General features: G+C 47.9%; 3 protein-coding genes across 7 annotated transcripts; 1 reads left to right on the plus strand and 2 right to left on the minus strand.

Moving 5' to 3' along the window:
- TEX33 (testis expressed 33) lies at positions 22050 to 38338 on the minus strand. Its single transcript, XM_013964100.2, has 5 exons — positions 38251 to 38338; positions 34748 to 35199; positions 32574 to 32718; positions 22394 to 22504; positions 22050 to 22199 (listed from the first exon to the last, which is right to left on the minus strand). Exons 1-5 carry the CDS (start codon positions 38270 to 38272, stop codon positions 22111 to 22113), a joined length of 819 nt encoding a protein of 272 aa, XP_013819554.1. The 5' UTR covers positions 38273 to 38338; the 3' UTR covers positions 22050 to 22110.
- Positions 42328 to 49837, minus strand: TST (thiosulfate sulfurtransferase). Of its 2 annotated transcripts, XM_018048291.1 has the most exons (3): positions 49730 to 49837; positions 48446 to 49061; positions 42328 to 42795 (listed from the first exon to the last, which is right to left on the minus strand). In XM_018048291.1, exons 2-3 carry the CDS (start codon positions 49038 to 49040, stop codon positions 42497 to 42499), a joined length of 894 nt encoding a protein of 297 aa, XP_017903780.1. In that variant the 5' UTR covers positions 49041 to 49061; positions 49730 to 49837; the 3' UTR covers positions 42328 to 42496. The 2 variants fall into 2 exon arrangements, with proteins under 2 accessions (XP_017903780.1, XP_005680730.2); XM_005680673.3 differs by lacking the exon at positions 49730 to 49837 and having other exon boundaries at positions 48446 to 49495.
- MPST (mercaptopyruvate sulfurtransferase) lies at positions 49816 to 60321 on the plus strand. Of its 4 annotated transcripts, none has more exons than XM_018048296.1 (3): positions 49816 to 50202; positions 55089 to 55710; positions 58670 to 60321. In XM_018048296.1, the coding sequence occupies exons 1-3, from the start codon at positions 50167 to 50169 to the stop codon at positions 58966 to 58968; spliced, it is 957 nt and encodes a 318-aa protein (XP_017903785.1). In that variant the 5' UTR covers positions 49816 to 50166; the 3' UTR covers positions 58969 to 60321. The 4 variants fall into 4 exon arrangements, with proteins under 4 accessions (XP_017903785.1, XP_017903783.1, XP_017903781.1 ...); XM_018048294.1 differs by having other exon boundaries at positions 50000 to 50106; XM_018048292.1 differs by lacking the exon at positions 49816 to 50202 and adding an exon at positions 50473 to 50598.

Below are 70371 nucleotides of genomic sequence, written 5' to 3' on the forward strand. Positions count from 1 at the left end.
CACCTGCCTCTCTGCCTCCGGTGGGGGATCGGCCGGTCCACAGTTGGCTAGCTCTCCTCTGGCATTTGCTCAGTCCTTTGTTCTGTGAGTGGGCTGGCAGTGTCTTAGGTTAGAGCTTTTCTTGTGGAAGTTCTCTCTCTTTCTCTCTCTTTTTTTTTCTCTCTCTCTCTGGCTATCCCACAGTTTGGGTTGCTATCTCACTTTAGCTCCCTCGGATTGTCCTCAGTGCATTCAGGCCCAGTCCTTACCCTAAGCAATGCAACCCTCGCCTCCCTGTTCAGCCCCCTCTTGCTGGTAGCAGATGTGAGCATCTGGACTACTTCTCCACTGGGAGTTGCCATTAGGCATGTAATCTGTGGGCTTTATTTATTTATTTATTATTTATTTTTCCTCCCGGTTATGTTGCCCTCTGAGATTCCAAAACTCCCCACAGGCCCGCCGGTGAGAGGATTTCCTGGTGTTTGGAAACTTCTCCTCTTTCACAACTCCCTCCCTGTGACAGGTCTCCATCCCTAACTCTTTTGTCTCTTTTTTTATCTTTTATATTTTGTCCTACCTCCTTTTGAAGGCTTCCCTGGTGGCTCAGAGGTTAAAGCGTCTGCCTCCAATGCAGGAGACCTGGGTTTGATCCCTGGGTTGGGAAGATCCTCTGGAGAAGGAAATGGCAACCCACTCCAGTATTCTTGCCTGGAGAATCCCCTGGATGGAGGAGCCTGGTAGGCTACAGTCCAAGGGGTCGCAAAGAGTCAGACGCGACTGAGCGACTTCACCTTCACCTTCACCTCCTTTTGAAGACAATGGGCTGCCTTTCTGCGTGCCTGGTGTCCTCTGCTAGCATTCAGAAGTTGTTTTGTGGAATTTTCTCAGCATTCAAATGATCTTTTGATGAATATGTCGGGGAGAAAGTGGGCTCTGCATCCTATTCCTCCACCATCTTAGGACCGCCCCCCTCAATAGTCTTCAATAAAGTCTTCCTTGTCTGTTTCATTTGGCAACAGAAGCCACAGTGGTGGGACTGTCCCTCAGAACCTGAAACCTGCCAGGGATTATGGGTTATGCAGAGATTTTTAATGTCACAGAAGCTACTGGTAGGGCCTTTCCTTTAATTTATTGTACTGATTGATTTCTTAAGTTGGCACTATCACTGCACTGTGGGAATGAATTATTCTACTCAGTCAGATAGTCCTTTGAAACACTGTTGGATCTGATTTGCCAATACTTTATCAATGATTTCATGTCTGCATTTAAAAGTCTGATAAACCTATAGATCTCTTTTTGTGCTAGCTTTATCAAATTTGGGGAACATGGAGAAAAAAAAGATAAGTAAAAAAAGCATTGCTTTCACATTTAGATTGCAGGGTAAAAAAAGCTGTCAAATATCAAGTATTTTTAAATTGTTACAGTAAAAAAAGGAGAGGACTCTCTCAATGATGCAATCATCTGCTGAAGCTTCATGCTTTCTAAATATTGTGCTGCTTCAAGAAATTTGCTAAGCTTGCTGTTGAATCATTTATGTATACTGACATAATTTTTGAACTATCATCAATTTTCATGAATTATATAATTTAGCCTGAGCAATGTTTCAGAAGCCCTTTGAAACAACTGAATTATTCAAAGAGTCTTAATATGAGCAATAAAAAGTAAATGAATATGCTCATGAGCACCAGAGGAATTCAGTTTTTTCTGGGAGGTGAGTTTGAGTTCAGATAAAGCAGGTAAAGCAATTAAGCATTGGTTTTCAGGCTTTTTATTCCGTTGGTAATTTTAGCTGCAAGCCTGTTCTTGATTAGCAGCTGGTCAAATGGCCACTCTAAAAAGGACCTTCATCTTCTCGATCTTAGGTTTTCTCTCTCAAGAGGGGCTTATGTGTTTTCTTCCCACAGTTTAGGAATGTGACAGCTGCACTGAACCTAACTGGGAAGTTTTCCTTCCATCTTTGCCTTTCCTCTGGGATCATGTAAATAACACAGGGATAATCTGTTGCTTAAAAGTAACTTGTCTTAAAAGAACTTAAACACTAAATGAATTTAAGCATTTGAAAGAACTTGTTAAACAATACACTTATAAGTGGTTAATTATTATATATGCTTTTCCTTTTGTTTCTACTATTATTCTGTTTTTCAGTATTTTACAATACTTTTAAGGAGACTTGTTGGTTTCTAAAAAATACTCTTTATACCTGACAGCTGACATTCATCTCCCAAGGATCTATGTCAAAAGAAAAGCTTCCCCTGCCCAGTCCCGACCCTGCCAAGAGATGTGTCTGTCTCCTGGGGCATAATATTAATTTGATATGCTTCTTGACATATTATTTCTTAAAACTTTATTGAAGTATGGTTGATTTACAATGCCAGGTTTAATTTCTGCTGTACATTGAAGTGACTCAGTTATATACCTATATATGTGTAGTGTGTGTATATATATATATATATTCTTTTCCATTATGTTTTATCACAGAATAAGCATAGTTCCCTGTGCTATACAGTAGGATCTGCTTGTTTGTCCATCCTATAGATAATAGTTTTCATCTGCTAATCCCCAATTCTCAGTTCTTCCTTTCCCCCACCTCTTCCCCTTTGGCAATGTGACATATTATTAAACTGAACATCAAATTAAAACCTACATCAGAAATACACTCATGTTTTTTCTCCCTCATTAGCATTTCTACTTCTTTTTGAATTGGTTTTGGTGTGTGATATTTTACCAGATAATCAGGCATTTCAACTAGACCTTCCAAATTATGGGCACAAAGTTGCACATAATGTTTCCTTGTACTTGTCAATTTTCTCTTTCTATGATAATATCTACTGTTCTCATTTGTATATTACACACTTTTTGTCCTCTCTTTTAAAATTAGGCCTAGGCCTGGGCAGCATTAAGTCTTCTGAAACACTCAGAATAAAATTATTGATATCATCTACATAAAAGATATAAGATCATAAATGTCTTTAGTGCCAAAAGTTTTCTAACCCAGAAGCAGAAAAAGACCTCATATAACTTTTTCAGTATTAATGTTTCATCTCTGGTGGGTCATTATCAGGTTCCTTCAGGAAAATTCTTCACATGGAGCCTAAGGTGTACCAAAGCATCAGGACTTTCTTCTTTTGGTGGGAAGAAAGAGGGGAATTACTCTTACTTCTTCATTCCCCCTCCTTCTCTCCATTTTTTCTATCTTTCCTTCTCACTTTTCTTCCTTCCCCTTTTTCTTTCCTTTCTCCTTGTTAAATGTTGCCTCCTTTTCTTCAGGAGGCTGTGCCAAGGGCTTCGTGTCCCTCCAAGTAAAGCTTGCTTATCTCTAACAAGAAGGAATTACCCCACATCCACAAGTTCTTCACTCTAAGTAGCCAACTCAAAATTAGGTTTAAAAATAATTCAGATTTGTGGTTGGAATTTTACCTGCTTGCTGGCTATATATGCATATGCTTCTCTTAAAAACTAGAGAAAAGTGAGTGAGTGTATCATTATTCCACATGAGATAAAAGGAACATGTGATTGAACATCATACAGGTCCTGGTGGTAACTCCTTCATCTGGCTGTTGCAGAGAATCTCTTGGCCATGGGCAAACCCCACTGGTGTCACTGTTGTCAAAAAGAGAACTGATATAAAGTCAAACTCTAAGACAGCCTCAGAGGTTGAAGAACCCTACCTTCGAGCAAAGGACTGGGAACAGTGCCAAGGTGCCTGGCTTACAGCACTGTGTATTCTCTCACAGTCTCTGGCTCAGACCAGATGTGCCTCAGCTGGATTGCCCAGCTCAGGGTCTCTGGCAAGGACACAGGCAAAGTGTCAGCTGAAGCCACAGTCATCTTAAGGTTCAACTGAACCAAGATTCGCTGCCAAGTTCACTCAGTGATAACTGAGGAGATTGTGCCTTGTGTACTCTAGGACCAGGAGCCTCACTTCCTTTCTGACTACAGACCAGAGCCTGACACGCTCATTCTTATAGCATATGGGCTGTTCCATCAGGCAGTTTGCAACATGGCAGGTGAAGGGCTTAGTTGCTCTGCGGCCTATGGGATCTTCCCAGACCAGGGATCAAACGCATGTCTCCTGCATTGGAGGAGACACCAGGGAAACCCTTGAGAGAGTACTTTTACTGGCAGCTTCCCATTCAATGATGTATTTCAAACCAAAGATGTCTTGGGGGAACTTAAAAGAAATTTCTATCAATCAAGTACTGGAACATAGATAAAACTGACTTAAGTTTGTGGGACATTGATGCTTCAGGATATGCTTAGTAATTCAACAAATAATAAAATGAAGTGTACAGTTATAAAAGAGAGAGAGAGAGAAACTGAATAACACCTGCACAATACTCATTTTTGCAACTGGCCATGTGGACGGAACTGTTGTTAATAACTTTTCCTTCCATCACTCATTCTCTTTTCCTTGTGCCCAACCAGCACTTCCATACCCCTGGCTCTTTACCTGTCAGAGCAGCTCACATTATCCTTGAAGGTCGTTCTACCTCATTTAGTTTGCTGTAGTTCTGTTCTTACTTTTACCATTGGGCATACAATGTTATGGAGAAGGAACTAGCAACCCACTCCCAGTATTTTTGCCTGGGAAATCCCATGGACAGAGGAGCCTGGTGGGCTACAGTCTATGGAGTCGCAAAGAGTAGGTCACAACCTAGCAACTGAGCATGCAATGTTAAGAGGCATCACACAAAGGCCTGGATCCTTTCCGTGGTGTAATAGCAATCTTCTCCCTTGAGCATGACAACCAATGACCCCAACAGGACCATGGCTCACTTCTTGCTTGTTGGTTTAGTGATGCGATAAGCCTCAAGTGGGCAGGTGCAGCCTCAGAACCTTTGTCTGACATCCCCTGTTAGAATCATTTCTCCCTCAGTAGCCTAGATTTCTAAACCAGCAAAGCCCAATATTGCAGAGACAGGAACACAGTTTTTGCAAATGGGCCATTAGGAAAATCTAGTCCCAGTTCTGGCCCTTGTTCCTGGACCAGAATCTTCAAAAAGTCTGAAGACTTCCCTGGCAGTCCAGTGGTTAAGCTTCCATGCTCCCACTGCAGAAAGAACTAAGATCCCACAAGCCCTGTGGAGTAGCCAGGAAAAAAAAAAAAATCTAGGTCCTCCCCTTTCCCTGATGCTCAGTCCCTTTGGAGAAGGCTAGAAGAAACATTTGCCATATACATGTTGGGCAGTGCAGCAGGGTCCTTCCTTGAAGGGACCCACCCTTCCCTTCAATCAAGGGGCTCTGTTCTATGAACCGGCCCAATTCTAGGAATCGAATAAGGGGGAAAATCTCCTTAGTGTGGTGACTCAAATCACATCCCTGTCCGTTAGGAGTTTTTTCACTCATACAGATTAAAACTTTCTTAGGCTGCCCAACTACATTACTCCTAAGTACACCATGACCAATTAACTTCTGCTAAAGCCCTCTCGGGTTATACTATTTTTCACTATTTCAGCTCTGCTTCCCAAGGTGCTAACCACACCCACCTTACAAGTACTTCCTCTTAGCCTCCACAACCCCTGGACTCCATCAAGGCCCTGAATTCAGGGAACCCATTGCAAAGGCGGCATCTCCCACATCGTTCCTGGTCTGCAAAAAACAACCAGAGACTTTCAAGGAGGTTGCACTCCTCTCACCACTGAAGCAGGGATTAACGCACTTCCAAAGGTCTCTATGAACACGTGGTTTGCTTGATAGAAAGTGATGCAAACAGTGGGACTTCCCTGGTGGTCCAGTGCCTAAGACTCTGCGCTTCCAATGCAGGGGGCCCAAGTTGGATCCCTGGTTAGGGAACTAGATCCCACATGCCAAAACTAAGAGTTTGCATGCCACAACTAAAGATTCCTCATGCTGCAATGAAGGTGGAAGATTCTCTGTGTACCACAACTAAGACCTGGGACAGCCAAATAAATAAGTAAATTTTTTAAGGAAAGAGAGAAAGATAGAAAGTGATGCAAAAAGACTAAAGAGAAGGACTTATGGTGATGTTAACAATTTTTCCTGTTAGCTCAGCTGGTAAAGAACCTGCCTGCAATGCAGGAGGATCCCAGTTCAATTCCTGGGTCAGGAAGATGCCCTGGAGAAGGGATAGGCTACCTACTCCAGTATTTTTGGGCTTCTCCGGTGGCTCAGCTGGTAAAGAATTCGCTTGCAATGCGGGAGACCTGAGTTTGATCTCTGGGTTGCGAAGATCGCGTGGAGGAGGGAACGGCTACCCACTCCAGCATTCTGGCCTGGAGAATTCCATGGACTATACAGTCCATGGGGTCCCAAAGGATCAGACACAGCTAAGCAACTTTCACTTTCACTCTTTCATACAACAGTCCTTCAGTGAAGCATCTGGTTTCTCCTTTCTTCCAACAATAAATCATACCTTCCCTTAGCGTCTCCTGCAGGGATTGTGGGGAGATCGCACCTGAAAGATCCAGCTAGCTTGATCAGTTGCCCAGTGCTTGCACATCATCACAAGTTATGCCCTGCTATGAGCTTTCCTAACAACGATGTATTCTGAGCAGACACTCTGCATGTTCATTAGATATTTTTGTCTCGTGCTGCTGAACATCTGCACTGCGGTGCAGCTCCGTGTCCCTGGATGACTGATGGGGAAGAGGCTTCCCCATCTCCAGTAGGCTTTGCCACATCTCATCAGCCCAAAGTATTTCCCCCAGTTTTATTGAGGCATGGTTGATGAATAAAAATTGTATGTATTTACATGGTACTGTGTGATTTCTTCACACAACATGATGATTTAATATACTTTTGCAGTGTGAAATGAACATCACAATCAAGTTAGTTAATACCTCCATCAGCTCACGTGGTAACCATGTTTGAGACCTACTCTCTCAGCAAATTTCAAGCAAACAACGAATATGAGAGAGTACAGCCACTATGTTGTAATTTACATCCCCAGAACCTATTCGTCTCATAACTGAAATTTTGTACCTTTTGACCAGCATCTCCCCATTTGTCCCACCCCTAGTTCCTGGCAAACACTATTCTACTCTCTGTTTCTCTGAGTCCTGTTTTTTAGATTCCACATATAAGTGAGATGATACAACATCTGTCTTTCTGTGTCTGGCTCACTTTACTTAGCATAATGTCCTCCAGGTTCAACCATGTTATCACAAATGGCAAGATTTCTTTCTTTTTTTATAGCTGGATAATACTCCACTATGTATATATACATTTTCTTTATCCATTCATCCATGAGAAGATCCTCTGGAAGAGGGAATGGCTACCCCCTCCAGTATTCTGGCCTGGAGAATGCCGTGGACTGTGTAATCCATGGGGTCCCATGAACACTTGGGTTGTTTTGGTATCTTGGCCATTGTGAATAGTCCTACTGTGAACAAGAAAGGGCAATTCTCTCTTCAAGATGCTGCTTTCATTTCCTTTGAATACATACCCAGAAGTAGACTTGCTAGATCATATAGTAGCTCTACTTTTAATTTTTGTGAGGAACCACCATACTATTTTCCATAGTGATTGCACCAATTTACATTATCACCAACAGTGTGGGCTTCACTGGTGGCCCAGATGGTAAAGAATCTGCTTGCAATTCAGGAGACTGGGTTCAATCCCTGGGTCAGGAAGAGCCCCTGGAGGAGGGTGTGGCAACCCACTCCAGTATTCTTGCTGGGAGAATCCCATGGACAGAGGACGCTAGTGGGCTACAGTCCAGAGGGTCGCAAAGAGTCATGACTGAAGTGAGCTAGCATGCACACATTCACAGGAGAAAATGTGCTGAAGTAAAGAAAATGTCATGGAGGGGGGGACACACTGCCACTTTCTGTTACAGGATTTTAAAAAGTGCCAAGCTATGGATGAGTGGCTCAGATGGTAAAGAATGTGCCTGCAATGTGGGAGACCCAGGTTCGATCCCTGGGTTGGGAAGATCCCCTGGAGAAGGGAAAGGCTACCCACCCTAGTATTCTTGCCTGGAGAATTCCATGGACAGAGGAGCCTGGTGGGCTACAGCCCACAGGATCTCAAAGAGTCAGATATGACTGAGCAACTAACACTATCCCTATCCTGTGTGATTATGACAAAATGTGTTGCATTTGTAATCTGAAAATTGAAAGAAACAAAAAAAGAAAAATATTAAAAGTAAATGAGAAAAAATGCTGCTGTTGCTAAGTCACTTGAGTCGTGTCCGACTCTGTGAGACCCCATAGACGGCAGCCCATCAGGCTTCCCTGTCCCTGGGATTCTCCAGGCAAGAACACTGGAGTGGGTTGCCATTTCCTTCTCCAATGCTGGAAAGTGAAAAGTGAAAGGAAAGTCACTCAGTCGCGTCCGACTCTGTGAGACCCCATGGACTGCAGCCTACCAGGCTCCTCCGTCCATGGGATTTTCCAGGCAAGAGTACTGGAGTGGGTTGCCATTGCCTTCTCCGGAGAAAAAATGAATTGGATAAAAATATAGGCACAGAAGAATGGAATGGGTAAACCTGTTGCTTTGGGAAAACTCCAAGCTTTCCGGAAAAGGGTAGATGCAACCTACATTCTCTGCGGGCCGGGCCCTTCTTCTTCAGCCGGAGATGAGGCTTGACTCAGCTTGGTGCTGCCACCTAGAGGTCATCATCAGACATGACTCCAAATACAATCGGTAGTGACAGCCCGTTCTGCGGCAGTATGCAGTTTTCATTCTAACAAGGCTGACGGAGCTTTGTGGGAACTTCCAGTGTGAAGACAAGAAGGCAGGAAAGAGTGCGACAGAAAGAGACAGACAACACATGTGTGTGCATCTGTTCAAAAGTATTAAGCATTTCAAAAGCATGGCAATAGATCATTAAACCAAGTGGGGGCCCCTCTGACTGTAATGCCCTGTGTGACCACATAGGTTGCACAACGAAGTTGTCCTGTTTGCACACTTGAGTCTGGCTGTGTGCATGTTTTCGATGCTTTTCTATATCTCTCATATGTGTATGTGTGTACAAACACACGTAACTGTGTGCAGGCATCAGGCTGATGTTCAGCTGTCTGTGAATACACATTTGTTCAGGTAACTGTGTATGCCCATGATGGTGTATTTGTGTGTATGAGAGAGAAGGCAGGTTTCTGTATTTCAGGACATGGGAGCCTCAGGTCTGTGACTTGGGCTGTTGGGAAATGGTAAATGGGCTGGCTGGCTTCCTGGGTAACACTTGCAACAGATCCATCTGGACCTGCCCACCAAAAACTGCAGAACTCTCACAGGATAACTCCATACAAACCCCCACATTAAAAGACTTGATCAGACTCTAGTCCAGCTTCTAGCAACCTAAGGCTGTGCCCCTTGGATGACACCAAGCCTTCCACTGAAAGGCCTGCCTGAGAAAACATAGCTGCTGGGAGAATTTACCATCTGTTGCAGCCAACACCCAACCGTAGGTCTCTGCCCTCCCTTTCTTAGAGTGTTTGCCAGAAAGAGCTTACTTGACAAGTCCCTCCTCTATGCTTTTGAGATGTTTGTGTTTCTCCTCCAACCCAGGAGTAGCTTCCTCAAGGACCTGGATGAAAGACATCCTTTTGAAACACAAAGACCAGGGAGGCCAATCCCATCTCCCAGACTCTGGGAGGGCAGAATCTCAGCCTCCACGACTGCCAGCCTCCAGCCCCCGCCTCATCATATTGACTTGACCCAAACCTCAGGCTCTCTTTACCTTTGACACCACACCCCCGCCATCTGCATTGTCCAGGGCACCCAGCCACAGGACAGAGGATGCTCTCTGGCTCTGGGAACAGAGCTTGCCAAAGGCTCCAGGGACCAGGGACTTGGGGCCCCTGGAGAGCCTACCCTGCCCCGACCCTTCAGTGGGGTAACTGAGGCCCAGGGTCCAGACGCTTTTCAGACTTCTTGGGGGATTCAAGTTCTTTCCAGTTGTCCACGTGGTAATTTACTTCATAATGTACATTTTATTTCTCTCTCATTTCCTGAGTAAACCGTTCACAGGATCCCTGCCCCAGGGTCTGCTTCTGAGGACCCCAAACTCAGGCTGCCCTCCAAGGCTCGTACCCCCAGGGACTGCTTTAGAAGAGTTTTTTGTTTTCTGAGCTTCTCTCTGCTCAGTCAGCTGACCAGCACCCAGGCAGCCTGGCAATGGGCCATGTGTGTATCTGTCTCCTGCAGGCCGAGCTGCGCTCAGACACCGAGGAGGGGGGCCCCTGGCTCTTCTTTCTCACCCTCCATCTCCCCTCTCAGCTTTTCTGCTTCCCAACTGAGTTTTTACCTTTTTTCCTCTTTCTTTGCTTGTTTGCTTTTTAATGATTTCTGGGGAGCAAAGAAAGATCTTCCATATGGAAGATAAAATGACTGCATAGCATTTATCAAGCACCTACCCTGGGCCAGGCACTGCTACTGATCACTACATTTAGGGAGCCGTTGACCACCCTCTGTCCATCAAGCTGCCTGAGGAGATTCGTTCTCCGACTTTCCTGTTATTACATATGAGGACGCCAGGATTCAGAACAGCCTTAAGGAACCCGTCCAGGGGCTCACAGATGTTTGTTGGCTGAGTCAGGCATCCCAAGGGAGAATGCTGAGACTCAGGTCCCAGGTCTGCCTGCCAATGTGAGCTGGGTTAGCAAAGATAAGGAGGTCACCAAGAGATCATCACTTCACTTGATTCCTTGTGCCTCATTTTCCCCATCTGTTAATTAAGGAAATGCAAGGGTTTTCTAAAGTCCCTCCAGCCTTTGCTTTCATCCTCCTCTTTAGGGATGGAGTACGTGGTCTGCTGACCTCAGGCCACAGTCCAAGACTCCCTGCATGCCTGGTTGCCTGTAAACAATTTACCCAGGTTAATTTTCCTTGTTGACATTATCTGGCTCTCACTCAGATCAAATACTCGAGAGCTTGCCTCCTCCTTCACTCAGCTTTTAAAAGATCACTGGCATTCCACTATCAGAAAGAATTTAAGGATCAGCCAACATGAAAATCCCTGTGTGAACTTCCTCCTCTGGATTCAGATACAAACATTTTAGAAGCCTCGCCCTGTGCCCACAATAATTCCTGAGGAAACCACTGTTTACATTTCTTCAGAGCAATGTAACCGGTGGTTAAGGGCAAGGACTTCAGAGACCCTCAGAATTCAAATCCCAGCTCCACCACTTACCGACTGCGCGGACCTCTCTGTGCCACCATTTCCAGATCTGTAAAATGGGACCATTAAAGAAAACGATTTTGAAGGAACGTTGTGACTGAGTTGATATATGTAAAGCTCTCAGTGCTATTTTCTAAATAGAGTCTGCCTGGGTTTCTAGTCCCTTAAATCCAAGGACACAGAGGCTCTCCACAGTGACTCACCTTTCCTGTGGGAGACCCTTGCGAGGTTGCTGAGGAGGGGGTCTTACCTTGGGCAACAGGGTAAATAGGTAAATAGAATGAAAGGGAAAGCAAGAACCTAGGGAATATCTCTTAAGGATCATAGGTTAAGATCTGTGACTGAAGAATGTTGCTTGCCTATCAGCAAACAGAGAATGTTGCATCTGTCAACCACTATAGCCACTCAAACGGTGAGCCCCGAGGGGACTCAGGATGAGAAAGCACAGGATACTGGCCCTAGATATCAAAGGTACATATCAAAGGAATGATTTCAGGGAGCCCAGACTCTGGTATCTTCCCATACAGAGAAAAGCTAAATTCCTTAACTTGAGATACCTGGTTTTCTTTAATTAATGGTAATTTTTGATGTTCTAGTTACCTAGTCTTTGTTAGAAAACCCCTCTATAGCCAGGACCACCTCCCCCCGCCCCTTACTTCTAGGGAGCAGTTCCTCTGTCTCCCGGGGTTGAAGTTCTCAGAAAATCCACCTAATCTAGCACAACCCTCAACGTTTAGGTTGTTTTTTTTACCTCCCACCCCATCCCCCCTCCGGCTTCTCTTCCGGAGAAGGCAACGGCAACCCACTCCAGTACTCTTGCCTGGAGAATCCCAGGGACGGGGGAGCCTGGTGGGCTGCCATTTCTGGGGTCGCACAGAGTCGGACACAACTACAGCGACTTAGCAGCAGCAGCAGTGGCTACTCTTCATTGTGGCTTCTCATGGCAAAGGCGTCTCTTTTTGTGGAGCACGGGATTAGTTGCTCCAGAGCATGTGAGATCTTTCCAGATCAGGGATCGAACCAGACTGGGATCTTCCTAGACCTTGCACTGCATGGCGGCTTTTTCACCACTGGGCCACCAGGGAAGCCCTTGTGAGTCTTATTATAATTGCAAGGCCCCCTTCAGCAATAGCCATCAGGAAACACTGAGAAAATAAAGGCTTATTACTTGCAAGACCTGGAATTTACACAGTACGGTGGGGCCAGAGAGTGAGGTCCTGGAGAGGGAGAGAGAGAACAACCTGGGTTTCTACTTTTACTGGGGTCAAAGGTGGGGGGCTAAAGTTCTGAAAGTTCATTCTTGTCAACTACAGATTGGCACTTGCCATCCGCCTCTACTAGGATTATTAAATCAGTTGCTGCTGCAGCCGCTGACTTTCAACGCCCTCTGAAAGGAGTTCAGGGCAGAGCACAGAAATGAGGCACTCTGAGCTCTGGGAAAACTGGCAGAACAGGTCTTCAGACAGGTATCTTCAGGAGCCAATGTATGAGCCTGACTCTGGCGCCTCTCGTGGGGACGTCTTGGTGACGTGTATTCTCTTTGTGACTAGCAGTACCGTGCTGTACTGTGCTTAATCCCTCAGTCGTGTCCGACTCTCTGTGACCCCATGGGCTGTAGCCCATCAGGCTCCTCTGTCCACAGGGATTCTCCAGACAAGAATACCAGAGTGAGTGGCCATCTCCTATTCCAGGGGATCTTCCCAACCGAGAAATCGAACCGGGGTCTCCTACATTGCAGGCACATTCTTTACCAGCTGAGCTACCATGACTAGCAGCAACCTTCTGTAAAAAAATGTGTGTTTGATCGCCTGTATTCCCCCTTTACCAAAATCACATATATACTGACCTTCCCTTACCTTTTTGGAGCAGTTTCTCAGAGCTATCTGAGATGCTATCTCCTGGGCTATAGTCCTCGTTTTGCCCCAAATAAAACTTAGTTCACAACTCTCATATTGTGTTTTTGTTTTTTTTTTAACTTGGCACTGTTTATTGGTGAATTTAAAACACAAGCAGGGAAATTTAAAGTGTGAGAACAAGTGACCCAAATAGTCAGTGATTGAAATCAACCAAGATCTCTATAACTGAGGAAACTCGGTGGAGGGGTAGGGGCATGGGGTGGGAGGTGGCATGACTCTTTTCTTAGTCCTGTGGCTGTGCAAGGTGCTTCTTTGTGATCTCCATCTTTCAAGTGGATGCCTCTGTAATGAAAGCTTAAATCAGGCCCTTGCATTGCAAAGAACAAAAAAGCAAACTTCAGGGCTTACCCTCTACACTCCTTAGTATTCTGCTCATCTCTGTCTTCCATTATTTTTTAAAATATTTCTTTAATTTTATTTGGCTGTGTCAGGTCTTGTTGCAGCATACAGAATCTTTGTTGCATTATGCAGGATCTTTCATTGCAGTGCACAGACTCTCAGTTGCACAGGCATGGTTGCTCCATGGCATGTGGGGTCTTAGTTCCCTGACGAGGATCAAACTCACATCCCCAGCACTGCAAGGCAGAGTCTTAACCACTAGACATCAAGGAATTCCCTCTGTCCTCTGTTATCATCACCCTGTAGCCTGGGAGCCCTCTGAACATAAGGACAACTCATCTCTGTCTCTTCCATGGTGCCAAACACCCAGTACATACTAGGTGCTTGGTAAATGCAAGTCTACCGGAAAGAGATTAGGAATGGGGGAGATCCAGGCCTGCCTTCTGGCCACTACCTGGAGCAAGTCACCCTCTAGCTTATAATCCAGGGAAGCCAGCAGCACAAGAATGGGAGAAGAGGCTGGGTTATCCCTCACGTGGCCTAATTCACACGGGATCACCATGAAACTCACCCCCTTGTCCTAAGGACAGGCTCATGCCTTCTCTTATTACTTATAAGCTTCCCAGATGAGATGCCTGCATGCTTGGCCAGAGGGAGGAGGCTAGGCCCTTTGGCCTTGATACAGAGCATCCTGGATGACACATGAGTCCGTCCACCACCACTCTCCCCCTGCCAAAAAAAACAAGGCTCCTCTCCCCCAGATGATTCCCCAAGCTTCTGAACCTGCAATTTTAATAAAATCAGTTTTATTCTTACAGCTACTGGTGGCTTTCTCTGTCTGTGCTAGGCACAATGGGAAACAGTGAAGACTAGGCAATAATTTGCAGTGGCATAATGAATCTTTACCTATTCCAGGTCCTAAGAAATCTTGCACAAAGAGAAAATTAAATCAGCATCATCCATTTGACAATGAGACAATTCTTTACATCATACTTATTAATATGTCCCAGTGTTTCTTGAAACATAGTTGGGAAACCTTGGCCTGGAAGAAAAGAATAAGCATTTATTACATGCCTGAAAGAGGGCTATGTGCTATGCCTGATCCTGGACATGCGTTTTCTCAGACAGTCCTGAGACTGGTGTTATTTGCCCTGAGGTAAAGGAGAATGAGTCTCTGATAAGCAAGGTGATCTTCTCAGGGACTAGAGCCCAGCTAGAGAGTCACTTACAGCTGCAGAGTCTCTTGTTGCCTCCTGGACTTCCTCTGGACTTCCTGCGTGCAGGCGTGCATGCATGCCTGCATGCTCTCACTTCGGTCATGTCTGACTCTTTGTGACCCCACAGACTGTAGTCTGCCAGGCTCCTCTGTCCATGGGACTCTCCAGGCAAGAATACTGGAGTGGGTTGCCATTTCTTTCTCCAGGGGCTCTTCCTGACCCAGGGATCAAACCTAGGTCTCCTGCAGCTCCTGCATTGGAGGCAGATTCTTTACCGCTGAGCCACGGGGGAAGCTTGGATTTATTACAGTTCCTGCTAGCTCCCATTTACCACGGAGACAATGATTCCCAGAGGGAGAAGGCAGAAAGCCTCTTCCAGCCACTCTGGACTGTCACTGACACTTTGGATTTGCAAAGCTGACTATGTGTACCGTTCACTTTCAGATTAAACAGAAATTCACTCAATTGGGCCTTAGCTTCCACAGCTCGAAAATGGAGCTATGAATGAAGAGCAGGAAATACATGGTTAGAAAGGTGTAATTAAATGGTCTCTGGGTCCCCTCCTTCTCACATACATGCTGGATTTCTAAGGTCTAAGTACTTTGCTGTAATTTAGAGACACTACCACCAGGGAGCGAGCTGGACTAGGATAACAGCCAGGTCCAGCAGGTCGCCTGAGTCCCAGGATAGAGCACTGGAAGTTGTTATAGGTTTCTCCCTCAGGTGGTACTTGAATATCACAGAAAATATGAAGACAGATCTGAATCACTTTGAGTAAATGAAGTCCTGCAAGAATGGAGGATGAATAACTTTTCCATTCTATGCACTAATGCTACTTAAGACCTGGTCCCTGTACCTCCTAGAAACTTAAGAATCACCATGTCTAACATCTAATGGGCTTCTCTCGTAACTCAGTCAGTAAAGAATCTGCCTGCAATGCAGGAGACCTGGGTTCAATTCCTGGATCAGGAAGATCCCCTGGAGAAGGTAATGGCAATCCACTCCAGTATTCTTGCCTGGAGAATCCCATGGACAAAGGAGCCTGGCAGGCTACAGTCCATGAGGTTGCAAGAGTTGAACACAACTTAGCGACTAAACCATCACCACCATCTAATGACCTCAGAAATACAATGAACAAGGAATGCTGTTGGAAACAGCACCAGTGAAATTAAGGTCTCATTTAAGTTTTAAAAGCTGTGCATGTTTTATTTTGCCAAGATTGCAGCTTCTCTCTCTCCAGAATATTCAATGTTTAATTAAAAAGGGCTTCTGTTAATGTCCGGAGATAAAATCTTTAACTGAAGAAAAGACATAAAATATCTTTGTTCATTTTGTTCAAATTGAAATTGCTCGTTTAACTTAAAATCACCTTCCCCACATTCTGTTACTCGGAGGCTCTTCCTGAGCATCTGAGCTCTCTCAGAGGGCATCTTGCCAGCTCTCGCCAGCAGTTACAGGAAACAAAGCAGTTACAGAAACAAAACAAATGTAATGTGAACTTGAATTTCTGCAGTATCTTTTCAATCCACCTTCCATACTGTGAAGGTGGAAAATTGCTCAGCTCTGATGAGCAATGAAGCTGTTGAGTGCATGCTTTTTGAAGGTTACATAAATGACACATTTCATACTGTAAGGCTCATTCTGCAGACTGTCATTTCCACCCACTATGATATATCGCGAGATCTTTCCATGCTGGTGTATGTAGATGTGGTTCGGCCCTTTCCACTGTCATAAATTACCCGCCTTGTCCATTCTTTGCCTAACAGATCTGTGTGTTGTCTTGCTGTTACAAACAATGCTGCAGTGAATATCTTTGCATGAGGTTCCTTGTGTGCATGTTTCAGTCTCTAAGCTATGCAGAAATTGAAGTGCTGGGTTGTAAAATTTAATTTCAACCTTGCTAAATTCCTCCTTGCTGTTCTGGACTCATGATTCATGGAGTGTATGTGACTTCTCATTTCTCTCCTCACCTATGCTTGCATTTTAATGTTTGCCAACTCTATGAATTTATCGTTTTAATTTGTATAATGGTCTCTCTAATTAGTGGAGGTACTGAGCATCTTTTCAACTTGGCTGTGTGGTTGCTTCTGTCATTATCAGCCCTTTGTGTTCCAGCCAGACTCTAAGTTCCTGGAGGAAGGGTTGGATCTCACATCTGAAACCCTCAGAAGGCACAGTCCCATCCAAGTATAGATTTTCTTTCTGTGAACCTTTTCCCCTTGACCTTTGTGCCCCACCTTGGAGTCCTACCCTTCAAAATTAATGAATAAGCAGCTCCCCAAATAAGCATGCTAGGTTTGTGCTTACACAATACCTTCAGTCTGGAATGCTGTATCTTTTCCAGGCCATCTGAACCTACCTACTCATGTCCCAAGGTTCACCTCAAGATCTTCCTTTTCTATGAGGTCATCTATGAGCCCCCAGCCCTCTCTCCCACCCCAAGTTCACCTCTGTGCTTCCATTGGCCCCATATGACCTTCTCACTGCATGTGTAAAACTTATGAGCATCTTTGATTGATTCATCTCTCCACCAGACTCTGGACTCCTTGAGGACAGGCACCATGTTTTATTCATCTCTGAACTTCTGGTTTATTGTTCAGTACTGGACAGAGGGTAGAGGCATAGCATGTGTTTGTCAGATGGGTGGATGAGCCTTAAGGCCAGCTCCCTCCACATCAGTTCTCTGCAGACTGTGATGTCCTTAAGGACAGAACTGTATAATTCATACCACAGTGCCCTGTGGTGGCTAACAGAGCCCAGTGATTATGGCCCTCAGTATCTATGATTGCCTGGTAGATCAGAAAACAACTTTGGACAGATTTTCCTGAATTTTCCACCCCAGCTTCCTGCCGTAGAATTTCCTTGGTCTCTCCAAGCCTCAGTTTCCTCATTTTCATAAAGAGGATGATAATAGCATTGAGGATGGCATAAGGATGAAATAAGGCTGTGTGTGTAAAGCATCTGACACACAACCATAAGCATCTGGCGTATTATAATTTCTACATCAGAACAGGATGGGGTCTACTTTAGCTACAATTCTCTAGATGGCTCATTTTATTTTCAGTTGCCATATGTGATGAGCAGATAGTTCAGTTCAGTTGCTCAGTTCTGTCTGACTGTTTCCAACTCCATGGACTGCAACATGTCAGGCTTCTCTGTCCATCACCAATTCCCAGACCTTGCTCAAACTCATGGCCACCAAATTGGTGATGCCATCCAACCATCTCATCCTCTGTCGTCCCCTTCTCCTCCTGCCTTCAATCCTTCCTAGCACCAGAGTCTTTTCCAATGAGTCAGTTCTTCACATCAGGTGGCCAAAGTCATAGCTCAATCGGTAGAGAATTTGCCTACAATTCAAGAGGCATGAGTTCAATTCCTGGGTTGGGAAGATCCCTTGGATAAGGAAGTGGCAACCCACTCTAGTATACTTGCCTGGAGAATCCCAAGGACAAAGGAGCTGAGCAGGCCACAGTCCATGGGTTTGCAAGAGTCGGACATGACTTAGCAACTAAACCAGCAGCAGACTTAATTGATAAAACAGTAGCAGGCTTTGAGAAGACAAAGCAGATAGTAGATACTCAATAGCTACTATTGAATCCAGATGTTCAGGCTGGATTTAGAAAAGGCAGAGGAACCAGAGATCAAATTGCCAACATCTGTAGGATCATCAAAAAAGCAAGAGAGTTCCAGAAAAACATCTACTTTTGCTTTATTGACTGCACCAAAGCCTTTGATTATGTGGATCACAACAAACTGAGGAAAATTTTTTGAGAGATGGAAATCCCATACCACCTGACTTGCCTCTTGAGAAATCTGTATGCAGGTCAAGAAGCAACAGTTAGAACTGGACATGGAACAATAGATTGGTTCCAAATTGGGAAAGGAGTATGTCAAGGCTGTATACTGTCACCCTGCTTATTTAACTTCTATGCAGAGTACATCATGCTAAATGCCAGGCTGGATGAAGCACAGGCTGGAATCAAGATTGCCAGGAAAAATATCAATAACCTCAGATATGCAGATGACACCACCTTATGGCAGAAAACGAAGAAGAATTAAAAAGACTCATGATGAAAGTGAAGAGGAGAGTGGAGTAGTTGCCTTAAACATTAAGAAAACTAAGATCATGGCATCTGGTCCCATCACTTTATGGCAAATAGATGGGGAAACAATGGAAACAGTGAGAGAATTTATTTTGGGGGGCTCCAAAATCACTGCAGATGGTGACTGCAGCCTTGAAATTAAAAGACACTTGCTCCTTAGAAGTAAAGTTATGACCAACCTAAGCCTTTGACTGTGTGGATCACAATAAACTGTGGAAAATTCTCAAAGAGATGGGACTCCCAGACCACCTGACCTGCCTCTTGAGAAATCTGTATGCAGGTCAGGATGCAACAGTAAGAACTGGACATGGAACAACAGACTGGTTCCAAATAGGAAAAGGAGTATGTCAAGGCTGTATATTGTCACCCTGCTTATTTAACTTCTATGCAGAGTACATCATGAGAAACGCTGGACTGGAAGAAGCACAAGCTGGAATCAAGATTGCCGGGAGAAATATCAATAACCTCAAATATGCAGATGACACCACCCTTATGGCAGAAAGTGAAAAAGCCTCTTGATGAAAGTGAAAGAGGAGAGTGAAAATGTTGGCTTAAAGCTCAACATTCAGAAAACGAAGATCATGGCATCTGGTCCCATCACTTCATGGCAAATAGATGGGGAAACAGTGGAAACAGTGTCAGACTTTATTTTGGGGGGCTCCAAAATCACTGCAGATGGTGATTTCAGCCATGAAATTAAAAGACGCTTACTCCTTGGAAGAAAAGTTATGACCAACCTAGATAGTATATTCAAAAGCAGAGACATTACTTTGCCGACTAAGGTCCGTCTAGTCAAGGCTATGGTTTTTCCTGTGGTCATGTATGGATGGTGAGAGTTGGACTGTGAAGAAGGCTGAGAGCCGAAGAATTGATGCTTTTGAACTGTGGTGTTGGAGAAGACTCCTGAGAGTCCCTTGGACTGCAAGGAGATCCAACCAGTCCATTCTCAAGGAGATCAGCCCTGGGTGTTTGGAAGGAATGACGCTAAAGCTGAAAGTCCAGTACTTTGGCCACCTCATGTGAAGAGTTGACTCATTGGAAAAGACTCTGATGCTGGGAGGGATTGGGGGCAGGAGGAGAAGGGGACGACTGAGGATGAGATGGCTGGATGGCATCACTGACTCAATGGACGTGAGTCTGAGTGAACTCTGGGAGATGGTGATGAGCAGGGAGGCCTGGCGTGCTGCGATTCATGGGGTCGCAAATAATCGGACATGCCTGAGCGACTGAACTGAACTGAACTGAACTGAGACACTATATTAAAAAGCAGAGACATTACTTTGTGAACAAAGGTCTATCTGGCCAAAGCTATGATTTTTCCAGTAGTCACATATGGATGTGAAAGTTGGACTATAAAGAAAGCTGAGCACAGAAGAATTGATGCTTTTGAACTGCGGTGTTGGAGAAGACTTTTGAGAGTTCCCTGGACTGCAAGGAGACATCCTAAAGGAAATCAGTCCCGAACATTCATTGGAAGGACTGATGCTGAAGCTGAAACTCCAATACTTTGGCCACTTGATGTGAAGAACTGACTCCTTGGAGAAAACCCTGATGCTAGAAAAGATTGAAGGCAGGAGGAGAAGGGGACAACAGAGGATGAGATGATTGGATGGCATCACTGACTCGATGGACATGAGTTTAAGCAAGCTCCAGGAGTTGTTAAAGGACAGGGAAACCTGGTGTGCTGCAGTCCATGGGGTGACATAAAGTCGGACATAAGTGAGTGACTGAACTGCTCTGAACTGAAAGATAAAATCTAGTTTTTCTCACACAAGAACAGTGTCTTGCAGAAATTAGGTACCTAATATTAGAAAGCTCAGCTGAACTCAATGTTTTACACAGTCAGGTACCCAGTAAATATTAAATCAAGCCGAATTCACCTCCCTCTACTACATCCAATCCTACCTTAAAGATGTCACTCCTTTTTGTGGAAGAAGGGGCCTGCCCCCTTTTTCTGCCAAAGATGTACTTTTGATTTTTCCAGAGGATGATGGTCACTGTGGTAGACAGTTATTGTGGTGAGTCCCCAGTGAACTGTTTCTGCTGATAGGAATGCTCTTGTTTAGCCACCTCCCACTAAAAGTTTGACTTGACCGTATTTGTCTCTGACCACAGGAACATTAACAAGCTAGTGTTAAGACATGATAAGTTCTAACACGTTGAGTCTTGTCTCCTTGAGAGACTCCTTCTTGGAACACAGTCACCATGCCAGGAAGAAGCCCAAGCTGCCAAAGAAAAAGTAATGCCCAACTGGCCTCCAGCTGAGACACAGGGTATGTGAGAGAAGCAGCCATTTTCACAGCAGATGCCCCATGGAGCAGAAACGAGCCATACCTTCTAACCCTACTCAAACTGCACAATCTAAGTAAATAAATGATTGTGGTCATTTTAAGCTCCTAGGTTTGGGGTTGGTTTAGTGCAAATCAGTGATCTGGGCGTTGGAGAGCACTATGTATTGGAGACCCACCAGGTTATAAGCCTCGGGATCAGATGGCAAGCATGACTGTCTAACCTGGAACCCCTTCTCTGGGGATTCTTCCTTAGTGCCCCAATTCCGAGGTCCCTCCTCTCTTGTTACCAGGGGCCTTTATTGGTTCAAGATAAGTTTGACTTAACAGTGAGAAGATGCCCAGGTGCACATTATAAGAAGTCCAGAGGGAGTGGGCAGTGGGTGTTTGGGGGTGGGGGGAACATCTGGCCAGGAGGATGGAGTTTGGTGAGGTCATGGGGGACCAGATTGTGCTGCAGTGTCTGCCGTTCCTTTAGTCATGGGGTATCTGCCAAGAGCTGCCTGCTCTGCACGTTTCTTTCACCACAAGAGGAGCAAGGAAGGCTCCTAAGCTTTCCAAGTAGAGGAAAGAATTTCCCAGAATGCTCCACACACCTACACCTTTTCTTGCATCTCATTGGCCCAAGTTGAATCACATGCCCCTTTTGAACCAATCACTTTGTGTGTAGAAGGAAGGGTTAGAATTCCTGAAGACCAATCAAAATTACCCCTGGATTGGAGGAGGCATGTCCAGTTCCTCTGAAGTCCATTGGATCTTGGGGAAGGAACAGATGTCTGGAAATAATTGGGGTTGTGCTAGGGAGGCCATGCAGTAAGATCCAGCAGTGGTCCCCTATAGGAGCCCTTAGCCCCAGGCGAGGCACCCCGTGGGCTTGAGCAGAGTTCCACTCTGCTCTCACATCCTTTCCTGGAATTATGAGGGAAACGTGTGTGTGTGTGTGTGTGTGTGTGTGTGTGTGTGTGTGTGTGTGTGTCCCCAGGAGGAAAGGTTGGGGTTGAGTGAGGAGGGAACGGTAGTTTGGACTGTTAGGGCTTCTGTCCTTTCTCAGTAGGCTTCTCCAGCGCTACGCATTGCCCTCTCCCCCAACGTGAAGAGAGGAGCCAAGCAGAGACAAAGGTTCCGATGTGTGCCTTTCTTTATTAGCACTTTCTCTGAGCGGAGGGCACCTCTCCTGGGTTGTATCTACTTTGAGTTCTTGTTTTTGCTCTTTTCTTTCTCATCCAGTGCTTTCTGCAAGTTCATGTTCATTGCATTTTTCTGGTGCCACCGTCCTGCAGAGAGGAGAGAAGGAGCCAGCACAAATCACCAAGAGGATCTCTGGAGTGTGCAGGTCCCAGTGGCAACCCATATGTCTTCTGGGCCCACCCCAGGGCTCTGGCCGCTGCTGTGGATTCTCTCAGGACCTTAGGCCAACACAGCCTACCCAGGGAGTTCCCTCCTCCGCCACCCCCAGCTCGCCACCTACCCAGATCATCCGTCTTCCTGCCATGCCAGTGCTCCAAGTCCCTCACCGATCTCTCAATCACCTCGGGGGTGTAGGAAGCCTTCATGAGGCTCTTCGTCTCCTGTGGGGCCCCTGTGGAACCCCATGAAGAAAAGAAGCCCCAAGTCAGCAGAGGTCAAGTACTCCAGGGTTCATCTCTGGGTGTCAGTTTCCCCTGTGGATCATGGGTTGTGGAAGGGCAGGGGATAGGAAGGGTTAGGCAGAGGAAGGCTGGCCTGGACTCAAACCCAAGGTCCCTCATTTATGGACAGTATGGCCTCAGATAAGATTTTAATCTCTCAGAGCTTTGACCTCTTGATCTGTTCAAAAGAATACAATTTTCTCACAATACTGGGAAGATTACAATCCTTGGAGGAATGCCACTGTTGGCATGTGGCAGTTGGTACCTATATTTTCATTTAGGTCGGTGTGTTAAGTTAAAACACACAAGGAAATAGTTACCATGATCAAAAGTCAGAAAAATCATCAGAGGACCAAATTCCAAAAGACACAAGGATTTGAATGATCAGTTACAGCATATAAAATTATTGTCATTCAGTGTGTGAAGTTGTGAAAAAGAGAATAAAAACATAAGCAAAGAATAAAAAACTACCCATAAAGAACAGACAGGTTAGTAAAAGAAGCAAATGGAATTTCAGAAATGAAATATATTAGTTGAAAGGCAATGGGTTCAATCCCTAGGTCAGGAAGATCCCCTGAAGGAGGCCATGGCAACCCACTCCAGTATTATTGCCTGAAGAATCGCATGGACAGAGGAGCCTTGTGGGCTACAGTCCATAGGGTCTCGAAGAGTCAGACACAGCTGACGAGACTGAGCATGCACACACAACGGATGGAATATAAAATAAAAAGAAAGGTGATGGATGGTAAGAGGCCTGGGATTTGTTTCACAATGATCTGGGGTGAGAATGAATGGATGGGTGAGGAAAATGATGAAACAAGATTAGCTGTGTATTGATAATTATTGAAGCTGGGTGGTAAGTACAGTATCTGCTTACTAAATTCTTCTCTCTACTTTTGAAAATTGACATCATAACTTTTAAAAACAAATTCAACAGACAGGTAAAAGAGCTAATTAGATACAGATGAGAAAAAAGGTAAATCAGTAGATACTAGCTAAATAAATTAAGTAGAATGCAGCATAGAGGGGGGAAATAAAGATGTGGAAAATAAAAAATTGTTAAATGAAGATTAAATGGGAGGGCCTAACTTATGTCTAATTGTAGTTCTAAAGGAGAGAGTGGAGAAAACAGGGAAAGACAATATTTGGAAAGATAGTGGCTGGGTTTTTTTCAGAATTGATGAAATATATGAATCCTTAGATTCAAGAATCACAATTCCCCAGTCAGTTTAAGTAAAAAGAATTCCTTACCTAGGTACAATCAAGTAAAATTTGGAATACCAGAGACAATGAAATCTTAGAAATAGCCACAGAGAAAAGACAGATTACTGACAGAGAATAATAATGAGTTTAATTAACCATCCAAGTGAAAAGAAAATAAATGAGCATCATCAAAGTGCTGACAAAAAGAAATCAACAATCTAGAACTGTTTACAATAACTCTTCCAAGAATAGGATGAAATAAAAATCTTTGTGAGCGTAAAATTTACCAACAACAGGGATTTCCTGGGCAGTCCAGTGGTTAAGACTCTGTGCTCCCAATGCAGGGGACACAGGTTTGATCCCTGCTTGGGGAACTGAGATCCCATAGGCCACACAGCTTAGCAAAAAAAAAATACCAACAACAGAATCTCACCCCAAATATCTTCTAAACAACATAATTCAGAAAGAAAAAATAATCCCAGAAGGAAGATCTGAGGTAAAAGAAGGGATGGTAGGCAAAGATATTGGAAACCCTGAATAAATCTAAATACACATCAATTATAACAACAGTACAATGTTGAATATATGGAGCAAAATGATGACTCTGACAGGTAAGCATTTTTGACGATGTAGCAGGTGCTAAGCACAAACTGTTTCATTCAAAGCTTTATAGAACTTCCTCACTGAATTTTCCCATCAACCCTAAGAAGTGTAGTTATTACCCCCATTTTGCTGTTGAAGTCACTGAAGCACAGAAAGGTTAAGTCACTTGTCTAAAGTCACGCAGCTGGTAAGTGAAAGATGGAGGACTCAAACTCGGACCCTGTGGCTCCAGAATCCACAGCTTAAACTACTTTGCTTATGTAGAGTAAAAAACCTATAAAATAATCACACATTAGCTGATATTGGAGGGGTGGCAAGAATAAAGGTGAAGCATTTTAACACCTTTATATTGTTCAGAAAAGCTGAAATACCTTGATTAACTTTAGAATTTGCTAACTATGCAGGTAAAAATGTCAAAGATAGGAAATTCACTGGAGGTCCAGTGGTTAGGACTGAGCTTCCACGATAGGGGAACTAAGATCCTGCAAGCCACACAGTTCAGCCAGAAAGAAAAAAGGTCAAGGATAACCACTGAGACAATAGGAAGAATAAGGACAAAAATTAGATTGGGGGAAGAAAGAAAGCTCACTCAAATCCAATACAAGAGAAGGACAAAAAAAGCAGCATAGAAAAATTAGGTCAAACAGAAAGTACAAAATAAGATCATAAAAATAAATCCAAATCTATCAATAATTAAAATAAATATAAATGGAGTAGACAAGCTGTTTAAAAAACAGATGATCAGGCTATAGATGTTTTAAGATATATTATTTAAAGCACATTTAAAGCAAAAAGACACAAAGAGAAGATAAAAATGGAAATACAGAAAAGAATTAATTATCACAAAATCACAAAGCAATCTAGTCACACTACATTAATATTGGATAAAATAGACTGTAAAGCAAAAGCACGATAAGAAATAAAAGTAACTGCAGTTCATTCCGGTGACATAATAATTCTAAACTAGCTGCACTGGAATAATCCCCAAATTGGTAAAGCAAAACTGACAGAACTACAAAGAGCAATTGACAAGGCTGCTCTCGTAGGGAAAGACTTGAAGGTACATCTTTTAGTAATTAATAGATTAAACAAAAAATATTAACAAGGAATTCGAAGCTTTCAATGGAGATACTTAGCAAGCCTGCTTTATTGAACAAATATAGAATCCTGAATTCAAATTATTTTCAAATATATATTATCTATAAAAATTGACCATCTGCTGGTTTATAAAGCTCCACATTTGAAAGGACTGTAATCATTACAGGTCGTGTTCTCCAACGGTGATGCTATTGAGAAAAAAATCCACTTTTTAAAAAGTGATTTTTATGGTGTTTGGTATTTATCGATTTAAATGCTTACACATAACACAATGTTACATCAGAGACTTGGACTGAAGCCCAAGGCTAGTAGAGATCAGATAACAGACTGAGCTGTGAAATAACTCCCGGGGTCACTTGGGGAGCTTGACACATTGCCCAAAAGTTTGGGGTGCACCAAGGCTTGGAACAAGGGGCATTGGCCCCAGATAAGAATGCACCAGGCATAATCCCTCAAGTGCAAGGATGTACATGCATGGGTTTCTGTGAACCAGAAGTGAGCTAGTGGAGAGAGGACCAGCCTGGAGCCATTTTCAATCCTGCCTCTGATCTGGTCCTCCTCACTGGTCCCCCTGCTTCTAAGTCCTGCCCCTCTGGGTTCTGTCCTGTAACACTACAGCCAGATGGATCCTTGGAAACAGAAGTCACTCCTTAGTACAAAATCCTACAGTGGTTCCCAGTAAAAGGGCCAGAAAGAGCCTATGTCCTTAGCATGGCCCCTGTGCCTGACTGCTCTTCCCCTGCAATCCACAGGCCAAGCCCCACTCCTTCCGGTCTGTACTCAAATGTCTCCTGCCCAGGAGGTCTGACACGATAGAGAAAAGCAAAGGGATTGTTAACAAGAGTCAAACAGGGACTTCCTTGCCGGTCAAGTGATTAGGACTGAGCACTTTCACAGCCATGAGCCAAAAACAACAAAAAAATGGGTCAAACAAAAGTGGGAAGAGGCAGCTGGGAGAAATACAGGAAAGGCTTCCAAGGTCCCTGTAAAACCACCCACTGACCCAGGAGGTGGCACACAACTAGTTATTATTATTCTTTATACTCTACACAAAGACTTTGTACACTTTTCTACAAGACAGCCTTTACAATTAAAAAAAAATAATGCATCTGTTGTTTAATCGCAAAGTCGTGTCCAACTCTTTTGTGATCCACGTGGACTATAGCCCGCCAGCCTCCTCTGTCCTTAGGATTTCCCAGGCAAGGAGTGGGTAGCCATCCCCTTCTCCAAGGGATCTTCCTAACCCAGAGACTGAACCCTCGACTCCAGTGTTGGCAGGTGGATTCTTTACCCCGAGCCACCTAGGAAGCCTGATAATGCATCTATACTAATTTAAACGCAGGTATACAAGTTTGGTTTACTATTTAAAAATCAGTTACTATAATTTACCACATCAACAGATCAAAGGGAAAAAAATCACATGATCATCTAAGTAATGCTATATGACTTCCCTGGTGGTCCAGAGGTTAAGACTCTGTGCTCCCACTGTGGGGGTCATGGGTTCCAACCCTGGGCAGGGAACTAAGATGTTATGAGGCGCAGCCAAAAATAGAAAAACCTTATGGGGCTTCCCTCGTGGTCCAGTGGTTAAGACTCCACCCTGCCAAGGGTCTGGGTGGGGAACTCATCCATGCAAGCCAAGCAGTACAGTCAAAAAAAAGCTAAACAAAAACAGCTGTAGAAATAGTTAATACAACTCAGCACTCATGCATGACTTTTTAAAAAATTAAAGTGCTAGCTAACTAGGAATAAATGGAACCCTCAATCTGATAAAGGGTACCTTCAAATTCCTTTTAAAATATTGGATTTAATAGTAAAATGCTAGACTCAAGAAGCAGAGAAGGATACCTGCTTATTTGCACCATTGTCCCAGATAAGCCAGCTGGGACAGATGGTACAAAGATGGAATAGAGCCTCATGGGTAATAATATGAACTCTGGTCCCAGGCTGCCAGAGTTTAACCCCAACTCTGACTATTCCTAGCTGTGTGGCCTTAAGCAAGTTATTTAAGCAAGCAGCCTTAAGCAAGTTATTTTTTCTATCTTAAAAAGGTGGCAAGGGCAGATTATAGCAATACTGCCTAAGGTTCTTATGAAAATTAAAATGTATATAAAGTACTTAGAGCAGTGCCTGGCTCATGTTACATGCTACACATAAATAGAGCCATTGTTACTATTAAAAATAAGAAGTCCCAAAGAATCTACAAACAAATTATTGGAATTAATAGGTGAATTGAGTAAGCTCTCTGGATGTAAGATTAATATACAAAAATTAAAATTGCCTCTGTGTATATAAGCAGCAAAGTTAGAAAAAAAAATCACATTTTAAAAAATATACTATTTGCAATAAGCAGCAAAAAGTAGATAAATAAAAGATTTTTCAAAGCAAGTCTAATAAAAAGTTGTATAATCTTTGCAGAAAAAAAATTGTAAGTGTTATTGACACATTTTGAAGGTAGATTTAAGTTAATGGGGTTGCAGACCATACTCATGGATTGGAAAATTCATTGTCATAAAACTGACAACTGCCCCTAAATTGAGCTATAGATTCAATGTATCAATACTTTCAATCAAAATGCCAACAGGATTTTTCATGGATATTGACAAGCTGATTTAGAATTCATATGAAGAGCAAAGAGCCTAGAATAAACTATGACATTAGCTGTTCCTGCTGGTGGTGGTGAAGGGGCGGGGAGTGAAGACAGCCCAACCAGATATCAGGCCACTTATAATACCCTAACAATTAAAAGTGTAATATTAGACCAGTGGACAGAATAGAGAGCCTGGAAACTGATCCATGCACATAAGGAAACTTGATGGAGGCCAGTGGTACCACTGCAGGTCACTGGGGGGAAAAGATGAGATAATTCAGTAAAAGGTACTGAGAAAATTGGTAATTCACACCAAGGAGAAATTAACAATGAATCCTTGCTTCACACTGAAAACAGAAATCAACTCCACATGGATTAAAGACTTAGGTGTGAAAACCAAAACTGAATATTTTAGTAGACTATATAAAAGATTACCTTTATGACTCAGCATGGCATAGGATTTCTTCAAGCCAGTCCTCCTGGACCCTTCTCTATCTCAGCAAATGACAGTCTCGCCCTTTAAGTTGTTCAGGTCAAAGACCATGACATCAACCTTTATTCCCCCTCATGCACCCCAGATCCGTTGGTTAGTATATTGTGTTTGCCCTGCCTTACACAAATAGCCTTTGTGCCCTGCAGATCACCTTCACCATTACCTCCTTGTGCCACCGTATTGCACAGTGTGTGTATGTGCTCAGTTGTGTCCGACTCTTTGTGACCCCATGGACTTGAAGCCCATCAAGCTCCTCTGTCCAAGGGATTTGCCAGGCAAGAATACTGGAGTGGGTTGCCATTTCCTCCTCCAGGGGATCTTCCCACCCCGGATATCAAACCGGCATCTCCTACATCTCCTGCGTTGGGAGGCAGGTTCTTTACCACTTGAGCCACCTGGGAAGCCCATTCTTGCACAATGGTACCCATCAGAGTCCTAAAATGCAGCAGCCTTGCTCTCTAAACCAAGCCTCCATCATTTACCTCACCTGGATTTTTGCAGGCACCTCCTCACTGGTCTCCCTGTTTCTATCCCAGCTCCCTGTGTTCTCAACACAGCAACTGGAATGATCCTTTAATCTAAGTCAATGCCATTTTCTGCTTAAGACCTTCCCTTGGTTCCTCACCTCACTAAGAGAAAGACCTTCCTGCGGCCTTCCCCACCTTGTCTCCCACTCTTGTCCCCACCTTCCCTCCCACTCTTGTCCAGCCACAGGCACTTCCTCAGCCTGGAGCAGCAAATGCCAGGACCACCTTGGGCGGACGGAGGGGGATGGATGGGTGAGGCACACTGCCTGTCTGCTTTCTGCTGGGTGCAGAAAGCAATGCCCTAATTTGTAAGCCCTTGCCAATTTCTGGAGTTGACCCTTGAACAATATGGGTTTGAAATGCACAGGTCCACCTATATGTGTACGTTTCTTTTTTCAATAAATTTAGTACCTGCATTTTCCTTCTATAGTTATTTGAAAACTAACTAGGTGTAGGGCAAGTTTGTTTTTGGTTATGGGTCACCATACATGGAATCAAAAGAACTAGGATTTGAGTCGTGATTCTGTTTCAACTATCTCAGCGTCCTCCCTTGGGTGAGTCATTTATCAATTCCTTTGTTTGGGGGGCAGAGATAGTAGTACTTGGATTGTTGACTGTTTGCTGGGGGCACGGGTAGGGTAGTGATTGACACCCTGACTGCTCTGTGTTCAAAGGGCAACTGTAGGACTACAGCCAATTGTAAGATAGCTCATGGTATCAACAATTTGGTAAAATTTAACAATCAGCTCTTAGAAGCTGATGCAAGCTAGTTTGCACTGGCTCCATGGGTTTGCTCCCTTGAAGCAATTGTTTCTCAGGCTGGCTGAGGCATGCGTGTGCATGCCAGTCGCTCAGACACGTCCAACTCTTTGTGACCCCATGGACTGAAGTTGGCCAGGCTCCTCTGTCCAGGGAATTTTCCAGACAAGGATACTGTAGTAGGTTGTCATTCATTCCCTTCTCCAAGGGCTCTTCCTGACCCAGGATCTCCTGCATTGCAGGCAGATTCCTTACCATGTGACCACCAGGGAAGCCCTGGGTAAAGTACACACAGATGCTTTTTATATCATTCTTTTATCTGGTCCCATCACTTCATGGGAAATAGATGGGGAAACAGTGGAAACAGTGTCAGACTTTATTTTGGGGGGCTCCAAAATCACTGCAGACGGTGATTGCAGCCATGAAATTAAAAGACGCTTATTCCTTGGAAGGAAAGTTATGACCAACCTAGATAGCATATTCAAAAGCAGAGACATTACTTTGTCAACAAAGGTCCGTCTAGTCAAGGCTATGGTTTTTCCATTAGTTATGTATGGATGTGAGAGTTGGACTGTGAAGAAAGCTGAGCACCGAAGAATTGATGCTTTTGAACTGTGGTGTTGGAGAAGACTCTTGAGAGTCCCTTGGACTGCAAGGAGATCCAACCAGTCCATTCTCAAGGAGATAAGCCCTGGGTGTTCTTTGGAAGGAATGATGCTAAAGCTAAAACTCCAGTACTTTGGCCACCTCATGCAAAGAGTTGACTCATTGGAAAAGACTCTGATGCTGGGAGGGACTGGGGACAGGAGAAGGGGACGACAAAGGATGAGATGGCTGGATGGCATCACCGACTCGATGGAGGTGAGTTTGAGTGAACTCTGGGAGATGGCGATGGACAGGGAGGCCTGGTGTGCTACAATTCATGGGGTCGCAAAGAGTCGGACACGACTGAGCAACTGAACTGAACTGAACTGAACTGAGAGACTTCCCTGGTGGCTCAGACAGTAAAGCGTCTGCCTACAATGCAGGAGACCTGGATTCGATCCCTGGGTCAGGAAGATCTTGTGGAGAAGGAAACGGCAACCCACTCCAGTATTCTTGCTTGGAAAATCCCATGGACAGAGGAACCTGGTAGGCTACAGTCCATGGGGTCGCAAAGAGTCGGATATGACTGAGTGATTTCTCTTCACTTCAAACATCACCATATAAAGACATACATAAAATTATTAAGTGATAATTGTAATGGAAGGCCGACTCCCAAGACTCAGAAAGGGACAATCTGAGGCTGTATTCTCTCTTCTCTCCCCAAGCACTACTTCTTCTTCAAGCTCAAAGGAAAACTCAGAAAGTTTTCCAGTGGTTGTCTGGTTCCTTGGGTGATGAGGATTTGAGCCAGGTAGGAGGTTTGCCAGGCCCTGAGGACACTGAGAAGGCACAGAGTAAGGAGGGAGGAAAGAAAGGGGCCAGAAAGACTTGATATTTTGCAATGAGGCCAAACTTGAATGCGGGGACAGAGAGAAACTGCCCTTTGCTCACCAAGGACCCCCATCCGAGCAATCAGTTAGACCCCTGGGAACAGGGTCATATTTTGGGAGGTGACCAAGTACTGGGAAAAGACTCTGGGGCTTTGCAGGCGGAAGGAAAACCTGGATTTGAGTTTCAGATCCACCTTGTATGACCAAGAAGCCCTGGGGAAATTGTTTCCCATCAGCCTGTGAGATGGAGCAAGGGGTACTCCTCTGACAAATAGGACCTCAGAGGCCCACAGAACTTACTGCAGATGTCTTGGCCTCTGACCCATACTTTTCCCCGGAGGTGCCCCTGCTGGGCTCTGGGAAAGAAAAATACTGGCCTGTCAGATAGTAAGCTGATTCCTCATAAAATCCTGTCAAGCCCCATTGTACCAAGAAAGTACATAAAGAAGGACCATAAAGAAGGCTGAGTGATGAAGAATTGATGCTTTCAAATTGTGGTGCTAGAGAAGACTCTTGAGTCTCTTGAACTGCAAGATTGTCAAATCAGTCAATTCTAAAGGAAATCAACCCTGAATAGTCATTGGCAAGATTATTGCTGAAGCTGAATCTTCAATACTTTGGCCACCTAATGGAAAGAACCAATTCATTGGAAAAGACTGTGATTCTGGGAAAGGTTGAAGGCAAAAGGATAAGAGGGAGGCAGAGGATGAGATGAGTAGATAGCATCACTGATGCAATGGATATGAATTTGAACAAACTCTGAGAGACAGTGGAGGACAGAGGAGCTTGGCACGCTGCAGTCCATGGGGTCGCAAAGAGATGAACATGACTCAGCAACCAAATAACAACAACCAAGAAAGTTGGCTGAGGCTCAGAGAGGTTAAGGATCTTGTCTGAGGCCATACCCATTGGCAAAGCTGAACTTTGAACCCAGGAAGTCTGATACTGTCACTGTAATCAAAGCAGGCCAGACCAGAGATCCACTGGCCTCCTCTTGGCAGATTAGGACACCAGAGGTACAGGGGGAGGTAGGGCTGACTGTCAACTGGGAGGGACCATCTGCTCCGTGAGGACAGACTTGCCAGGGGACTGGACATTCCCAGCACTTGGCACAAGGCCTGGCATACAGGTGGCCCTTGGTGGCTGTCAAGTGAGTGTCCCTGGGGATGTATCCTGGGGTCTTAGATTCCTTTGGGCATCCAGGTCCTTTCTGGCCCAATAACTTGAAGGCTGTGGGTTTTCATAGCCCATACCCTTGTCTTTTGGCCTGACCTTGAAACAAGTTTGAACGCATGTTGTAGCCCAGATCATAGTAGTCTGAAAAGATGGAGGTAATTTCCGTGGGGCTCTGGATCCTGCTGGGCCATGAGCTTGCCCTCTTCTGGCCCTCCAAGGCTTCCCCAATGGCCTTTCGAGCCTAAGCAGGAAGGGAAGGAGGGAGAGAGAAGACAAAAGGAAGGGAAGCAAAGTGAATCCCACAGCTCCCCTCTAATTTCTCCTCTCTTGGAGCCTGCCCTCACCACTCCTCCCCACCCTAAGCCTGCAGCCTTCAACCAACTCCCAGTCCTGGGAGCTGGCATAGCTGAACGCCCTCACCCTCCCATACCACCTCAGCTTTCACATGGGCCTCAGGCATCAAGGAAGAAAATGATCATGAAAACTTCTCCCCACACTGAACGTGTGAATGTGTCAGTTGCTCAGTCTTGTCCAACTCTTTGTAATCCCATGGACTATAGCCCACCAGGCTCCTCTGTCCATGGGATTTTCCAGGCAAGAATACTGGAGTGGGTTGCCATTCCCTTCTCCAAGGGATCTTTCTGACCCAGGAATTAAACCCAGGTCTTCTGCATTGCAGGAGGATTCTTTACCGTGTGAGCTACCAGGGAAGCCCTATGGAACAGCACCAGGGGACATGTTTATAAGGTGGTATTATTTCCACAATTCATAAAGAAGGAAACTGGGCCTCAGGGCAGGGACTCAATCCAGCATACAGCTAGAGAAGGAAGCCCTGGTTGGCCTCCTACAATGGTAGGAGTGGTTGAGCCCAGGCCTAGGAGCCAGGAACCTGGTTTGGGTCCCAACTCTGCCATATACCAGCTGCTAATTTGGGCAAGTCTCTGCTCCCCTCTGGGCCTCAGTTCCCCTACTCTTGAAATGAGGGTGGAGGTAGAACTGGGTGGTCTTTGAAATAACTTCCAGTTCTAATATTTGCTGGCCTGATGACACTTGTGATCTGGGTCACAGCTGGATTTAAACCAAAACAAAACACAGATCTCTTAATTTAAGCCCAAGACAATGATGGCCAGAGAGAGAAATGGCACGTTTCCTAAGCTAAGAAGGGCAGAGAGAGATAATGACCATACTGCCAACCTCAAGTTGGGGCAAGATCCTCCAAGTGGAGTCGGGAGTTTAGGATTTTGACCTCCCAAACTAACAGGTGCAAGGGTCACCCCACCTTAAGATGATAAAGTAGAAAGGGACCCACCCATAGCCTTTCTGACCCTGGCTCTTCTACTTGTTCTGTGTGACCCCAGGCAGATCATTTCACCTCTCTGAGCTCCAGATTTATCATCTGTTAAAAAAGATGGTGAAGGACAGGGGAGCCTGGTGTGCTGCAGTCCATGGGGTCGAAAAGAGTTGGACATGACTTAGCCACTGAACAACAGCAAAAAAAGAAACAATGACTAGCGCCAGGTCTGCTATACAATGTATCCATTATGAGGGCTGAGACGGTGACTGAAAATATGTCTCAAAATGCCACAAAATATCTGTTTGACCAGAAGTGGCAGGTAGGCAGGTAAGTTTTCTCTCAACTTTCAGCTGATCAGCACTGAGTTCCTGCAATGATGTATCAAGTGGGGGGAAAGGGCCAGCATCGATTGGTGACGTCTGCCGTGAATTCAGGCTCTGTTATTTGCCAGCCTGATCTAGTCAGCCTCACTTGACGGATGTAGAGACTGGGTTCAGAGAGAAGAAGTAGCTATACAAAGTCTCCCAGGATTCAGGGGCAAAGCCAGGATTCAAACCTAAATCTTCTGATTCCCAGTCAATCCTGTCCCCTTGAGGAGACTTAAATTAAAAGCATCTAATTCTAACAAATCTTCTAAGTGCAAAATCATTATAGACCAGGGCTCCAGAATCTGCCAGACAGTTTGGATCCCGTTTAACTTGAGTTAATTTACTTAAGCCTGCTAAAGCTTGGGCTTCTAATCTGTAAAATGAGGATTATTATAGTACCTCCCTCACTGGCAAAATTGAACAGTTAGATGTGAATACTAAACAGCGTACAGTGCCTGGCCCATAGCAAGTGTGCAGTAAACACTACTCACTGATGATATTATTACAGGGACTCTGTACTCAAGAGCAACTTCCTTAGGGGTCCTCATTGCCCATCTCCATGCTTGACCCTCCTTCCACCCTTAGCTTCCTGTGCCCCGTTCTGACACCTGCTCTTCAGAGACCAGCTGGTCCACCACGTTGCTCCCAAACTTGTGACGAATGTTGTTGGGAATGCTGCTGCCGCTCTGGCCCTGGGCCCCAGAGTCGGGGTCTTCCTTCAGCACCTGGCATGGCTGAGCCCCTTCTCGTAAGGAAGCCCTGCTCTCCCTCGAGGAGGGTCTGAAGCTCCCCTTCTTCAGGGATTCCGGGTCTGAGTCCCTCCAGGGGGATCCCCGGCTGACAGCTGAAGGGGGTGGAGGCGGTATCTCCTCCAGGGAGGCCCGTCGTAGGGAGCTGCTTCGGGGGCTGTCTCCTCGGTACAGGGATGGCTTCGGGGAGACTGGGGCCTGGTACTTGAGCTTGGAGGTATCCAAAGGGCTGTGGGCAGCTCTCCAGGGGTCCGTGTCCTGCTGGCCTTCCTTCTTGTTGTTCGGATGGGCCCTGGTCAGAGTGGTTGTACCTGAAAAGGGAAGAAACAGGGAAGGAAGGAGAGGAGACAGACATGCAGAAAGTGGAGGGTAGGAAAACGATGATGGGGGTGGGGAGGGGGAACAGACAGACAACCCAGAGCAGAAAAAAAGGATGGTATGGGGTGTTGGGGGGGTAGGACGGAAAGAAGTCACGGGAGACAGAAGCATGGGTGAGAAATCAGGAGAGAGAGCAAGAGAGAGGGTAGTAGCCTGAAGAGTGTCCCACTGGACAAGGCAGCCCTCACTGTTTTTGACCACAGGGGCTGCAGCCCCAGCCTGACCAGCCTTGAGGCTAGCTGTGTGACCTTCAGGAAAGGAGGTGACCTCTCTGTGCTTTAGTGAACTGACTCCATTTGGTTAGTTCCCTTCTGCACCTTGAACCCCCTCCATCCACCACCTCTGAATCCCGACCCCCAACAATCCAGTGAGCGACTGTGAAAGCTGGCAGAGGGCATCTTTCGGCTTGGCCAAGTCACACAGTTAGAAAGTACTGGAGCTGGGTTGGCTGGCTTTTGTTCCCAGTTAGAGCTGCTCCCCAACCTCACTTCTCTCCTCTGCTCTCCAGCTCATGGAGTAGTGTCATCCCAGCCACTTCCGTGCTCTCACACCCCATCTCTCCCCTTCCCTGTCCCCATCCCCACTCGCCCTGACTTCCAGTTCCCGGGAATCTCCTGCCCCAAGCCCGCAGTTCTCCTCATTCTCTTCCCTGATCCCTGGGACTCCAGCCAAACTGCCACTCCTTCCCCACCACACCTCATGATGTCCGACCTCCCAGCCTTTGCTCAGACTGGTTCTGCTACCTGGAAGTCCAGCTCCTCCTTTCCCCTAAGTCAAAATCCTCCAGGTTCTTTCCAACTCAGCCCCACCAGGGAGTCCTCACTGACACCCACCTCAAGCTGGTGGAGCCAATGCCTCCTTACAACTCTGTTCCCAGCACGCTCCATGCATCTCTTTGGGTAAGCTTCAAACCCTGTTATTTTCTCTCCCTGATCAGGGAGGGGAGTCATGGTAGTGGGTCCACAGGTGAGTCAGTCCTGGGCCTCCCCTCAGCACCCACCAGAACCCTGTGCATCAGAGATGCCGGTGGCACCCATCAGTGAGGGAGCGAATGAGTAGATGGCTGCAGGGGAGTCAGACCCAGGGTCACCCTGCAGCTCATCAATTCTGAAATATCCTTTCTTCTCATGTTATCATCCTTGACATCCGGCTGAGTCTGACAATCAATGCGCTCTGGTCTGACCAGTGATGTTTTCTTTCCTAATGACCAGTAACAGTTCACCTTACAACCCCCTGCACTGTGACTTACAACACATTTTATATAGCATTTTACACGTGGTATATAATAAACACCTTCTTACTGGGCAAAGTCCAGAAGACAGGTCTGTCTCTGCCCCCTCCCCGCATACAGCCACCCCCACAATCCTCAGTTTCAGGTGGTAGCTGTCCCTCCACAATGTTTTGGATGGATCCCCCAGTACTCCTGAAAGATACACAGCCCTGTGGGCTCAGGAGGAGCCCTGCCCTGAGCTGGGCTTCCATCTCCCCACATGCACAAGGCAGGGCCATGGTTGATGAGGCCAGTCCTGAGTGCTCTTACTGCTGTCTGCCTGCATTCTCTTTGAGAAGGTTCACTGTCCCCATCCTGGAAGCCTCGTCCCCAGAGGCGCCCTTTTCTTGGCTGCCTGTTTGTTGGCCAGAACCACAAGACAGGAGGGAGGGAAGGCAGTCTGGTCTGGGGGAACAGGTTTCTCCTCTTTTGTGCAGACAACAAAGGGGCAAGAACAGGATACTCTGACTTCAGCTCCATGTGGGTAATGATGGTGGGGAGGAGAATAGTGAGGAGGAAGCGGGCAGGTCTCCAGGAGAATACTGAGGAGGAAGCGGGCAGGTCTCCAGGATCCATACTCCTGTTTCTCCCAGGCTGTGCTACTGCCTGCCTCCTCTAAACACAGTTTATCTTAATTGCCTGTTCACCCTCCACTTGCCCTTTAGGGTCAGGAGAGCTGCAATGGCTGGGAACATATCTCCTGCCCCGGCTCAGAAAGCCAGTGTGTGTGTGTGCTCAGTCACTTCAGTCATGTCTGACCCCATGGACAGTAGCCCACCAGGTTCCTTTGTCCATGGGGTTCTCCAGGCAAGAATACTGGAGTGGATTGCTATGCCCTCCTCCAGGGGACCTTCCAGAGCCAGGGATTGAACTCGCATCTCTTGTGTCTCCTGCATTGCAGATGGATTCTTTATGCACAGAGTCACCTGGGAAGCCCAGCCAAATAAATGAATAAATCGTTTAAAAATATATATTGCAGGGAATTCCCTGGCACTCCAGTGGTTAGGACCCCACACTCTCACTGCCGAGGGTGCAGGTTCGATCTCCAGTCGGGGAACTAAGACCCCGCAAGTTGCGTGTTGCAGCCAGAAAAAAAAGAAACAAAAATGCAGTGATTAAGGCAGGATCCTAGTTCCTCCTCAAGGAATATCTTTGAGTTTTTCGCAAAAGAAGTAAGGTCTCCACTCTGGTGGAGGATGAAAGCTTCAGACTGGAGCACAAGATTCCTAGAACACCACTCTGTTATCTCACTGCCAACCAATCAGAAGGAAGTCACACACCTTATAGCCTTCCCCCCAAAGCCTATAAAATCTTCTGCCTGAAAACCATTGAGAAGTTCAGGGGTTTTGAGCATGAGCCACCCATTTTCCTTGCTTGGCCCTGTAAGGAACATTTTTCGGCTCTAAACTCTGATGTTTTAGTTTATATGGCTTCACTGTGCCATGGGCACATGAACTTGCGTTTGGTTACAAGAGGCGACACTAAGGTGGGGTCATAATCCCCAGACCAGGCAGATGGGAGGGGATCAGCAACCCTCTGTGCCCTTCCTCTTCCTTCTGTCTTCAGATAGAAGCCTCAGGGAAGTCGGGGCCACACAGCAGGTCTAGAGGCCAGAGCAAGACTAAGAGGGGGAGGGGTTGGTCCCTGCTATCCTCAGGGGTCCCTCCAGAGGCCCTGCATGTGCACTCAGCATGTCCCTGCTTGCCCATCCTACCTGGTCGGTGGCCCAGCTCCATCGGCTCTTGCTGTGGAACAGGTAATTCCAAGCCTAGTCCTGCAGACAAAGAAACACACAGGGCCGTCTCAAATGACAAGTCTCTGCAAACAAAGATGAATGGAGGGCTGAACAGGGAGGCCTGTGGCCATCTGCCCAGCCCCTGACCAGAGGGCTCCCAGTGCTGCCTCCAGGGCTCTCTGGCACCAAGGAGCCCCCTGCTCCATCCACCCATCACCCCTGGCACTGGACCTGCTTCCTGGACCCTGGCAGGCTGGATCACCCCATCCCCAGTGCCTCTTTCTCAAGGAACCTGGGGGTCCTCTTCCTCCTTTGCAATCTTTCTCTTCTATTTCCTCCCCCATCTGTACCACTCAACCCTCTCTAGGGGCCCCCAGCAGGCCCCTAGCTGGGAGGGGCATTGCCCCAAGCCCCCCATCCTGGAGACTACTTGCCTTCTGCAAATAGGATTTTGTCTATTTTTACTAACTGGTCATTCAAAGAGAGGAACCAGCTTGGCCAACATGGAGGAGAGCCAAGAGCAGGAATTGACTCTGGGATAATCTCTGTCTTTCTTCCAAAGAACAGGCCTTTGGGTCAAATTTGAGGGCCAGCGCTGGCATCTTCAAAAGCCTCTGCAGCTTTCAGGTTTATGTTCCTTTCTTCTAAGTGAATTTTTTCTTTATTCATATTCTCTTATTCTTTTGCATGTGTTTTTAAAGGATTTTGTGCAATTTGTAATATGAATAGGATAAAATGACTTAGGATAAATGATGATTAATACCTAGATCTAAGTGGTAAGTATCTTTTAATAAGGAAAACATAGAAGCATCAAGTCAGAGCTGGAAAGGGTCTTTGAGATTAGTTAATCCAATCCCTTTATTTTACAGAAAAAGAAACTGAGACTCACAGAGTGTGATTTGTCAGGTCACCCAGCAAATTGGTCTCTGCCAATAAACTCAGAGAGGTTAAGAACCAGATGAATTGTATTCTCCAGAAAAATCACCCCAAACAAAATACCCTATTAATTTTGACTTATTGTTTGGTGATTGTGCAGCTTCTGGTATGACTCTTAACGACGCTTAGCTCCCTGACATTCATACACTGTGTTTCCCCTCAACCCTTGAGTCTGGGTTGGACCTAGTGACTTGCTTCCTTAAAAAAAAAAAAATTTCTTTTTTGGCTGTGTCGGGTCTCATTGCATCATGCGAAATCTTGCGTTGCAGCAAATGGACTCTAGCTATGGCTCACGGGCTTGGTTGCTCTAAGGCATGTGGTATCTTAGTTCCCCAACCAGGGATGGAAGTTATGTCCTCTGTACTGCAAGGCAGTTAACCACTGAACCACCAGGGAGGTCCTGGAAAGGATGCTTGTCATCAGAAGCTGGAGGGTGGGCTGAGGCGGACCATGACTTCTGTCTTGTTCACAATCTCTCTCACTCTTCTTGGCTCTTCTTGTGCTGATGGAAGCAGCTTCTGTGTTGTGAGCTGCCTTCTGGACAAGCCCCCACGGCAAAGAACTGAGGGCCTGTGGCCACCAGCTCAAGAAGAAATGTGACTCTCAGTTCAACAATCTGAGGGACTGAGTCTTACCTTGGGCATGCTCACGGAAAGCGGTCCTTCACTAACTGTCCTTTGAGATGAGACAGAAGCCCTGGCCAATACTTTGATCACCGTCTGTGAGAGATCCTGAGACAGATGGCCCATTGAAGCTCACCTGCATTCCTGACCCACAGAAACTATGAGGTAATAAATGTGGTCTGAAGTCACTCAGTTTGGGGGTGATTTGTCATACAGCAGGAGATGACAAATGCAGCTCATGTGTTAAGTATTCCCCCATCTAGGAGACTAGCCTCTTTTCACGAGGACTCACAACTGGAGAAACTGAGGCTCAGGAAAGAAATAGGACCTCTCGCAGGTGGTGCTGAAACCAAGCCCCACTTCTGTCTCCTTTGAGTTCTCTTTCTGCTCCTGTCCCTGTTCCCCATCCCCACCCCACCCCCCGCCCCCAATATGCCCACTGGAGCTCCCCATCAGCTCCAGGGACACCCCCAGTCCAGAGTGGCCTGGACTGGTTTGAACAGAAGTATAGGCTCACTGCCAGTTTCTGACCTGGAGAGAAAGATCCCAAGAGACGTTGGTCAAGGAGGGAGGGAAAGTAGATCCCTTGCAGTCTGGGAGCTCCACTCACAAGCAGCTCTGCATAGAGAGAAAGAAGATGAAGCCCCATGTCCTGGCAGACTCCCGGCCCACTTCAGGGTCCCTGCCTCACCTGTCCACTCTCTCTCATAACGTCAGAAAACATGTGAACTGCCCTGGTGTGTTCACTCCGAGGCCCAGGAGTGCAGATCTGTGCTGCACAACTGCTGCTGGAGACCAGTGGATAGTTGCTGGGGAGCAGCCCACCCCTGTCCGTTGGAGTTGCCATGGTGATCACTGTACACAGGGCTCTGTTACCTCAGAGGGCTGATAAGCCCACCCTGGGGAACAGAGGCCAAGGAGAGCCAGAACTGAGGGGGCAGCACTCACTCTCTCATCCACTCAAAATGTCCCAAGTATTCACCATGGGTTTGGTTGCATGCTAGGCACAAAGGGCTCAGATGCTATCCAGTGTGAAGGATGTTCTTGGGATTACAAATTTGTTAAGAAGAGAGGTTAATGAGTTTTATCTAGGGAAAAAGAGGTGGGGCTCACAGAAGGGCCATTTGAGCTGGGTCTTGACGTATGCATAGGAGTTTAACAGTTAGAAGAGACTAGACTATTAAAGGCCCAGGTGTGATTTTGAGCGTAAATTAGGTTAAGGGGAGTGGGGAGGGAAAGGAAAGATGTACCTGGAGCTGACTGAGCTGGTTTCAAAGGGATGAGGGGTCAGAGCAAAATGAGAGCAGGGGTGGAACAGCGAGGATCTACTCTCTTCCCATTAAACCCCAAGGTTACTTTCTTCCCTTGCAGCTTTCTTATTCCCACTGCCAGAGCTCTGAGACCTTCTCCCAGGGACTAAATCTGTTTCTCCGGTCCCTTCCCCCATCACTCCTCAAAAGGTCTTATTCTGAGCCAGGAAAGACACCCAAGGTAGAGACCACCTTCCTTTGGCCTACCTACTTTTTAAAAATTTTTCTTTATACTATGATATAATTAATTTATCATGTGTTAGTTTCAGGTGTACTGCAAAGTGATTTAGTTATACATATATTCATTCTTTTTTCAGATTCCTTTCCCATATAGGTTATTAAAGAATATTGAGTAGAGTTCCCTGTGATATACAAGTCCTTGTTGATTACCTATTTTATATTAAGAGGTCGGTATATGTTAATTCCAAACTACTAATTTGTCCCTCCCTCCCCCACCCCCAACCTTTCCCCTTTGGTAACCATAAATTTGTTTTGGAAGACCGTGAGTCTGTTTTTGTTTTATAAGTAACTTCACTTGTATTATCTTTTTGGATTCCGCATGTAAGTGATATCATGCGATGTTTCTCTGTCTTGGACTCACCTCACTTGGTATGATAATCTCCAGGCCCTCCATGTTGCTGCAAATGGCATTATTTCATCCTTTTTTATGGCTGAGTAACATTCCACTGGACATATAATATGTACCACATCTTTTGTATCCTTTCATCTGCTGATGGGCATTTAGGTTACTTTCATGTCTTGCTTATTGTAAAGCATGCTGCAGTGAAGATCGGGTTCACTGAGCATCATCTGATCATCACCACTTCTGAAAGGCCCCAGGGCCTGTGGGACATCTCCCTGAACACTCATTTCAAGTGAAAGACCAGTTGTCTTCTCTTCTACCCTCTTCTCCCAGAGGGCTGGACCCACAGCAGGAAGGGGTGGCCCCCAGCAAGCCTGGGTCTCACCCTCTTTCTGGCTTACTGATGCCCTTTCCAGGTAAGGGCCTGGTGTGCTTCATCTGACAGGCATCAATAGGCAACTTCTTTTGCCAAAACTAAATAATAAAGTGGTATCCCCAGGGTGGGGGCTGCTGTGAAGTTTCCTTCCTTGGTAGGTTCTAAGGAATTTGAAAGAGAAGAAAGTAAGGGCAAGGATGGAACCAGGGAGAAAGAGGCACACACAGCTACTTGAAAAGGCCAAGTTTATTCCAGTGTTGTTGGGGAAAGGAGCACTCTACACATTAATTCTAAAAACTTGTCCATTTCCTTGGCTGAGGAGGCAAAGATTAGCTGGAGGCCATGCCAGATAACTCTACCAGCAGGAGTTGTGAGCAAGGGGAGAAGAGGCCACCACTCAGGCCTTCCCACCTTTCCCCTGGGACACCCGGGTCTCCGGCGGGGCCCGGTGGAACCACTCAAACCAGGAGCCATCGTAGATGGCCACGTCGGGCTTGCCACAGAGGTAAGCGGCCAGGGCAACGTGGCAGGCGGTGACACCCTTCCGGCATGTGGCGATGAGGGGCTTTGCGAGGTCCACCTTCTTGGCCTCGAACATGGCACGGAGCTCTTCTGGGCTCTTTTCAAAGCCATCCTCTGTCAGGAATTCCATGAAAGGCATGTTGACCGAGCCTCGGATGTGGCCTGAGTCCAGTCCTGGGCGAAGACAGAGGACAAGACAGGGTTAGGAGCAGCACAGGGGGTGGGGGTGAGTGAGCCTGGAGGTTGGAATCAACCACGGTTATGAGGATAGAGAGCTTTGCAAAGAAAAAATAACGTCCTTGCCTTTCTCAGAGCTCAGTTTATTCTAGCCCTGGCTACATCCAATGCTCATGACCACCACCCACACCCCCCATCAAATCCACCTGATATAGGTATGTTCTACCTGCTTGAGAGGAGAGGGAGGACTCTCGGCTCTACCATCTACTAACCTTTACCTTAGGCAAATTGCTTCACCTCTCTGAACCTCAGTTTTCTCATCTGTCAAATGGGCTCAGTGTTACATTCCTATGTTATAGGGCTGTGGAGAAGAGCAAATGGGATGAAGAATGCAAATGCTATGGGGAGTACTAATTGCTAAGAACATTGGGTGAAGGGGAGACACAGACCACGCTCTCAGGGAGATTACAGTCTAGCAAGGAAGATAGAGGTTAAATACAGAACCACGAACTAAATATAAATATAAATAGAACTAAATATAACGTTGCCCTATTTTACATATGAGTACACTGAGGCTTGGGAAAAGGCAATGGCACCCCACTCCATACTCTTGCCTGGAAAATCCCATGGACGGAGGAGCCTGGTGGGCTGCAGTCCATGGAGTCGCTAAGAGTCAGACATGACTGAGCGATTTCACTTTCACTTTTCACTTTCATGCATTGGGGAAGGAAATGGCAACCCACTCCAGTGTTCTTGCCTGGAGAATCCCAGGGATGGGGGAGCCTGGCGGGCTGCCGTCTATGGGGTCGCACAGAGTCGGACACGACTGAAGCGACTTAACAGCAACACTGAGACTTGACAAAGTGAAAAGACTAGCCTGAGGCAACCCAGCGAGGTAAAGGCAGGGCCAGGATTGTGCCGAGTGCCCTGGTTTTCTTGTCAAGCCCACAGTGTGTAAAGAGCATGTGATCTATTATTGGACGGAAGTTCAAATCCCAGCTCTGCCACTTACCGAGGGGTGACCTTAAGCAGAGGAGAGGCCGCACCTCTCTGAGCCTCAGTGTCCCCATGGGTAATGTGGGAAGGGCTGCTGTAAAGGGTAAAGCACCGACTACCTCAATCGGCCCACCACCCTCAGTGCTGCTGCTTCTCCATCACCTTCCCACCTACCCTGGGGGGCAGGTGAGAGTGGGGGCCCTGTGGTCCCTCGAGGATCTTCCTAGCAACCCTGAGAGGCTTTGACAGAAGCGGAATGGGGTTTTAGGCTAGCTCCAGGGTCCATTCCAGAAACTTCTCTACACCTAGTTAGGCCCCTCGGCCAAGTCTGGGCTTCAGAATAGCCGTCATGTGGGGCAAATGGAACTGAGCCATGGCTGAGCTGGTGCCATGTGCAAGGCCAAGGCCAAGATCCAGCCTCCAGCATGGCCTTGGTCACTCCTCTTCCTCAAGTGCCCCACACCATGGCAGACTGGTGTGCCCACTGGGAGTGGGGCCTCTTTGTCTCCCAAAGCCCCTGCTTAACCCAGACTGTGGGGCAGGACCAGGTGGGCAGCAGTGTGAGAGAGAGTGTGCCCAGGGTAACCAGGGCACATCCTGGGGCAGTGTGAAGGCAGCTGTGCTCTGTATGTCTGAGGCTCAGTTTTCCACCTGGGAAATAGGGAGATAACCACACCTATCTCACAGGCTTGTGGGGAAGTCAGCTTCAGCAGATAAAAGCCCTTAACAACCTGGGCACCCAGGAGGTGGGCAATCATGCCAAAAGTGTCCCATTCTCCTCACCTCAAGGCCAAAGAGAATTTGAAATGCGCTGGCCCAGTCAAGAGCTCCTCTGATTGACTACAGATATCCTGACTTATTAAATTATAGTGATTTATGGGTTGAGTATTCTTGCCTGGGAAATTCCAAGGACAGAGGAGCCTGGAGGGCTACAGTAAATGGGGTTGCAGAGTCACGACTGAGCAACTAACACTTTATTCCTGTTGTTATTTCATCCTTTTGTCTGGAAATTTTGATCTGAGATCTGATGTGAACTGACCCTACCAATGGGGAAAAATTGGTCTGTTGGCTTCAAGGGTGTTCTTTTCCAAGAAACCAACTTAAAATGTCTCAGGGAGCTCCCTGGTAGCCTAATGGTTAGGATTCTGGGCTTTAATTGCTGGGGCACTGGTCAGGGAACTTAAATCCCATGCAGGCACAAGAGAAAAAAAGGTTCAGTACCCAGGCAAGTGGGCTGGATGAAGTGCATTAAAAAAAAAAAAAAACAGCATTTATTGAGTCCTGAATGCTGTTTTGTTTCTTTCCATCCATCCCTGATGAAACAGCTTTATTGTTTTTTTCTAAAAACAGAAAAGGCACCTCTTCTGAGTAAAAAAGTGGTGGGAGTGGGTGTTCTATAGATTCTGGCCCCTCCCACCCTGGGCAAGCCTCAGGAGTTGGAGGCCCTCCCTTTCTGCCAACCAGGGCCTGTCCGAGGAATTTAAATGAGCAGAAACTGGCTGCCTGCGTAGGGGGAGGGCTGGGATGAACTTGGCTGGAGAACCTCGGAGACCAGCCAACTAGGGGAAAGGCACTTTGTACCCAGGGGCAAGGACTCCTGCTGTTCCTCCAGGCCCAGCATCAGCTGCAGGCTTGTGGCTCTCCTCTCCCCAGCCACCATGCCAAACCTCTGGCATCAGGCACCCAGACGGCTTATCGAAGAAATTTTCCTGTGTCCTCACATTACCATACAGATGGGCCTCCTGGCACTAACGGGGGGCTCAGGCTCAGAGAGGTGAGGTAACTTGCCCCATGACACACAGCACAGGTGTGATGTGCACTCAGGTGTGTCCGACCTCAAAGCCTGTGTACTCTGACTACCCTGAGCCTTCCTAGAAAGAGCGGCTGAGGCAGACCGAGATGACCTCTCATGATGACCAGTTCAGAGGTCTGGGACTTGGTATTCCAACTTTGGCCAAGAGGTAGTCGAGTTGGCAAGTTAGCATCCCGCAGGTCACTGATAGGTGTGGGCTTTCAAGGCCAGGAAAACCTGAGTAGCTCTTTCTTGCTTTCCTCCTAAAGACATCAAGGAACCCAGTGCGGGCAGCCCTCAGCCCTGCCTGCTGGGAGTCAACTTGGCACCCCCTACCCCTTCCTACCCCAGTCCACAGCCCTGGGAAGTCACAGGACCCCATGAAGCAATCTGAAGCAACGCTTCAGAACTGTGACCACCCCATGCTTGCTGACACAGCAGTGGCCTTGGGAAATAACCCCACTTTGATCCTGTGACTGGGATTGAGTTTTGGCCTCAGTGTCTCGCTGCAGAAGTTTCTGCTTCCTTTCCCTACCTGCAAAGTGGGACCACTTGGAACCCCCATCTGCCTCCCCTGCTTGGCTGCTGTAGTTGCCCAGGGTAGAATGTATATAAAGGGTCCTGCAAATAACAGTAAACATTAAGGGGTCAATATTCTCCCTCTTGACCCTCATGGACCCCACTTCCAAGCAGAGGGGAGGAAAAGAGAATAAGGTTTATAAAGATACTGAGTTGGATCAACTCCCACCTCTTTCTCTCCCTTTTTAAGGCTCTTCCTACAAGGTGAGGAATGGTGTTCAATAGGAGGGTTCAGAGGTGAAGGGAGAGACCTGAGGCCACACCTAGTATGTAAACTCAGGTCTGTCTGACTCTTACTTTTCTCCTCTTACAAACAGGACCAAAGGCACTGGGAGCACCCAACTGAGGCCAGGTGGGAGGTTGCTTGCCTGAAATGGGCAGAAAGTGGCTGTGGGGTTTTTAAGGCCCTGCTTCCAGCTCCTCTTGGGGATTATTCCTTCCAGGGACACCCAGGGCCTGCCACCCATACTCCTTTGGGTGTTATATCTGGATGGCTGAGCCCACAGGGTGCCTCCCTGATCCCATGAGCTTAGCAGAGCCTTATGTGCCTAATGTCTTGTATAGGAGGCCAGCAAACCCTCTTAGGCTTTACAGACAGCCCCAGGCTTTGCAGTGTTCTTCATCCTTCTCAAAGTACCTTTCCAGCCATTGCTGTGTTTGATAAATACATGGCCAGGTGGGTAGGGCTGGCATTACTCTTTTCATTTAATAAGGGAACGCAGAGAGGCTGAGCAATGAACTGATTGAGGTCCCAGTATAAAGGAGGAGTAGGATTCAAACTGGGGCCTGTGCTCCCTGGTCTCCAGATGGGAACTGGAGAGGAGAAGCTGGCTACAAGAGAGGAGCCAGGGACTTTAGAATCAGGGGTTTGCAGGAGGTCCTACCTGCAGCAGCTGGCTTTTCCCCCCTCTGAGACTTAGTTTCCTCATCTCTAAAATGGGAGAATGGAGGCTGAATCTGGCATCTCTACGCCCTCTGCTCATTTATTCTGTTTGCTTCAGGGCAAGCTGGGGGATAGCTAGAGAAACAATTTCACCTCTCCTCCCTGCAGTGGCATCTCAAGTGCCAAGGAGTGGAAGGTGCCTTGAACCAAGGCCAGGAGGGGGCTGCAGGAGCTGGTGCCAGGAGCTAAACAAACTTGAACCTTCAACTTCAGACCTTCATAGAGCAAGCCAGACAGGAAAAACACAGTCCTGGAGAAAGCCACGGCGGGGAGGGCAGAGTCCTGTGCCTTCCTAGTTCTGCCTCCAACTACCCAAGTGGCCTTGACCCACCCCTTCCTCTGTGTACCACAGCCTCCCCTCTGACCAGAGAGGTGACCTTTCATACCCTGCAGTTCTAAGAATGTTGGAATGGCTTTCACAATGCTCTCCACAGAGGCACAGAAAGGAACAGACTTTTCAACAAGTTAGTCCAAATGTTGCACAGGAGGTGGATTCCACAGAGGTTTCCTGAGGACAGTGGTGCAGCCCACCCACCCCACCCGCCCCACGTAGCCATCCCGCACCCTGAGAGCAGTGAGGTCCTGGTCACTGGAGGTGTCCAGGAGAGGTGATGGCAAGACCTCTGTGGTCCTGTTAGGAGGTTCTAGAATGCAGTTCTGAGACTCCCCTCACCCCAACTTCCACCAGTGTAGAACCCTCCCTCCTTGTCTACAGAAGGGGACTCATGAGCCATATCCTTGGAGATGCCTAGCGGAGGGGCTCCCTGCTGGCCCCGGGAGGTGAGGGTGGGGCAGGATGGTGGTGCATCCTGGTTTGAAACTAGGCAGCACTGGGTTCAAATCTGAACTCTGCCACTGAATTGAGCAAGCAACCTAAGGAAGGCCAGGGGATCTGGGAGAGCTGGAGGAGGGAGGGGGTGCTGGGGAACAGCACTGTTCATGTTGCTAAGAATTTCTGAAGAATTTGAGGGGTCCTGAGGAGACTTCTGTACAGTGATGCTTGCGTGGCTCATGGACTCTATTGAGCATGTTGGGGAGCTAGTGAGTGGGCATGGATGCGGGTGGATATGTTGTCAGTTACCTCTACTGATGCCACTCCACACAGATGCTCGGTTGTGCCTTAGCATGTGGCTACGGGAAGGCATGTGTCTGTTCCTGTGCATCACAGCTGGAAAAACCTTTAGGTTGGGCTCTCCCCTTTCATTTTACAGATGGAAAGACTGGGGCCCTCCTCGTGGCTGCTGAGGGCAAAACCTAGAGAGGGTCCCAGACATCCTACTCCCCATCTCTCCATGAGCATTGCTCCCCAGGGACCATCCCCCCACGGGGACACCTACCTACTGCATCTGGCTCCGACTGTGTGCCCAGGTACCGCCCTTGGGCCCGTGAATCCACCAGCTGAAACCTCTTTGATTCGAGGTTCTCCAGCACCTGCTCGTAGGTCTTGAGCAGGGAGCGGTTCAGCGTGGCTTTGAAGATGGCTGGCTCTGGGCGTGAGGGCTCCGATGTCACCGGGTGGCCTTCCTTCAGCCAGTTCCGGAAGCCACCATTGAGCACGGACACGGTGCGGTGGCCAAACACACGGAACATCCACCAGACCCGCGGCGCATAGAAGCTGCCCAGGTCGTCACCATCGTACACCACCACATGCGTGTCGTTGCTGATGCCCAGGCTGCCCACGTAGTCGGCGAAGCCCGCCTCGCTGGGCAGCATCATCTCGTAAGGCGAGGCCTTGTCCCGACACTGCTCTATGTCAAAAAAGGAGGCGCCGGGCACATGGCGCTCCAGGTATTCTTTTCGGGCCTCGCGGGTGCCCGGCGAGTACCAGGACGCATCCAGGACCCGAAGGCCAGGGCCCAGCTTCCCAGCCCGGACGGACTCCGCCAGCCACTTGGTGGAGACCAGCGCCCGGTAGAGCACCTGCTGAACCATGGTGTCAGCTCTCCGTGTCACCTGGCGCGGGTGGGAACCAGGAAAGAGATCGGCGTGAGGACTGTTCGTGCAGTGGGCTGGGGCCTGGGAGGAGGAGCTTTTTCCCCACTGCACTCCCCAGGTGTGTCGTGTTTATGGCAACTCGGCAGGGTTGGGTTGTGCAGTGAATTAGGTTTGCAGATTCCTTAGGGAAAGCCTGGTTCCGCCGCTTCCTGCGCCCCCCGCCCGCGCAGAAGTGGGTGGAGCGAGAGGGCTGGGGATCGCGGAGCTGGCTGGTAGGGTGTCCGGCCCTAGAAGCTACTATACTCTCCCTCAGGATCCTCCAGGAGCAGCAAAAATATGTCCAAGATGGGAGGAGAATGCATCTTGGGCTTAGAGACCCCTTCCTGGGATCGTAGGGGAGTGGGCACATGGGGAACTGTCCGCTGGAGGCCTGCAGCCGCCCTCACCCGCGCCTCTCGCCTTGCAAACCTTCCTGCAGTCTCTCAGCAACCTGGGGTCGCCCGCCTCCTAAATGCTCGCGTCCGGCCCAGCTCGGTGTCCTCTGCCCGAGTTGGGTCCAGGGTTCCAGGGGCACCCCCGCCCCGCTCTCGCCACCGGGACCCTCCCCAGGGTCGCAGGTGGTTTGGCCGGCGGCCCAATCCCGAGCGGCCCGGGCGCCTACCGCAGCCCCACCCCGCCGCACTCACTCGCCCTCGCCGCCGCCCTGGCGCTTGTCCCTGCCCGCTGGAGAAGTTGGCAGGTTCAAACCCGGAGCCCGCAACTCCCCTGCCGGCCTACACCATCGCGCGGCCAACCGCGGGGGGATCGCGCGCCGCCCGCCACTCCATACGCTCCGGCCCCGCGCCGCGCCTGCCCCGGGCCAGTCCCCGGGCTCTCGGCGCCTCCAGAACCCGCGGGGACCCAGGAGGAAACCGGACGGCAGCGGGGGGGGGCGGCGCGGGGCGGGGCTCGGTGGCGCGGGCTTCCCCCCAAGGCCCGGCCAGTGGAAGGTGCCGGCAGCCGAGGCTCCCAGTGGCCGGGGCAGTGGGCTGTGCCGGAGTCTCCTCCCTTTGGCCCGCAGCAGGTTGGTGGCGGGAGGAGGGTACTGCTGAGGGCTCGGGGAGGGGGCTCTCTGCGCGAGGTCATGGCCGAACCCGGAAGCCAGGAGCCCGCGACTCCGGTAACTGCTGCGGCGTGGCTCTTGCCTTTCTTTACGGGGAGGCCGATCGTCGGGGTGCGCAGCGTGGGGCTCCCCCGAGGGGCCTGAGCAGAGCAAGGGGCCGTAGTCTAGGAGGGAAGACGCAACCCTTCCATAGTCTAGGAGGGAAGAAGCACCCCTTCCGTAGTCCAGGAGGGAAGGACGGCTGTCCGCGGCTGCTGGGGGGCGGCCCCCTGGGCGGGGGCGGGGTAAGTGGCAGGGGGAGGGGGTTGTCACCTGGTGACAGGGAGGAGGACTAATAAATCCTGACCGAGAGGCCAGGAAGAGGAGGCCAACTGACCCACAGGCTCCAGGAGGACGAACTGGCAAAGAACTTGCTGGAGTGAAACGAAACTAACATTTGTCAAGGCCTGCTTGGTGAGGCACTTTTCTGGGGACTCCTACAGCTGTCACTTACTTCCCATAACAACCCTGGGAGTAGACCAGAAACTTCTTTAAAGACTTGGAAAAGAGTTGCCCAGGGGCTCGCGGTGACATTGAGGCCAGGCCATTTGTTAATCCTGGATCTGAAGCCCACGTGGCAGAGGCTGCTTTTGTTTACTTGCTCATCCCTGAAGTCACATATTTAAAAAAAAAAAAAAAAAAACAAACTGCCTTTGTCCTTAACCTATTTCATTATAAGTGTATATAATTTAATTTTTAATAATGGCTGTGTTTAACAACCAGTTGGCTTAATATCTGAAAATCTAACTGCTTCTTGCAAGCTATTGGGACACCCCTACCAGCCCCTACTCAGTTTTTGTATATGCTATTATGTATGCTTGGAGTGCTTTTTTCATCCCCCTTGGAAAAAATTCTTTTTATGCTGAAACAATGATAGTCTCACGGAAAGTTGCAAAAATTCATACTTTGATAAGCATTTACCCAGGGAATTCTCTGATCTTTGTGCTTTGCAGTCAAGGGAGAGAGAGGGCCAGGAAGTACAAGACCAGGAAACCCTTGTAGAAGGTCGAGTCTGACTGGACCCTGCTATTCCAGGGCCCATCCCGGACGGCAGCCTGGCGCTTACGCCTCCCCTAGCACAGCGTGCACCCGGGGGGACGGGCCTGGGCCTGTCCTGTTTGTCTGGGGGTCCTTGACTCCCGGAGCAGCCCCACCTACAGCCATCCAGGCCTGCCCAAGCACCTTGGAACCTGGTCCACACCCTTCAGTTACACACATGGCCTGCTCTCCCAAAACCTCCTCTACCTCCCACCGTCCTTGAGGGGAACTGCCAGTCCAGCATAGGGAGTGTGTGTGTGTGTGTGTGTGTGTGTCAGGATGACCTCAGACCTCTGAAGTCCCCATTCTAGACTTGCTGATGATGGATCAGAGGCCACCCATGAGAGTAACTTTGAAGAAATAATGGGATTTTTATGAAGCTGTCTTTAATGATTATTAAAACCAGCCATATGCAGGGCATTATGGTGGCACTTTGATGTTCACTGGGGCTTCCCTGCTGGCCCAGTCCGTAAAGAATCTGCCTGCAATGCAGGAGACCCGGGTTTGATCCCTGGGTCAGGAAGATCCCCTGGAGAAGGAAATGGCAACCCACTCCATTATTCTTGCCTGGAGAATTCCATGGACAGAGGAGCCTGATGGCTAAAGTCCATGGGGCCACAAAGAGTCAAACATGACTGAGTGACTAACACTTGATGTTCATTTTTTAATTTTCACCATTAAGAGGTGAAGATTGGAAGCTCAATTATAAGAAATGGAAATGGTTGTGGGTCCCTCATGCCCGCCCAGCACACACCTGGTTAAGACGGGCATGGGACTGGCACTGACTTTGGAGGGGCTCTGGCTCCCAAGTCAGCATTCTTTCCACTCTAAATAGATCCCTGTGGAAAAAACCAAGGAGCCTCAAGAATGAGGAGTGGGGAGGGGCTGCTGTGGTTCACCATGGGGTCTTCAGGTAGTTCAGTTCAGTTCATTTCAGTCGCTCAGTCGTATCCGACTCTTTGCAACCCCGTGAACCCCAGCACGCCAGGCCTCCCTGTCCATCACCAATTTCTGGAGTTTACCCAAACTCAGGTCCATTGAGTCAGTGATGCCATCTAACCATCTCATCCTCTGTCATCCTCTTCTCCTCTTGCCTTCAATCTTTCCCAACATCAGGGTCTTTTCAAATGAGTCAGCCCTTCACATCAGGTGGCCAAAATATTGTTGTTTCAGCTTCAACATCAGTCCTTCCACTGAACACCCAGGACTGATTTCCTTTAGGATGGACTGGTTGGATCTCCTTGCAGTCCAAGGAACTCTCAAGAGTCTTCTCCAACACCAAGTAGAGGCCTGCTGCATCCCTCAACATAACCTAGTGCAATGTAACCCACAGGCACTGCGATCACCCCGTAGCCAAAGCCTCTGGCAGCCTCACCCTGAACATGTCAAATCAGCTTGGATTTTCCCTTGCTCCCACCTTCACACCTCAGGCTGAGCTAGTGTGCCCCTCTGCTCCCACTGAACTCTGGACTTTCTACACTTATGTTGTGTCTCTTTTCTTTCTTTTTGGCAGCACTGGGTCTTGGTTGCTGCACGCAGGTTTTCTCCAGTTGCAGCAAGCGGGGGCTGCTCTTTGTTGTGCTCAGGCTTCTCACCGTGGTGACCTCTCTTGTTGTGGAGCACCATCTCTGGGGCATGCAGGCTTCAGCGGACGCAGCACTCAGGGTCAGGAGTGTGGCTCCGGGGCTCTGGAGCACAGGCTCAGTAGTTGCGGTGCACCGGCTTAGCTGCCCCACAGCATGAGCATGTGGGTTTTCTCTAGACCTGGGATTGAACCCGTGTCCCCTGCATCAGCAGGCAGAGTCTTAACCATGGGACTACCAGGGAAATCCTGCAATTACTTTCCTTGAGCAGGCCTGTGGCCGCCAACTCCCAGGGCCTGGTCATATGGGCAGCAGGGTTCCTAAAAGCCAGGCTGCACTGAGACTGAGGGAGAGACTGGGCGCCAGATATTAACACTGTGGACACATGAGGCCCTGGTCCTCATTGACCTTCAGGCTGGGGAACTTTAGCCTCAGAAGTTACAACCCAATTGTAAACCTTGAGGCTGCCCCTAACCAGCTCTGCGACTAGGGCAAGGCATTTTTATCTCTAACCACCAGTGGTCTCATTCAGAAACAGGCAGCCCCACCTAGTGACTGCTGAAGGCTGTGTTGCTTAGTACATGGCCTGCAGGGGCACTCCACAAAATGCTCCATTCTCTATCCACCCCCTTCCCCTTGGTGGCAGGGCTGCTTGGCATGGATGCAAGGTTGCACCCTGCACTGGTGGGTACACAGCCAAGGCGGTGGGTGGGGCTTACCTGTAGCTCGAACTCCACTCACCCAGCCACGCGCTCTGGTAGAGACTGTGCCTCTGCCTGGCAGAAGGGGCACCTTTCTCTAACCTGCCCAAAGGCACCTAGGGTGTCCACGCTTTGGAGTCTGGCCCTGGAAGGCTGTGAGCTGACTTGTCATGGTGGGCTGGTAAACTGCTATACTCAGAACTGCTGGCCTGCAAGGGAGAGAAGAGGGTGGGGAATGAGGCCCTAATCGCTGTTTCCAGAGAGGAAGAAAGTTAGCCGCTCAGTCGTGTCCAACTCTTTGTGATCCCATGGACTGTAGCCCACCAGATTCCTCTGTCTATGGAATTCTCCAGACAAGCATATTGGAGTGGGTTGACATTTCCTTCTCCAGAGGATCTTCCCCAGGAGATTGAACCCCAGTCTCCTGTAATGCAGGCCAGGAAAGCCCCAAGAGTGGAAACTCAAAGAGTGAAATCAGACTTTGCTGAACTGCCTGGCAGTTGCTGTGAAGCCTGGCACCACTACCACTTCTTAGCTGTTGACCCTTGGTCTTTAGTGCACTTCTGTGAACTTCAGTGTCCCCTCCAGGAAACAATGAGAAGAATACAAACCTTCTTGAGGTTACTCATGTAACAAATAATTGAGAGCCTACCCTGTGTCCTGTAGTGTTGTAAGGTGTTGTGAGGATTAAAGCACACATAGGGATGAGATGGTTGGATGGCATCACCAACTCAATGGACATGAGTTTGAGCAAGCTCTGAGAGTTGGTGATGGACAGGGAAGCCTGGCGTGCTGGAGTCCATGGGGTTGCAAAGAGTCGGACATGACTGAGTGAACTGAACTGAAGGAGGATTAATTTACTAATTCCAGTTGCTAGTCCTCTGAGGCTGTTTTATATAAATGTTTGATGAATGGGTGAATTCCACCAAGGATCTTGGTTGATTGCAAGCAAAGCTGAGCTGCACCTTAGGGAGGGGCTAAGTCTTTGCCCCTACTTGCCTTAAAGTGCCAGGCGCTTGTGTTCTAAGTCACTTCAGTCCCGTCCGACTCTTCGACCCTATGTTTGGACTGTAGTCCACCAGGCTCCTCTGTCCATGGGATTCTGCAGGCAAGAGTACTGGAGTGGGTTGCCATGCTCTTCTCCAGGGGATCTTGCCAAACTAGGGATAGAACTCAAGTCTATTATGTCTCCTGCATTGGCAGATGGGTTCTTTACCACTAGGGCCACCTGGGAAGCCAGCAGGGCCTTCTCCTAATTGGGCTCTCTCCCTATGCACCCCACCTCAAGCAGCGGTGAGAGCCAGTGCCTTGCCCCTTCTAAGGGGTCATGGTCATTCTGGTAATTGCTTGGTGTATATACCCAGGCTTAGCAGGGCAAGGGAGGGGAGGCTCCGGCGATCTAAGTCTGTATCTTGGGTTTACCACCGCTGGTTTTCCGGGTTCCCTGGACTCTGCCCTCCCTAGGCTCCACTGCGCTCTCCGGCCCTGGACCCCACCCTTGCCCCAGGGGCACAGACGTTTCCTGCCCCTGGGCCACTGGCCTCTTCCTTAATAACCTCCTGACCTCCTCCTTGTTGCCCAGGTCTGCAGCCCCAGTGTCGCCGCCGCCATGGCCTCGAAGCAGCTCTTCCGCGCGCTCGTGTCAGCACAGTGGGTGGCTGAGGCACTCCGGGCCCCACGTGCCGGGCAGCCCCTGCGGCTGCTCGATGCCTCGTGGTACCTGGCCAAGCTGGGCCGCGACGCGCGCCGCGAGTTCGAGGAGCGCCACATCCCGGGCGCCGCCTTCTTTGACATCGACCAGTGCAGCGACCGTACGTCGCCCTATGACCACATGCTGCCCAGCGCGGCACACTTCTCAGAGTACGCGGGCCGCCTGGGCGTGGGTGCCGCCACCCACGTGGTGGTCTACGACGCCAGCGATCAGGGCCTCTACGCGGCGCCGCGCGTCTGGTGGATGTTCCGCGTCTTCGGCCACCGCACGGTATCTCTGCTCGACGGTGGCCTCCGCAACTGGCTGCGCCAGGGCCTCCCGCTGAGCTCAGGCAAGAGCCGTCTGGAGCCCGCCGAGTTCCACGCAGTGCTGGACCCCGCCTACATCAAGACATACGAGGACATCAAGGAGAATCTTGAATCCCGGCGCTTCCAGGTGGTGGATGCCCGTGCCACCGGCCGCTTCCGGGGCACGGAGCCTGAGCCCCGAGACGGTAACCAATGAGCAAAGCGCCCAGGAAGTCCCTGCCTGAGCACTGCTCTCGCGTCATTCTTGCCTTAAAGGGTGGGGTGGTGGGGTGCCAGCTGAGATTCACCCCACAGCGTGAGTGAAGACCCAGTTTCTAGTCGTCTCACTGGGCTTTATTCTAAAGTGGAGGCAATAATATTTGCCCTGCCTCCACCCCCAAACTAGTTGGAAACCCAGAATGCCCTGTATAAGTGTGAGAATCCAAACAGCCCCCTCCCAGTACTATGGACGGGGGTCACTGCCAAATGAGAGGAGGGGACAGGCCCAGTTGGGGGAAAGCCCCACATAGATGGTGCTTGATCAAGTCTACCACCATCTCTGAGGGTGATGGAGCCAGGAAAGAGGAGAGAGAAAGTGGAGATTGAAAGTCATCAGAGGGGCCAAAGGCTAGCAGAGACCAGGACAGAGGAGCCTCAAGTACGGAGAGAGATTGCTGTCCCAGATTGGAGCAGAAGCTGAATAGAGGGTTGTTGCTGGCCCCGGCTGGGGCAGGGCCTCTCCCACATGAGCTGGGTTCCCCATGGAGTTCAACATCTGGCTGCTTCCTGAGATCTGAGGAGAGGCAGCCATTCTAAAGCTTCACATCCCCTTCTGTAAGGAGCAGGGTTGGGAAGGGGTCCCCACAAAGCAGGTGGATCAGTAACCACTTTGGTGTGAGCTTTTTAATGATCTCGCAAGAGCACTTCCCCGGTGGTTGTTGTTTAGCCGGTGAGTCGTGTCTAACTCTCTTGTGACCCCATGGACTGTATAGCCCACCAGACTCCTCTGTCCCTGGGATTCTTCAGGCAAGAATATTGGAGGGGGTTTGCCGTTTCCTTCTTTCCCTGGTGGTCCAGTGGTTAAAAATCTGCCTTCCAATGCAGGGCACATGGGTTCCACCTCTAATTGGGGAACTAAGATCCCACATGCTGCAGCGCAACTAAGCCTGAGCCACAGCTAGAGAGCCTGTTCTCTTGCAACAAGAGAAGCCTGTGTGCTGCATGGAACACCCAGCACTGCCAAAAAAAAAAGATCCCATGAGACGGGTGTTCTTCTCATATAGAAGGGGACATGGAGCCTTAGAAGGGCCTCCTTTTCCCAGATCTCAGGAGGCAGCCAGGCATTGAACTCCAGTGCAGTAATCCCCCACCAAACAACCAGTAATCCCCAAGTTATTTCTCTCATGTCTGCTTTGAGGAGGGTGCAGGGAACTTGCCTCTTCCTCTGGGAAGCTCTCCCGGAATGCATCCCTCTACCCCTGAATCAAGGCTGGCTGGAGCTTCTGTTTCTAGAGCAGCTTGGGCTCACCCTGTCCTAGCACTGTTAGGGTGATCTGAGGGCAAGGACCATGCTCCCAGTGCATCCTGAAGACTAACCCAGCAGCTGGATGGTGTCCAGAGAGGTCCCGACACAGGGAACCCTGCAGAGCTGTGTAGACATGACTGTGGGAAACTGCTGATGGCCAAGCTTTTTTGAACCTAAGTTAGTGGCAGTTTGAGATGGTTCCACCTAATAGGAATACCACCTTGAACCTGTGGGACCCTTCAGCTTAGCCCCTGGGTGGAGGTGGGGCTGATGGAGCAATGTAGGGCAGCAAGCCAGAGCCAGACCTGGGTTCAGAGCTCTCCCCGGGTTGCACTAGCTGTGTGACACCTAGCAGGTCACCTGGTCTATGAACTGCAGCTTCTGTGTGGTCAAGTCAGAGCAGAACGTGGAGCTTAAAGGATGCAGCGAGGGTTAAATGAGAGCATGAAGTGTGTTAAGTGTGTTAAGCACTTAGCTCCGTGTTTGCACATACAGGATGCACTTGAGAAATGGGAAGTGGGATAATTAAAGTGTGCTTCCCTGGCTGTGGGTCTTTACAGGGGTGCTTAATGCTTACCTCCATGTGCTTGCTCATTCGTGAAATGGAAGATAAGGATAAACGCCCAGCCGGCCTGTTGTCAAGGTGAACGAGCTGATGTGTGTACAGGCTCCAGCTAAATCAGTGGAGAATATCAGTGTCCCCATTGTCCCCCCTCCACAGCCTGAGACCTGGCCTGCTTGATGCCCTCTGCCTGGGATGCTCTCAACTTCTACCACCCAGACCCTTCAACCTGGTTAAATCTTATTCCGCCTTCAGGGCTTACTCAGAGAAGCTTTCCCGCTCCTCCCCCTCCCAGGCAGTGGGTCCTGCTTGGCAGCACAGGCTCTGGGGCTTCTCTGCTCTGACTAGCTTGGGCCAGTCTGTTCCATGTGCCTCTATCTCCTCGTCTGTACAAAAAGGAGAAGAGTAATTGCTTTCCCATAGTATTAGAGCAAGGATTAAAGGTAGAAATACAACTGAGGGGCTCCTAGCACAAAGTAAACCCTCAGTAAGGTCAGCTACAGTGATTCCTGTTACTGTGTTTTACTGTTATTTACGATATACAGTATATCCCCATGCCACCCAAGAGGGCCTTTTAGTAACACCCATCATCCCTGGAGAAGGAAATGGCAACCGACTCCAGTATTCTTGCCTGGAGAATCCTATGGACAGAGAAGCCTGATGGGCTACAGTCCATGGGGTTGCAGAGAGTTGGATGTGACTGAAGCTACTGAGCACACACGCAAAATAACGAGTATGCCAGCATGCATTTACCTAGAACTTCCTCTAATTGTCAGCACAGTCAGACTTCAGGAAACCTGGGGCAGAGGTGCTTCTGTGGAGTCTGAGTCCCGGGTTCGGATTCCAGGCCGCAATTCACTAGATGCGTGACACTGGACAGTAGCGAACCTCAGCATCTCCTATAAAACAAATTCCTGTAGACAGTGGCTGCCTGGGTTTCCTGCTTGTGCGGACTACCTGAGATGATGCTTAGAGAGGGTAGCGCCGTGGCTGCATGGAAGGTTCTCACTCCTGCAGGGGCCATTCCTACCGCCCTTGTGCAAACGTTTGTTCCCTGCCTCCTGCTCTCCTGTTGCAGGCATCGAGCCCGGCCACATCCCTGGCACCATCAACATCCCATTCACAGACTTCCTGACTGAGGACGGGCTGGAGAAGAGCCCCGAGGAGATCCGCCGCCTCTTCCAGGACAAGAAGGTGGACCTGTCCCTGCCCCTGGTGGCCACGTGTGGTTCCGGTGTCACAGCCTGCCACGTGGCCCTGGGGGCCTACATCTGCGGCAAGCCGGATGTACCCATCTACGACGGCTCCTGGGTGGAGTGGTACATGCGCGCCCAACCTGAGGACATCATCTCCGAGGGCCGGGGGAAGACCCACTGAGGCGTGGCGGGACATAGGAAGCTCGGGTGACACTCAGCCACCAGTGGTACCCAGCCTGGTGGTTCCGACTTGGCTCTGACCAGGATAGTGTTTCTTCCTCCAACTCAGGTGGTACATGGGGCGACACCCCAGAGGCCAGGAACTCTGTGGACTTGTGGGCTCCCAGTGGAGGCAGCAGAGAAGGAGGCAGCGGGCACAGGGGGAGGGGAGCTGCCCTCGTGGTGCTGAACTGGAGCCCTACTTCCCTTCTGTTGAAGAAATAAAACAGTCAAGTGCTAAACCCTTCTGACTGCAGGGCTGCCTCTGCTCTCCTCCACTCCTGGGCTGACAGCTCCAACATACCCAGCTCGGGAGCTCCATGGAGCCAGGGCGTCTTGAGGACCGTGTCCCTTCTGCTTTCTGAGCAGTGCTGAGGCCCCAGAGGCCTTCCAGTCCTGAGACCGAATGTCTCCCTGACAGCTGTCTTCTACTTCTTTTGCTGCATGAATGAATGAATGTGTTAGGCACTCAGTAGTGTCTGACTCTCTGCAACCTCATGGACTGTAGCCTGCCAGGCTCCTCTATCCATGGAATTCCCCAGGCAAGAAAACTGGAGTGGGCAGCCATTGCCCTCTCCAGGGGATCTTTGCTGGGGTCTCCCTTCTGGCTACTGGGTTATTTAAGGTGAATCTGCTGTGCTATGTCTGGAGTCCCACCCAAAGCCAGCCCCTCCCCATGGGTAAGTAATACATTTCATTTCAAGACAGGAGGCTGTACCACACCAAGGAGGCCCATTCTAGCCCATCCAGAATGTTTTGGAGAAGTGCAGAGTTTAGTCAAATTAAAGGGGAATCTAGTTCCAGACCCTGAGAGCCACCTTTGGAGCCTTGCCTTTGGGGCTATCTAGGGGTGGGCAATATGAGGAGCTTTGATCCTTTCCACTCAAGGGGTAAGAACCCTTATTCCCCAGGTTTCTCAAGGGGAAGCAATCTATTCTCCTCCCTCCATGTTTATTCTTTGGGCAAGGATGGACATGGGTGTCAGAAGGCCCCAGGTACCCTCTGTCGGAACCTGGGTCACCCCTCCCTCAGGCATCTTCCAGCCCCCAAGGCATCTCTTGGTAGCAAAGGCCCAGGTGTCAGCCAGTACTGGGGGGACCTCCAGAAGGAAAAAAAACTAGAAGGGGCAGTGACTTACCCAAGCTCACACGATAGACTCATGACACAGCTGGAACCAGATCCAGATTTTCTGACTCTGAATTTACTGTTTTTTTTTTTTCACCTCTGACTCTGAGTCGTCTCTCTCAAGTCCACAGGGATGGTGGGGAACCAACGGGACAGAATCCTGGTTTTCTGAATAAAAGGTCTAAAGGAAGTCCCACCTCTCTGAGCCTCAACTTTCTTACCTATAAAATGGGAATAATATGTACTTTCGAAGAAGGGATTTCAGACAAGGACCTGGCCAAAAGCCCAGCCCTGAGCCCTATCTTCATGGCTCAGGGCTTCTCAACCTTGGGACAACTGACATTTGGGCTGGATAATCTTTCTTTGTAAGAGCATCCTGAGCATCAGAGGATGTTTAATGGAATTTGTGGCCTCTACCCATGAGGTGCCAGCAGCACCAACCAGTTGTGAGAAAAAGAAATGTCTCCAGATAAGGCCAAATGTCCCCAAAGAGGCAAAAATAAGCCCCTAGTTGAGCACCAGTGTCCCTTCTGCTTTCTGAGCAGTGCTGAGGCCCCAGAGGCCTTCCAGTCCTGAGACCGAATGTCTCCCTGGCAGCTGTCTTCTACTTCTTTTGCTGCATGAATGAATGAATGTGTTAGGCACTCAGTAGTGTCTGACTCTCTGCAACCTCATGGACTATAGCCTGCCAGGCTCCTCTATCCATGGAATTCTATCCAGTGGTGTAGGAGCAATGGCCATACTTGATGACAGCAGTCAGAACCAACATAAACAGGGATCTCCACATGGAGGGAACCCCCATCTCCCCATCATAAGCCCTTTCCCCTGGGGGCTGAATTTAACAGTTTAGGAATCTTCCTTTCCAGCTGGTTTCAGACAAACGGCGTTTTCTCCCTTAAAAATGTCCCTGCCTCTACAAGGAGTTGGGTTTGTTGGCAAACACATGTGAGGTCTGATCTGGCTTCCAGTTCCCCTGCCCCATGCAAGGCTGCCTGACCTTGGACACAAGGCTGAGCCCCTTTGAGCCTCAGTTTCTTCATCTTTTGTTGTTGCTGTTAAAATTTTATTTATTTATTTTTGGCTATGCTGGGTCTTTATTGCTGCACATGTTTTCTCTAGTTGCAGTGCATGGGCTTCTCATCACGGTGGCTTCTCTTCTTACGGAGCACAGGCTTTAGGGGTTGAAGCCTTCAGTAGTTGCCGCTCCTGGGTTCTAGAGTGCAGGCTCAGTAGTTGTGGCATACTTCCCTGACTAGGCATCGAACTGGTGTCTCCTGCGCTGGCAGGCAGATTCTTTGCCACCAAACCACCAGGGAAGCCCCCATCTTTTTCTTTTTAATTGTCTATTTATTTTTGTTGTGAACCACACATGGGATCCATTCTCCCACCAGGGACTGAACCTATGCCCCCTGTATTGGAATTGTGGAGACTTCACCACTGGACCACCAGGGAAGTCCCAGTTTCTTCACTTTCAAAATGAGTGTAATCATACCTTCATTGAGCAACATAGGGATTCAATGAGAAAATCCATAGCAACTGCTTAGGTTGGTGGCAGGCACAGAGTCAATATCGAGTTATTTTGTAAAGGACTTTTACTTTATCAGCGTGTTGAGTGTCTCCTGTACTTCCAGCATTGGGGGAAGGGAATGTGAGTATGAAAATTATGTTCCAGCCCTGGAAAAGCCTTTCAGCCAGGAAGGAGAAACTGGCCCAGGGTATATTTTTAGAGAGAAATGGTGAAATAATCTATTTTACAACAGACTCATTTCACAAGAGCCTTTCGATGAAGGTGAAAGAGGAGAGTGAAAATGCTGGCTTAAAACTCAACATTCAAAAAACTAAGATCATAGCATTTGGGCCCATCACTTCATGGCAAGTAGATGGGAAAACAATGGAAACAGTAACAGACTTTATTTTCTTGGGCTCCAAAATCACTGCAAACTGACTGCAGCCATGAAATTAAAAGACGCTTGCTCTTTGGAAGAAAAGCTATGATAAACCTAGACAGGGTGTTAAAAAGCAAAGACACCACTTTGCCGACAAAGGTCCATCTAATCAAAGCTCTGGTTTGTCCAGTAGTCATGTATGGATGTGAGAGTTGGACCATAAAGAAAGCTGAATGCTAAAGATTTGATGTTTATTACGTGTGGTGCTGGAGAAGACTCTTGAGGGTCTCTTGGACAGCGAGGAGATCAAACCAGTCAGTCCTAAAGAAAATCAACCCTGAATATTCACTGGAAGGACTGATGCTGAAACCAAAGCTCCAGTGCTTTGGCCACCTGATGCGAAGAGCTAACTCATTGGAAAAGACCATTATGCTGGGAAAGATTGAAGGCAGGAGGAGAGGGGACAACAGAGGATGAGATGATTAGATAGCATCACCAACTTGATGGACATGAATTTGAGCAAACTCCAGGAGACAGTGGAGGACAGAGAAGCTTGGCGCGCTTCAGTCCATGAAGTCACAGTATAAGACGTGACTTAACTATTGAACAACAACAAGTGGAAAGACAGGCGCAGGGATATTGAGTGATTTGCCTAAGGGCACACAGGTATTTTGAGAGAGGAGCCTAACGGGAGTTAGAATTCTCAGGGTAGGAGCCTCCCTGGTGGATTAGGAAAACCTGAGTTGGTTTTCCCAATTTCAGGATCAAGGGGAGAAGGGAGTAGAACTCAGGGTTTGGATACACATGTGGCAAGCTTGTGGAAGGTAGCCAAGTATCTTGAGCCAGGCCCTGAGTTTTGAGCAAGGAGATTGGGTTAGGCTCCCACCCCCAACCCCAGACCCATCACGCTTCCCTCCCCCACCTCTGCGCACAAGCAAGGAACCCGCTAATCTGAGCTGGGGTTTTTTCCTCCTGGGAATGTTCTCCATGCATCTAGAAAAGTTCAGAGGCAACATTCTCGGGGGTGGGAGAAGGGAGATGGAGACGTGCCTTTCTAGATTTCTCGGAGCTGCGGTTGGTTTAACTTTGGAGGAGTTGGCTAGGAAAGACCCAGGGCCTTCCTGAGCTCTGCCTTGCAAGTCTGAACTCCCAGAATAATTAACTGTTCCCTGCAGGGTCCCAGCCTTTGCCAGCACCCATCCTACCTCGCCATGTGTATTCCAGGAACTTGCAACATCGTACAGCAGGGATGATGAAAGTTTTGTCCACTTGGTAAATATTTGCTGAGCACCTCCCTCTGAGTCAGGGACAACTGGAAGTTTGCAGGCCTCATCTCACATGTGCATTGGATTTTGTCCACTCTCTGGCTTGTTGCCTGGAGGGATCATGGCACCAAGGAACCCCCACCCTGCACAGTGGGCTGAATAACGAAGTGATGTGTTGATTCAGTCCTGGCTCTGCTCAAGGCGCCAAAAGGTCTGCTTTCCAGACCCTTCCCTAGTTGGGGCCTCAGTCATCTCATCTGGAAAATGGGAGCAAACTGCCCTGCTGCATACAGGGTGGATGTGATGTCAGATAAGGGAGCACTCCAAACGATCTAAGACATTTTCTACTGTAGGTCATTCCCTGTGTAAGAAGGATGGAGCTTTATTATCCTTAACCTACGGAGGATGAGTCATTTGGGAGGAGGTGAAATTTTCAGATTAACTGAAGCTTTATAATTTTTTTAACTAACTTTTATGGGAGTATAGTTGCTTTACAATGTTGTGTTTCTGCTGTACAGCAAGTGAATCAGCTGTATGTACACATGGTGGTGGTTTAGTCGCTAAGTCTTGTCTCACTCTTTGCAACCCCATGGACTGTAGCCTGCCAGGCTCCTCTGTCCATGGGATTTCCAAGAATACTGGAGTGGATTGCCATTTCCTTCTCCAATATGTGTCCCCTCTTTTTTGGATTTCCTTCCCATTAGGTCACCACGGAGTGCTGAGTAGATTCCCCTGTATTATACAGTAGGTTCTCACTAGTTATCAATTTTACACATAGTATCAGTGGTGTATATATGTCAATCCCAATTCGTCCCACCCTTTCTTTCCCCCTTGGTGTCCACATGCTTGTTCTCTTCACCTGAAGCTTTATCATTTTAAGCACATCAAAATTTAACAGGGGGCGGGACACAGTGTACTGAGGGTACCAGAACTCTCTGTGGCTTTGTTTCGTCACTTTACTGTGAGCACTGTTTGCCCCTAAACTGAACGGCCCCCATTGCTGTGACTTTCCAGTCCTCAAGTCCTTGCATCTCCTGATCGTCCTTGACCACTGTCCATCCTGGTTAATATCGTGCTCTCCAGAGTCTCCATCTGCTTCTAGGTGGGCCCAGTCTCCAGATGATGCCAACTATTCTAGGCCTTAAACCACTGGTGAACCAGGGCCTCTGGCAACTCACTGGCGTCCACTGCCTGCTCCTCTGTCCGTGTCCCCTGTCTCAGCATGCATGGCCACCACGCAGGGGTCACCTGTGCCCAGACCTGCCTGACAGCCAGTTCTCCGGAGCTGGCCTCTCTTCCCCATAGCCAATCAACACCCAGGCCCATGATTTCCACCTCTGTTCTCATTGCCTTGGTGCAGGTCACAACCCCCACTCCCATGCCAAAGACACACAGATACGACCTGTTCAGTCATTAATTCCAGCACACACCTTCAGGAACAAGCCTTGTACTGGGATCTGGGGCATGGAGGATAAAGACATAAGGGGAACTGGCCTAGTGGAGAAGAGCAGACAGGCGGTGATGGGTGTGGCGAGGAGGATCTAAGAGATGAAACAGAACAGGAGAAGGTGGAACAGATGAGTCTGGGTCTGAGAGGCTGGTCTGCACAGGCCAGTAGCCTCTTTCTGAATCCCCTGGCCCGTGCCTCCTCACTCCATGTGGAACAACAATAGGGGATGGGGTTCAGAGCCCAGCCTCTGGAGGCATCTGGACCGCCAGCTCACTGGCTATGAGTGTGCTTTGATTTCCTCACCTGTCATGGAATAATCCAGTACCCACCTCACAGGATCAGATTCATACAAGCACTGAGAACAGAGCCTGCACAGTGAGCCCAACATCCATGCCTTATAAATTACTAATATTCTGTCCTACTCAGGTCACTCCTGCCTCCTTTTACCTGCCTGGATGCCCTTGAGGGTAGCATATCTTATTCATGGTTCTCTTCCTGGCCCCAGCACAGTGACATAGCCAGGGCTTAATGAGCCTCTGATGTGTATATAAATATCCTGGCAGGGCTAAGAAAGACCCTAAAAAACCTTCCTTGGGACTTTCCTGGTGGTCCATTGGCTAAGACTCCAAGCTCCCAATTCAGAGGGCTTGGGTTCAATCCCCGGTTCAGGAACTAGATCCAGCATGCGCAGCTAAGCGTTCACATGCCATGGCGAAAGATCCTGCAAGCTGCAGTGAAAGTGGAAGAGCCTGAGTGTGGCAGCTAAACCCAGTGCAACCAAATAAATACTAAATAAAATAGACATTTAAAAATCCCTCCTCTTTACTGAGCACTTTCCATATCCAGGGACAATGCTAAGTATTTTGTACCCACTTAATCCAACAACCTCTTGATGAAAGTGAAAGTGGAGAGTGAAAAAGTTGGCTTAAAGCTCAACATTCAGAAAGCGAAGATCATGGCATCTGGTCCCATCACTTCATTTCAAATAGATGGGGAAACAGTGGAAACAGTGTCAGACTTTATCTTTTTGGGCTCCAAAATCACTGCAAATGGTGACTGCAGCCATGAAATTAAAAGACGCTTACTCCTTGGAAGGAAAGTTATGACCAACCTAGATAGCATATTCAAAACCAGAGACATTACTTTGCCAACTAAGGTCCGTCTAGTCAAGGCTATGGTTTTTCCAGTGGTCATGTATGGATGTGAGAGTTGGACTGTGAAGAAAGCTGAGCGCCAAAGAATTGATGCTTTTGAACTGTGGTGTTGGAGAAGACTCTTGAGAGTCCCTTGGAGGGACTCTCTGCAAGGAGATCCAACCAGTCCATTCTGAAGGAGATCAACCCTGGGATTTCTTTGGAAAGAATGATGCTAAAGCTGAAAGTCCAGTACTTTGGCCACCTTATGCTAAGAGTTGACTCATTGGAAAAGACTCGGATGCTGGGAGGGATTGGGGGCAGGAGGAGAAGGGGACGACAGAGGATGAGATGGCTGGATGGCATCACTGACTTGATGGATGTGAGTCTGAGTGAACTCCGGGAGTTGGTGACGGACAGGGAGGCCTGGCGTGCTGCGATTCATGGGGTCGCAAAGAGTCGGACACGACTGAGCAACTGAAGTGAACTGAACTGAATCCGACAACCCTGAGAAATAGGTGTTATTACCCCTTCCTCTCATTTTACAGATAAGGAAGATGGTGGCTTAGGTCAGGTGACTCATCTGAGATCTCGGGAAGGATAGGGCTGGGATTGGAATTCTGGATGGAATTGTTTCATCATGGTGAGACAGAACTGGAGAGGGGGTCATAGAAGAGGGGTTGGGGTTTCTGTCTGGGTGGGGGGTTCATAAGCCCCATAGGAATGCACTCACACATGCTTACACCTTTGCTCACAGGTGAGGAATAATGGAACCAGGCTAGACAGTTTGCCAAGTTATGTGTGCACTTTGATGCATATCTCCAGGACTCTTTATAAAAGTTGTACTTCCTCTCTTCAAAGAACATAGTAGCAATTGGCAGAAAAAACAGAAGGAAAGAGGCAATTATTTAATACTAACAACCACACCCAGTAATTAGGTGCAAGCATGTGATAAAATGCAGAATTGTGTGGTCCAGTGCTGAGGTCCTTTAATGGACTGGAAGCTGGTGGTCCGGAGTCGATGATAAGAAAGTAAAAGAGAGAGAGAAAGAGGCTGATATTCCTTGGTTTATGCAGAAAACCAATAAAGCCCTTGACATGGGACTTGCACTGCTTCACATAGGCACAGGGCGCCCTCTCACGAGGGTCTTGCAAGCCCAGGCAAGAAAGTGAGCTCAGCAGGCTTCTGCACTCCAAAGAATTAAGCTGAGAGAGAGAGAAAAAGAAAGACATGGGGACCCAAGCTCTGATGGAACAAGGGTGTTTTTGTCAACATAGTGTGAGTATATATACTGTCTTACAAGGTAGCTTTGTTCAGCAAAGATAAAGATCAAAAGCCCAGACTTACAAATTATCAAGGAAATATAAGGCAATCCATATTAAAGAGAGAGGGTTGTAAATAATCATTTTTATGGTATGGTTCATAAAAAGGAAGAGGCTCATAAATAGTTTCTTATCACTGTATGGAAAAACTAAGGAAGGAAATGCATGCATTCTCAGCCCCAGGAGCTGTTTGCCACTCCTCTAAATTCCTGAATATTCAAGAATCAATAAGGAACAGAAGATTCATGACAGATCCAAAACAGCACACAGGAAGCCTCTTGTTAAATACTTCCTGAAAATTCCCCTAATTTAATTATGTTTGTAAAAAAGGTCCTGATCAATTGAGTTTGTTTAGTATTAACCAACCTTATAGAGAGGTAACAATAAACAACAAATATAATTACCAAGACAATCACCAAAGTTACAGTTTCAGACCTGATACTGTGGGTACTTTGCAACCATCCTCGTGGGTCTAGCCCAGATAATTTATCAGCTTGTTGTTCAGCTAAAGTTTCCAAATTAGTAGAAGAGGGCAGACATTTAGAAAAGGTTTCAAAGATTTCCTTTTGCAGTAATTGTACATTTAGAGAGGCATTATCATGTATGTTTTGTAAATGAAATTTCATTTGTTCCCAGTTGTAGACACTATGATTGAATTGAACACAAATTCAAATAATTTGAGTAGAATTCCAATCACATTTTAGTATCACTTGGTTTTGCAAACCTATTAATTGATCTCCAACCCATTTGATGGCTGTTTTTAATTCCTGTATTTCCTCTTGAATATCTTCATCCACCTCAGCCTGAGTAGCCCATATATTATGAGTATCTTCAGTCCAATTTTGGATAAAATTATGTGTTTGAATCGAGGTATGTAAAGCAGCTCCAGTGACGGCAGCAGTGGTGCAAATAGCTATTAACCCCAAAATGCCAAGAATCAGCCATCCAACGAATTGTTTAGATCATTGGAGCAGTTTAGTAAGTAATCTGGATGCAAGTCCAGCCGTGGGACCTTCTTCCCAGGGTCATTGAAGATTTATTGCTAACCACAAATTACATTGAGATGGAAGAATCAAAAAGGAATCATTTCTTAAAGACATAGAGGAGTTAAGACAAGTATTTAGTTTGCAATTAATACAAGTTACAGAAAGTAAAGTCTTATTAAATTGTAAATTTCCTATGGCTATAACAAAAGGAAGTGGGACACAGGCCTGTATAAAATATGACTGATTATAGAGAAAGAAATAGTTACTATGACCACGACTGGTCCCTGTGAAACGTCCGGTCCGAGTACCAAGTTCTTCAGTGCTCACAGCAAGCTTCCAGATGTCCCATTGTTCAAGCCCACTCTGTTTATCAAGGATTCTAGGACGAGCTGGGGCTAAGCCACCTTCAAGCCACCAAAGTAGTCCTTTGTCACGGTAATGCTCCATCGTAGTGTCAGTGACCTTCCATGTCACTTGAGTAGCATAGTCACACCCAGTGCTGTTAATATCATCTGAGCAGTTAGATAACCACATGCCATGGGGTCTGCAATCAACAATTGTATGATTAGCCACAAACATTAATTTTCCTGATTTGGCTTGACATTTGTCCCAACGAACAGGAGCATATGTAAAGTTCTTATAAGTAAACGCTTTGCATAATGTTCTTTGTTCTTTCCCTAACTCTTTCCCTAAAGTCTCAGCAGTATAAACATGGTCCACAGACAAAGAAAGGGCAGTAAATAATCCAAGCAATATCCGAAAATCCTTCTGGGGAGGCAGGGCGAAAGCCCAAGTTTGTCGGCTAATGTTTATGCATAATTCTGCTGTGCCCATGCACAAAGGAAGGACTTCATAACCTAGAGAAATATTAATTGGTTTTCCTTCTTCTTCAGAGTGTGAGGGCCCTTTAGTGCTCCAGGGAGAAGGCCTATGTATAGAGTCATTAGTTGAAACCATTGGTCCTCTCTCTGTCCACATGTAGTAGAGAGGGGTTGGGTATGTGAGCCCAGTAAGTATGATTAGTTAGAGCTTGAATGGGGGAGGCACGGGCAAGCAGACTGAGCATTGCCAGGAGAATGTATTCAGGACTCCGAGGCATTCCCTGTTGAGAGACCAAATTTTCAGCTTGACTAGTAAGGGTTTCTATGTGTCCCCAAGTGGGGCAATCATAAGGTTGATGCTGCCGAGGGTGGCGCTTTCTGTGATCTTTAGGGCCGCCATGACCCGTATTTGGATTTCTTCCTCCTGGTGTTTTTGTTGTTTTGTCTCTATTTTGAAGGCGGGGGGCCCCCTTGGGCTGAATCTTCCAAAGAGGAAGCCATGTGAGTTTGTTGGATCCATCTGGGGAAATACAAGCATACCCATTTCCCTGTAAGATTAGTTTCCCATATTTCCATTGTTTCGTTAACCCGTCTTGGTACCAAATGGGCAGAGGAAGAGAAGTGTCCTTCAATTCTTTGAAATGCTTTTCTGCTCTTGTTAAGATATCTCCCTGTGGTAAGTTTAAAAAATTTAAAACAAATAAAGCTGTATTAACAATAGTTATAGGTTTAGAAAATATCTTATGTTGGAATCTAGTAAAGTCAGCTTTAGATTCCTGTGTATTCCCGCTTTTTAAATTTTTTTATTTGCAACTTTAGTGTGTGATGTGCTCATTCGACTATGCCTTGTGCCTGTGGATTATAAGGAATACCTGTAATATGTTTAATAGAAAAAGATTGTAAAAATTGTTTAAAGCGTCTAGAAATATAGGCAGGGCCATGGTCTGTTTTTATAGAACTAGGAGTTCCCATTTCAACAAAACAAGCTGATAAGTGAGTTATAACGTGTTGTGTAACCTCACCGCAAAGAGGTGTGGCCCAGATAAAAGGAGAATTAGTGTTGATACAGACAAGCAAGAAAGAAAATGGAGAAAGTTCAGGGCAATGAGTTACATCCATTTGCCATAGTTCATTAGGTTGCAAACCGTGAGGATTAATACCTTGTGCGATGGGTCGAAGATGTAGGGGTCTACACGGAGAGCAATTACTAATAATTTCTTTAGCCTGACGGTATGGGATTTTCCATAGCTGGTGTAGGGAACCAGCATTGTTATGAAATGGAGCATGCTGTTCCTCTAGAGTAACAAAGGAAAGCAGTTTATCAGCATGCTCATTACCATGAGTCATGGGGCCGGGAAGGCAAGAATGTGCTCGAA

Source organism: Capra hircus, chromosome 5 (assembly GCF_001704415.2).
Source record: "Capra hircus breed San Clemente chromosome 5, ASM170441v1, whole genome shotgun sequence".
In the NCBI taxonomy this organism is placed as follows: Eukaryota; Metazoa; Chordata; class Mammalia; order Artiodactyla; family Bovidae; genus Capra; species Capra hircus.

Bases quoted from the DNA above. Each gene is read 5' to 3' on its own strand.
- TEX33 (XM_013964100.2), bottom strand. From the start codon at position 38,272: ATGGAGCTGGGCCACCGACCAG. The intron at 32,719-34,747 runs GTGTCAGAACGG...CTTCCTGCTTAG, and splicing joins AGCTGGTCTCTGAAGAGCAG to GCTCGAAAGGCCATTGGGGA. The intron at 22,200-22,393 runs GTAGGTGGCGAG...TCCTCTCTGCAG, and splicing joins CAGGAAGACGGATGATCTGG to GACGGTGGCACCAGAAAAAT.
- TST (XM_018048291.1), bottom strand. From the start codon at position 49,040: ATGGTTCAGCAGGTGCTCTACCGGGCGCTGGTCTCCACCAAGTGGCTG. The intron at 42,796-48,445 runs GTAGGTGTCCCC...GTCTTCGCCCAG, and splicing joins GTCGGAGCCAGATGCAGTAG to GACTGGACTCAGGCCACATC.
- MPST (XM_018048296.1), top strand. From the start codon at position 50,167: ATGGCCGAACCCGGAAGCCAGGAGCCCGCGACTCCG. The intron at 50,203-55,088 runs GTAACTGCTGCG...CTTGTTGCCCAG, and splicing joins GCCAGGAGCCCGCGACTCCG to GTCTGCAGCCCCAGTGTCGC. The intron at 55,711-58,669 runs GTAACCAATGAG...CTCCTGTTGCAG, and splicing joins GGAGCCTGAGCCCCGAGACG to GCATCGAGCCCGGCCACATC.